The 71,542-nt window shown below is 36.3% G+C and overlaps 6 protein-coding genes and 1 long non-coding RNA gene across 13 annotated transcripts; 2 read left to right on the plus strand and 5 right to left on the minus strand.

Annotated features, from left to right (window-relative positions):
• The first annotated feature begins 2,395 nt into the window (after positions 1-2,395).
• Positions 2,396-11,346, plus strand: LOC120005575 (pumilio homolog 1-like). Of its 2 annotated transcripts, XM_038855282.1 has the most exons (10): positions 2,401-3,421; positions 4,755-4,899; positions 4,977-6,015; positions 6,097-6,238; positions 6,484-6,591; positions 7,359-7,571; positions 7,647-7,757; positions 8,890-9,084; positions 10,133-10,307; positions 10,859-11,346. In XM_038855282.1, the coding sequence occupies exons 1-10, from the start codon at positions 2,864-2,866 to the stop codon at positions 10,894-10,896; spliced, it is 2,724 nt and encodes a 907-aa protein (XP_038711210.1). In that variant the 5' UTR covers positions 2,401-2,863; the 3' UTR covers positions 10,897-11,346. The 2 variants fall into 2 exon arrangements, with proteins under 2 accessions (XP_038711212.1, XP_038711210.1); XM_038855284.1 differs by lacking the exons at positions 8,890-9,084; positions 10,133-10,307; positions 10,859-11,346 and adding an exon at positions 8,216-8,810 and having other exon boundaries at positions 2,396-3,421.
• Positions 11,347-22,369: 11,023 nt separating this feature from the next.
• LOC120006495 (ribulose bisphosphate carboxylase/oxygenase activase, chloroplastic) lies at positions 22,370-25,398 on the minus strand. Of its 3 annotated transcripts, none has more exons than XR_005470023.1 (7): positions 25,264-25,398; positions 24,293-24,609; positions 24,106-24,211; positions 23,921-24,006; positions 23,357-23,829; positions 22,920-23,268; positions 22,370-22,658 (listed from the first exon to the last, which is right to left on the minus strand). XR_005470023.1 is itself a non-coding variant. In XM_038856551.1 (7 exons), exons 1-7 carry the CDS (start codon positions 25,306-25,308, stop codon positions 22,543-22,545), a joined length of 1,425 nt encoding a protein of 474 aa, XP_038712479.1. In that variant the 5' UTR covers positions 25,309-25,398; the 3' UTR covers positions 22,370-22,542. The 3 variants fall into 3 exon arrangements, 2 of the variants coding, with proteins under 2 accessions (XP_038712479.1, XP_038712480.1); XM_038856551.1 differs by having other exon boundaries at positions 22,987-23,268; XM_038856552.1 differs by having other exon boundaries at positions 22,952-23,268.
• A 2,510-nt stretch (positions 25,399-27,908) lies between these two features.
• Positions 27,909-29,648, minus strand: LOC120006497. The gene is made up of 5 exons (XR_005470024.1): positions 29,431-29,648; positions 29,276-29,335; positions 29,148-29,204; positions 28,794-28,862; positions 27,909-28,167 (listed from the first exon to the last, which is right to left on the minus strand). It is a non-coding gene; the product is annotated as an uncharacterized LOC120006497 (long non-coding RNA).
• A 438-nt stretch (positions 29,649-30,086) lies between these two features.
• On the minus strand, positions 30,087-31,059 carry LOC120005947. The gene is made up of 2 exons (XM_038855825.1): positions 30,637-31,059; positions 30,087-30,380 (listed from the first exon to the last, which is right to left on the minus strand). The coding sequence occupies exons 1-2, from the start codon at positions 31,057-31,059 to the stop codon at positions 30,087-30,089; spliced, it is 717 nt and encodes a 238-aa protein (XP_038711753.1).
• Positions 31,060-31,121: 62 nt separating this feature from the next.
• LOC120005948 (uncharacterized mitochondrial protein AtMg00860-like) lies at positions 31,122-31,576 on the plus strand. The gene is made up of 2 exons (XM_038855826.1): positions 31,122-31,133; positions 31,250-31,576. Exons 1-2 carry the CDS (start codon positions 31,122-31,124, stop codon positions 31,574-31,576), a joined length of 339 nt encoding a protein of 112 aa, XP_038711754.1.
• Positions 31,577-40,974: 9,398 nt separating this feature from the next.
• Positions 40,975-42,694, minus strand: LOC120006416 (AT-hook motif nuclear-localized protein 15-like). Of its 4 annotated transcripts, none has more exons than XM_038856445.1 (3): positions 42,371-42,694; positions 42,214-42,247; positions 40,975-42,123 (listed from the first exon to the last, which is right to left on the minus strand). In XM_038856445.1, exon 3 carries the CDS (start codon positions 42,096-42,098, stop codon positions 41,211-41,213), a length of 888 nt encoding a protein of 295 aa, XP_038712373.1. In that variant the 5' UTR covers positions 42,099-42,123; positions 42,214-42,247; positions 42,371-42,694; the 3' UTR covers positions 40,975-41,210. The 4 variants fall into 4 exon arrangements, with proteins under 4 accessions (XP_038712373.1, XP_038712372.1, XP_038712370.1 ...); XM_038856444.1 differs by having other exon boundaries at positions 40,975-42,129; XM_038856442.1 differs by having other exon boundaries at positions 42,214-42,694.
• A 14,216-nt stretch (positions 42,695-56,910) lies between these two features.
• LOC120005206 lies at positions 56,911-61,354 on the minus strand. The gene is made up of 3 exons (XM_038854715.1): positions 60,276-61,354; positions 57,438-57,974; positions 56,911-57,215 (listed from the first exon to the last, which is right to left on the minus strand). The coding sequence occupies exons 1-3, from the start codon at positions 61,080-61,082 to the stop codon at positions 57,105-57,107; spliced, it is 1,455 nt and encodes a 484-aa protein (XP_038710643.1). The 5' UTR covers positions 61,083-61,354; the 3' UTR covers positions 56,911-57,104.
• Between the last annotated feature and the right edge of the window lie 10,188 nt (positions 61,355-71,542).

Below are 71,542 nucleotides of genomic sequence, written 5' to 3' on the forward strand. Positions count from 1 at the left end.
AATCTCTGTTTTGTTCTATTGATTCAATAAGGAATACGTAATGTTTCACCTCATCATTTTACATGGAGATGAAATTTGGTTCTTCTCATCTACTTGTCATGGATTCTTCACAACATCGATTATGTTGGTGTGCTCCAGCAACACATATTTGGTGCATGGTGATGAGACTCTTAGAACTAGTGGAGATAGGTATTTCTTGATAAAGGAGAAGTTAAGAATCTTGATCCAATTCATGAGTGTTATTTTTGTTTAATCAATCCGAATTTATCTCGAGACAGGGTTATTCAGATACATCTCGGTATTGTCCGATAGTAGTCCGATATTTGTTCTTCGACTTTGTAATTACTCTAATATTGTTTATAAATGTTTAGGCTATTAATATGACATTAGATGTAACATTTGTGATCATGAAATGAAATATATGCATCATGTGTATACACTATAAGAATTTGATAACTGACAAGGCTGGAATCTTTATCTTTTTCAAAAAAAAAAAAAACAAAAAAAAACGTAGCTTTGGAGATAGGAGTTTCACTGTCAGAAAAATTCAAACTCTTGCCGGTCAGGTCCACCTGTTACGCAATAGAAGATAGCCACGTGTGACTAACTAATTCGAAAAGTTGTAGAAAAATGCCACGCGTGACTTTGACATTCTCGACGCGCCACGAGGAACAGCGAGACGCTGACTTAGATGGGTTTCGTGGCAGGAAAACAGGCATCTCTCCCATATCACTTCGTAATTATACGTAGTGATTATGATGATATACGTATACCTGCATACAATACGATACTGTAACTATGTAAGCCCTACAAGTTATATTATATGTCGTTTATTGAAAACAAAAGAGTCCAAATGAAGTATAGCGTGGTTTATAGATAAAATAAAAGTAAATATGATTTTGATGGTTGATATACATAGATAACATGGTGCTTCAAGTACATATTTATAGTCCGATATTATCCGGTGTTTATAAATTCTTAAACTACTTTAAATTTGTTATCTCTTGTATATTTTATCGGATTAACATTGTATTTTTTTGGTAATCAAATATAATGGTTAACTTTATACTCCAAATACTAGCCAATTTCACCATCCACACAAGTTTGGTATATATTTTATGTGAGTTGCGAAGTGTCAATATAATATAATGGGTTGTACTTTCATTTCCAATCACAAATATTCATCCTAATTAACCAATCATCTACAAGAGTCGATATATTTTCGTGTAATTTTTTTAAAAAAATTGATACGAGTAATATTAAGGATGATTCAAATCAAGTCAAACACAGCAATAAACCAGGAGTGTATACATCTAGCAATCAAGGTCCAAGAAATGGTTACATCCATAATCCCAGCAGCAACGAATCAGGGGAGAGTAAAGCTTTCAAAGTCTTATTCTTTATAAGTAACTTCTATTTTTCGATGAGAAAGTAAGTAACATGATAATTGGACTTGGTGCCCCAAAAAAATAGTTGTCATTTCGCATAGTTTAAAAATAATTATCTAGAGTGGGATATTTGCAAAAAAAAAATAAGTTGAATGAGATAATTTTTTTTTTTAAGTTCATCCTTTTTAGAGCTACGAGTTCAAAACTCATGAAATGAAATCTTAGCTCATATTTCGACCACATAGATTGAGAGAACTTTATGCATCACACACAGATATACATCAATGGAGAACAAGAGAAGGATACATATATTGAGATATAACTTTGTGCATCACATGTTGACACACACATAGAGAAGGTCTCATTGCCAACTGGTATCTTGTTGGAGTTGCGGTGATGGACTCGTCCTTTAGACAATAATATGACTCAAACTAAATATTTCACAACAAATGAGTACTCTTACAATCACACCTGACGAGGTTTGTTATGCTAATCTCCCATACTCATCACTTTTTAAAAAAATGATTACTTCTCGTCATCAATTAAGAACACCCAAAATCTAAAATTTGTTTTTTTTTTATTAAAATCAATCAAAACATTAATTTTTTTTTTTTGCTTCCGTAGAGATTGGAAGAAAGGCTTCCTTTCTAGGCCAAAAAAATACTCGTAGATTCTAAAATAGAAAACTTTCTAAATTGCCAATAAGACACCCACAAGAATGCAATTCAAAAGTCGTTTGGTTGAATACACAGATTCTGAAAATCAAATACCAAATCAACATAAAACGAGCCACTACACAATAAAATCTCATAGTATTATACTTTGCCAAAATTAAGACAATTATAACAAATTTAAAACGTGCTTTTATACAAAAATTATTGCAGTAAATAAATTAAACCCCTAATTTAAGTGCACTTTAACATATAATCTCAGAAAATTTAACCCTAAAGCCCACTTGTAGCCCACTTGTAAGAAACAACTCTTCCTTGCATTCAATCATGCCGTCAGCCCGTCATAACTGCATCCAACGGTCTAGATCCCTCCACCGCTCGTGCTTATCTCTGTCATTAGTCTCTTCTTCACTTGACACACTCCTTTCACAGACATGGCTTAAAGCTTCCACCATCATAGGGCATCGTCTAAACTCTTCAATTTCAGAATCTAATCTCCGTTTGGAAATGGAAGGATTTTGAACTCCTTAGTTTACAAGTGCACACTGAAACGTGAAATTGCAAGTTGTGTTCTTCTCCTTCTTGTTTTTTTTTTTTTTTTGAGTTTCGGTTTGATGGGTTTCTTCTCTATTTTTTGCGATATGGGTTATTGGTTTTGATCAAGACTGACTGTTTTTATCACAAAAAACACACACCCTTTTTTTTTTTTTCTTCTCGTTCTGTTACTGTTCTCACGCTCAAAGTTCCCATCTTTCGAGCACTTTTTTTCTTTGTCTCATCATCACTGAAAATTATACGCAAACAATGGCTGATATCTCCATCCGATCAATGCTCCAAAACGAAGATTTGAGCAAGTTGATTCGACAGCAAAGGCTGCAACAAGAATTCAGTGATCGAGAGAAAGAACTTAACATGTATCGTAGCGGCTCGGCCCCACCTACGGTGGAAGGGTCGCTTAGCTCCATCGGTGGCTTATTCAATCCCTCTTCGTTGGGTGGTATAGAGAGAATCAATGAGAAAGTTGGGTTTTTGAGCGACGAGGAGTTAATGGCTGATCCTGAATACTTAAATTACTACTATTCTAATGCACACTTGAATCCTAGGCTACCACCTCCTCTCCTTTCCAAGGAGGATTGGCGATCAGCGCAGAGATTGCACAGTGGAACTGGAAACTCTGTGGTGGGAGGAATTGGAGACATGGGGAAGGGGGCCAGAGTTGATGGTGGGAATAGGAATAGGTCTCTTTTCTCTGTGCAGCCAGGGTTCGGAGGGAAAAAGGAGGAGAATGTTAGAGGGCTGGAGTGGGGGAAGAATGGGTTTATTGGGCTGCAGAGGCAGAGGAGCATTCCGGAGATGATGCAGGTTAAATTTGTTTTCCTGGTTTGCTGCACTCTTGTTGCTGTCGTTTGATTTGATTTCTTGTTAATAGAACCATAGAAAATGCTTGCTTGTTTTGGTTGGCCTTAGGATTTATTGGGTTGCAATGGTGTAGTTGATGGATAAAAGCCAGCCAATCTCTTGTTGTTGCTATTTGGGTCGCTGAACTTTTTGAAATGAAGCCGTCTTTGGTTTTTAAGATCCTTTAGTTTAAATGTGGTTGATTAAGATATTGGATCAAACTCTTTGTCTGTACATTTGAGTTTTGTGATTGATTGATGCAATAAAAGCGAACATGTGGTAGAGTTGAGAGCAACCTAGAGGCCATAGGTTCAATTCTTGAAAATAGCCTCTCCATATATTATGTGGGGTAAAGTTTGCATGTCCCCGACCCCGTTCACTGTAGGAGTCTTGTGCACGTAAGTTGTTAACCTTTTTTTTTTTTACCTTTAAGTGTTATTGGTAGTGTTTCACATGCTATATTCTTTTTCATGGTAATTTGTTTAGTTTTCTATTATTGATGATCAGCTTATTGTTATTGAACGAGTGTACGACTAAAAATCCATATTTTGATACCATGATTTATGATTGTACTACCAATGAGGAAGCACTTTTTATTCACATTTATTTTGCTCTTTTTCGTGAGCTCATTAATTGCGTAATGTTGTCGAATAAGGTTTGTGTCCGATGTTCACGCATTAATGACATGTTAGATATAATGTTATATCTGTTCTTAATCTTGCAAAAAATGGTAAAAAGTTATTGCTATTAGGGCATTGATTGTTCACACTCTGAGAGTGGTGTTTTGGTTTGTTGATTGGCGGGGATGTGATACGTGACAGCTTAGTTGACTTTGCAAGCGAGGTATTTTTTTAATTTGATGTTTCGTTGCTTTTGATTGGATTTTTTGTACTCGGTTATGATCAATGGAACGGCACCAGTTGCTAGTTGAAGTCTTGAATTAGTATCATTCTTCCCTTGCGATTATGTCAATGAACATTTGCCATATGTTAAATGTGTTGATTCATTCAAGGATGCATGCTAGGTTGTTATTGGTCCAATCCAAACTCCCAAGGGGCGACAAGAAATGCAATTTGTCTCATATATTGTGGACTATCCATATCCACGTATAATTTTGTTAATGTTTGTAATGAGTTATGTCGTTAAACAATTTACTATTGGTGATTGGTCCTTAAGTCGTTTAAATTCTATGTGCTCCACTAATTTGCTAGAGTAAAGAGTCTCTCTCTCTCTCTCTCTGCACCATGTGTTTATAACTTTATATATCTTTTTTCTTTTTCTTTCGTTAATGCTGCAGGAAGATATGAGTCGTGAAACCTCTATTTCGAGGCACCCTTCACGTCCAACTAGCTGCAATGCATTTGACAATGGTATTCGAACTTCTGAAGACCAGTTTGCTTACACGCACCTTGATTGGGCTCCTATTAACAATTTGAATTCAGGTACAAATAAACATGGTTGAGTACTTGAGTTCAAGATTTTAATGTGACAGCTTCTAATGCTCATGCTTCTGCTCTAGGTTCTTCCTTGTTGAGGAGCGCAGCACCAGACTCTCATCTTGTAGCTAGGGCTCCTAGTCCTCTCATTCCACTGGTTGGTGGAAGGAGGCTTGCCTCTATTGACAAAAGAAACGTCAGTGGTTCAAACTCGTTCAATGGTGTCTCGGCAAGTTTGAGCGAATCCGCTGATCTGGTAGCTGCTTTGGCTGAGTTGAATTTATCAACAAATGGTGTGGTTGATGAAGAGAGCTTTTCACGGTCACAACCCCAACAGGAATCTGATGATCGCCACAGCTCATCGCTAAAAGCCATGAATTTTCATAACGTGAATTCCCGATTTCCAGACTATGGACTGAGTGGATATGGTATGAATCTTATGTCACCATCAATAACAGGGAACCAGCTTGGGAACAGTAATTTTCCACCTTTGTTTGAAAATGTTGTTGCTGCATCTGCTGTTGGAGGAACTAGCTTGGACTGTACAGCGTTGGGGGGAGGTCTTGCCTTCGGACCTAATTTAGTAGCTGGGGCAGCAGAATTGCAGAATCATGGAATTGGTAACCAAAATGCAGGGACTGTACTTCAGTCATCCCCTATTGACCCATTATATGTGCAGTATCTAAGGTCAAATGACTATGCTGCTGCACAGTTTGCTGCTCTTAATAGCCATGCAATTGGTCACGAGTATGGTGGTAATTATGCAGATCTGCTTGAATTGCAGAAAACAAACCTTGGAGCTTTGCTTTCACCTCCAAAGAACTATAATTACTATGGGAATCCAGCATTTGGTCTTGGCATGTCATATCCTGGAAGCCCTATGGGCCCCCTTCTTCAAAACTCCCCTATTGGATTGGGTAGTACCGTCAGGTATGGCGATCGCAACATGCAGTTTTCTTCTGGAATGAGGAATATATCTGGGGGTACGTTGGGGTCTTGGCACTCGGAAGCTAGTTCTAACTTGGGTGGAAATTTTGCATCTTCTTTATTGGATGAATTTAAAAGCAATAAAAGTAAATGTATTGAGCTGTCAGAAATTGCTGGTCATGTTGTTGAGTTCAGGTATATACTGCTGCTATACTTCAGACATTTAGTTCAGCCATTCGTAGCTTTAATAGTGCGTTAACTGCTGTTTATCTGCAGTGCTGATCAATATGGGAGTAGATTTATTCAACAGAAACTTGAGACAGCCACAACAGAAGAGAAGAACATGGTTTTCCATGAAATCATGCCCCAAGCCCTCTCACTAATGACTGATGTGTTTGGTAACTATGTTATCCAAAAGGTACTTCATTTTTTATGATTTGATTTGGCCATAATTAGCTTATAGAAATTGATCTCTCCCTCCCTTGCCTCTTCTCTCTCTCTCTCTCTACACATGATTGTGTGGATCACTGGGTTGTCTGGCAATCTCGAAGTTATTGTCTATGAAATTATTTGTTCTTATAGTGTACATTGATCTTTGAAGTCAGCATGTTCGGAAACTTTTGTGTTGAATTCTAACAGAGTTCTCTCTCTTATTTATTTCAGTTTTTTGAGCATGGAAGTACCTCTCAAATCAGTGAATTAGCTGACCAGCTCACTGGGCATGTGCTGACCCTGAGCCTTCAAATGTATGGTTGTCGAGTGATCCAGAAGGTTTGTTCATTTATCCAATTGGTGACATTCGTGTGTTATGTTATATTTTAGTATATAGGTTTCATATCCAAATGTCCTTAATGCTCTAGCACATGCGTTTTCCTATTCTGTTCTTGAACGTCTGTTAGTTTCTAGGGCATTTAAATGATATTGAAGGCTGGCTAAATAACTTTTTCTGGTGTTTTGGATTTTGCAAATGGGACCTTTGATTGTGGATTTTCTCTGTTCTGATTGTCCATAATACTCCATATGATGGATTTCCTCTTTGTATGCCCGACTGCTACCTCTTTCTGAAAACCAGGGAATAGTCTATTGGCATAGACTATTTTGGATTTGAAGTTGTCAAATGTACTTCTTACCTTATTAGCAATGGCTTTACATTATTCATTTTTTCTGTTATGGTTCTATCCTACGGGGGAACGTGTGGCCTAGTGGTAGAGTTGTAGAGGTGCAACCTAGAGTTCACAAGTTCAATTCTTGTAAATAGTCTCTCCACAGGTCGCAAGTTCAATTCCTATAAATACTCTCCATATATTATGTGGGGGGTAAGGTTTACGAACATAATGCATGTTCCCGACCCCGACCACTACCGTAGCCTTGTGCACCAGAATTGGAGCTTGAGCATGGGAGTTCTTTTTTTTTTTTTTTTTTTTTAAAATTCTGGCTCTATTCTGTTAGAATCCTGATCCTTGATGGGCATTCACTGATAACCGTAAAATGCCTTACATAAATGGTTGGTTGGACTGATTATTTTCCTTTTCATTCAGGCTATAGAAGTTGTTAGTCTGGATCAACAGACTAAAATGGTAGCTGAACTTGATGGACATATTATACGCTGTGTTCGTGATCAGAATGGTAACCATGTCATCCAGAAGTGTATTGAATGTGTACCAGAAGAAGCTATCCAATTTATTGTTTCAAAATTTTATGATCAAGTTGTTATGCTATCTACTCATCCATATGGTTGTCGTGTGATACAGGTTAAGCTCTGTTCCCATTGTCGCATGTATTTGCTAAACAACTATAATTACAAATTATTCACTTTATTTTTACAGAGAGTCCTTGAGCACTGCCATGATGCGACAACCCAGAAAATAATGATGGATGAGATCTTGCTATATGTCTGTATGTTGGCTCAAGACCAGTTCGGGAATTATGTTGTACAGGTCTGTCTTATAGTTTGGTATTTTTCCACACAATCAGTGTGGACGTGATATTAAAATGCTAGACTGAAAGATACAATTAGGTTATGTAGTCCTACATGCCTTGTAGTTTGAAGCTCTGTTTGATAAGTTCTTTTGATTATAGTTTTGTGGAGACAAACCATCTTACAACCTTTCAGTCTTCATGATTGATCTTATTTGTTAGTGGCTGTTGTCCTGACTGTTGTTTTGCATGTTTGAATAGGTTGGGATAAGAAAACCTGCTCTTTACCTTCTATATACAATTAATATGCAATACCTATTCATAATCTTTCTGTTGACTTGAGCTAACTCATAACAGCATTGATGTATTCATGAAAATATTTTCAGTTCTACTAATTAGTGTCAGAATATGTTGTGATACTAAATAGGAAAACAACCATTCGACTAGAAAAATAACAGTAGTAGGTTTTTTTTTATAGATTTTTGTGCGTGAACTCAAGGGAGGAAGTATGAAGAGTCGCGAGCTTGTAATTTGGTTTTGGTCCTAAACCTTTTGCTCTGCAAAGGAGAATGGAATATAGTTCGATGCTCTCCCCTCTTTTCTGTGCAACTTTTTTTCTTAATTGGAGTGATAAATGTATACCTCTGAGTCCCACCTGGGTTTTATTCCTCCTAAACATCGAGTAGAGGGGTGGTAGTACCCAACTCAATTTTGCCTGTGTTGGTCAGAGAAGAGTACAATAGTGATTTGCATAACATCTTATTCATTTGTTTACATGATTCCATTTCACATGGTAACCGAACTAAATATTTTCTTATTCTCCTTCCTTTTAGATATCAGCTCACTTTTTGTATTCATCTGTTTACATGATTCCATTTCACATGCTAACCGAACAAAATATTTTCTTATTCTCCTTCCTTTTAGATATCAACTCACTTTTTGTCTGCAAAAGATCTCTCATATCAGAGATGACAATTTTTTTTCAAAATAAATAATTGAGTATAAATGACACGGTCTGCCTTTCCTGTCAGTTTTTTAATGTTGTTGCATGGTGGGACATAAATCAAACATTTCTGAAAGGTAAGTACATAGATGAACCTCCTTCCTTAATTACTTTAGCAAGAAACTGAATAATCTTTTTTTGCATTACAGCATGTACTTGAGCATGGGAAACCGCATGAACGCTCGGTTATAATTAATAAATTAACAGGCCAGATTGTTCAAATGAGCCAGCAGAAGTTTGCCTCCAACGTTATAGAAAAATGCTTAACCTTTGGAACTCCTTCAGAACGCCAGATCCTGGTGAATGAAATGCTAGGTTCCACTGACGAAAATGAACCTCTTCAGGTTTGTCAAGTCTCCCTTTTGTTTTTCTCTGCCATATTTGATTGATTTGTGATTTGACCACTTAAAGTTGACACCTCACTACCTCAGTTTGTGGTCTCACAAGACAGAAGTTAATCTACTATAACAACCACTTGGGGTTTTCTTGGACATAACATTTTTTTTTTGATTATTTAAATTCATTTGTAAACATGTGACAGTTTTGGCAAGAATTTCCTGTTTAAGGTGCTCTTTGTCTATGCACTCAAATTGACACTGATTAAGGAACATCATATGAAGCTAAAGTGAACGAAAATCACAACCTTTTGTCTATAATTGGGATTAATTAACGTGTCCCATTTTTTTATTATTTATATTCATTCATATTTCTTGCAACTTTTTATTAATGAAATTGCTATGATGGCTAGCTAACATGTTTGATAAGGTGAAGTAGTGACTTCCGTTAATGAGGAAAGCTTGTCGGGTAGAGTCTACTAGTCTTCAATTACCAGTTCAAGCTTTTTGTTGGGCAATCTGACCTATTAGTTAATTTGGATTTGGACCAAATTGAGTTTGGTTGGACCCGTGAAAATTATTAGATCTTGGCTATCCATGCATGTACTGGTCCTCTAGGCTCTTTTGGGTGACATGCTGAGGTGGACTCTAAAGTCTGTAATCATCATGTGTGGAGTCTGTGACTAGAGCACTGCATGATTGGCTATCGATGTAGGTACTTGTCCTATGGCTGATTCAGTTAGGGATGCTATATGGGGTTAAAGATGCTTGGATTAATCCCCACCTATTGTTGTTTGAAAAAAAAAAAGCCTTATCAGCTTCAGCTGTAAGGTTTTTTTAATCCTCAGGTACAGCTTTGCCACAGCAGGTACCCCTAATCCAATTTCATGAAGTCTGGAGTTGTGTACACCACCCTTGTCCTTTATTTCTACCTATTTGATAACTTCTTTAGTTGGTCTTTCTCCTGCTAAATAATTATCAGCTTTTTTTTCCTGGTTATTTAAAGCTCATCCTCGGTTCCTATTTTTAATATTTTACTCTCTTTTGCTTTATGTAGGTGATGATGAAAGATCAGTTTGCAAACTATGTTGTACAGAAAATGCTGGAAACTTGTGATGACCAGCAACTTGAATTAATCCTCAATCGAATAAAGGTGCACTTAAATGCTCTGAAAAAGTATACTTATGGGAAACATATAGTTGCCCGTGTAGAGAAACTTGTTGCAGCCGGAGGTAATCATTCTCTCTCTTTACTTCATGCCTTGCATTTTTTTTTTAGCCTGGGATTATGTTTCCACCCCATTCCTTGAGTGCTAAGTCTATGGCAATTGAGCTAGAATAGTAGGCTCTATATGATCACATTTTATGCTGCCTCGCTGGCTGTTTATTGTGTTTGGTGAATCTGGTAGAGATAGTAGATTAGTTACTGCCTCATTTTTGTGTTCTGGTCTTAACACTTCTGAAAACAGAACACAGGCTGCATGCATGAAATTTGTCTCATTTCCTGTACACTCGTCTGAGATATGTGTGCTGGAAAATTTTCAGTTAAAGCAAATGGAAACTAGCATGAGTACTCTGCTATTAGGTTGCAAAATGCCCATGTTAACTGCTTTGAGGATCTTTTGGGTTTTCATAATACTAAAAAGCCTTCCTCCCTAACTATGTCTTTTGAAGAATTTGGGCCACCACTCTCCTCTCATAACCATAACTGAAGTTTCCATGAACTAGATATATCGATACTGACGCTGTATGTTTTCTAACATAAAGCTTTGATCTTCTTACAGAAAGAAGGATTGGCCTTCTAACTCTACATCCAGCTTAGATGCCAGTAGACATTCTTGTACAGCTAACCAAGGACGACAAAAGCACCTCGATCTCTGTTTCTTTTCATGTCTAGTTCCGGCTCTGTCTATCTATCTGAACAAGAGCTGATGGGAAAATAAGAGTATAAAAACTTTTTTCTTCTTGTACTTGAAAAGTGTACATTGTTAGTTTGAGGATATATCAGGTTAGCTGCGAGCGTGCTGATGCCCTTGCGAAGGAGAAAAGGTTAGTATACAAGATATTAAAAAAGAAAAGGTTGTGGAGGTAGTACATCTACATCTCTAATAATATAGCGACTGTACAAATGTTAAATGAGGTGGAAAGAGGCTTCATGTTTTGGAGTATAATTAATTTTTCATTATGTTATGGATTGATTAATCGCGGCCGCCTTCTAATCGCGATAACTTTGTCTTGATTAATATTTTTGACATGCAGCATTGGACGATTCTATGTTGTTGAAAATGCAATGCAGTTAATTTTCTTTAATCGACCAAGACTCAGCAAAACAAAATGTTTTGGTTAGGTGCAGTCGGAGTCTGCAATTATGCTGTTAGTTTTTAAATAGTCTGTAAATATAGGACGATATTTTTTTTTTTGAAACGGAGAGGGGGATTTGAATCCTAGTTATCAGAGTGATATACATTATCCTTTTCACTGCAATTAGTAGTTCAGGTGTAAATTAGTAGAGTTTTGATAAAATTATCATCATTTGTTTTCTTTTTTTATTAATCATTAGAGTTCGAAATGAATTCTCTATGGGGACGTCAGAGCATGTCCAATAGACACTTGATAACATATTTTCAAGTGTTGAAAAGTGAACTTTATGAAAAATTTAGAGTGATGGAGTTCTACAATGGAAGAAAATGAACACTTGAAAACATACTTTCTTGATAATGACACTTGAAATATAGGTTGTTGTTAAAAATGACACTTGAAATATGAAGTATGTATATAGTTGATGAATAGTGAAGAGAGATGATGAAAAGGAAAAAAGAGATGATAAAAAGGAAGAGAGAGGTGATGAAAAGGAAGAGAGATGATGAAAAGTAAGAAAGAGATGATAAAAAGTAAGAGAGAGAAAATAAAGAAGATGAGTATGAAGTGTTGAAAAGTATGAATTGTCGATAAATAGTGTATATTGTGGGACTCACTCACCCAATTAAGTTATGCCACGTAGGAGAGAGCAGAAGAGAGAGAATGATTTTGAAGTGCTTGATATAGTTCATATTTCAACTCCAAAATCATTCTCTCTCTTCTGCTCTCTCCTACGTGGCATAACTTAATTGGGTGAGTGAGTCCCACAATATACACTATTTATCGACACTTCATACTTTTCAACACTTCATACTCATCTTCTTTATTTTCTCTCTCTTACTTTTTATCATCTCTTTCTTACTTTTCATCATCTCTCTTCCTTTTCATCACCTCTCTCTTCCATTTTATCATCTCTTTCTTCCTTTTCATCATCTCTCTCTTCACTATTCATCAACTATATACATACTTCATATTTCAAGTGTCATTTTTAACAACAACCTATATTTCAAGTGTCATTATCAAGAAAGTGTGTTTTCAAGTGTTCATTTTCTTCCATTGTAGAACTCCAGCACTCTAAATTTTCCATAAAGTTCACTTTTCAACACTTGAAAATGTGTTATCAGGTGCCCATTCGACATGCTCTCACAATTCACATCCGACAAAATTGGAATGATATAAAATTCGAAGTGAATTGTTATCAAAACAATAATATTAAATTTAGATGGGTCCCTTAATTTTTCCTCTATTAATATTTTTTGTTTTTATTAGATTGTCACTGTAGCATAATTAAATATATGTAATGTTATGTAATGACATTATTATTGATTTAGTTTTATTAAATGCGTAGTATAGTTAAAGTAATAGAGTTCGAGTTCCAAAAAAAATAAAATGTAACTTTTCGTCCCCTCAACACGTCGTTTCATTTTCGTCTCTAAATGTTTTTTCTCAATTTCGTGTCCCAACTATGGGAAAGTACCCCTTTCGTTCTACGTGGCACATCGGAGAAATCCTATGTGGCAAATATGAATAAGTTCAAAGATATTTTGCTAAACTATTTAAATTAGTGGCGAACCCGTGCTTAGCGCAGACGTTATTGATTTGTAACTCCATAGGTGAAGCTTTGAAATTGGTTTCGATTAAAAGTTTTATAGTGTTTGTTTATAGAGAAAAAATATAGAATCCAATGTGTTTGAATTCCAATGCTTATCGTATACATTCCACTAATTTTTTATACTTAGCAGGTAACATCGTTCAAGTCAATAGGCCAAACAAAAATAAATCCTGAAAGTAAAACACTATGCGGGCTTACCTTGAATTCATCTTTCACCTCAGTTCATTTATGTTCGACAAAATCTCCTTCCCTCCCTCAAATTTCGAGTATGATTCTTACCCAGAATCCTTCAAAATCCATAATGATAAACATGTACGAAATCAAACCACCAATAATATTGAAATTCAAAATAACCAAAAATAGATGAACATAGATCTCTCAGTTTCTCCTCTACTATTCGATCCCTCTAGTGCTCTCGTTATGCGGTGAAACTACAATGTCGATTGTTGTTCTATTGTTAGTCTTTATAGATGGAATTGCACGATGTGAATAATTGTGTTGAGGAATTGTGAGACATACAACACAGATTTTAGAAAAATTAAACACACTCAATCAGTGTTGGAAATTCAAACCCCATATATAATCTATCATATTCTCACCTGTGGTTAAATCTCTTCGTTGCTCCCTTCGGCGGTTGAGCCACGTCGTCGATTGGAAGTTCTTGGTTAGTCTTTGTTATCATATTAGAGTAGTCACTCCATTTCCCATCGACGAAGAGAGGGAATGATGGTAAGGAAAATTATCTTTAGAAATGATGAGAGAAAGTAGATAAAACTTTTCTTTAGCTTTGAAGCGCTGCTGGGAATTGCAGAATTGTAAGGGTCTTTTTATTTTTAGTTGATATTTAATGAATTGAATAATCTAGGATAGGATTCTAAGGGTCATTTCCTTTTCCTCTTTTTTTCTTTTTAGTTGATATTTAACCCATAGATTTGAAAGCACTCTTTGGAATTGCAGGATTGTAAAATGTCATTTTCTTTTTCTTTTAAATTGATATTTAATGCATTGAATAATTGAATATTTTCTTTTTCTTTTTTTAATTTGATAATATTCCATGTGTCCAACTCCTATGAAGCTTGCTTGGTGACGTGGCAACATGAGGGTACTTCTTCGACTTTGTTGAGGTTCCACTTTATAACATTACATAAAAGTATATGAATTGTACTTGTTCACATTAAGGCATAACCTGTAACAATGTAATGCCATTTTGAAATGTAGCCAAATCAAACCCCAAAGCCCCCAAATTGAACCATGTGAATCCCCAAATCAAACCCCAATGACCTAAATTGAACTTGAGAATTCTAAAATAAAGACAAATCAAACAAAGCCAATAAGATGACAAATCAAGAAGCCAAGATGTTGGAGGAAGATGTTGGAAGATAACAAACCTTGAATCAAGAAGTTGGGACTATACAACCGCAAATTAGGCAAAACAATGGGTTAGGGTTTGAGAAGCAGTTCTTCAGTGAAGAGTTCTTGGAAGTTGTATAAGAGATAATAAGGCCTTGTATGCCGAAGACGCTATAAGACGATTGGGTATAATAATTTTGATGGGTGTACAGAGGAATGAAGAAGGAAGAAGGAGATGGGAGGGTTACCTTTTTTGACTTTTTTTTGACATTGTAAAAGACAATTTGTTCCTCCATTTTGCCCTTAATTACAACTCTTTCTAGGGAGGACAATGGGTCGAGTATCATTCTAATTAACGAATACCAAAACCGTTTTTATTTAAGGTACCTAATATCAAAACCGTTTCAAAATCATTTAAATAACCATTTAAATTTCTAAAACCAAAACCGTTCCATAATCGTTTACCATCGGATATCCGTTTACCATTTAACTTTTAATTTTTTTTCTATAAATGTATAATTCAATTTCTTAAAAAAAATCTAAAAGAAATCTAACTTATCATGTTGTTATAGTTTGAATGTATAATCTATAATTTTATTATATTATTTTATTTAATATTCTTGATCATGTTAAAATTTAGCATCCTAATAATATACCTTTATATAGATGATTTATAATGCTATTAATATAATTCACTTTTTAAATTAAATGGTACGGGTACCTTAAACTAGGGGTGTCCATTCGATTTTCGGTTCGATTTTTAACCATAACTGAAATGTCCGAATCGATTCGGTTATGATATTTTAGAATCCATAACCAAGCCATATATTTCGGATAACCAAACCGAAATAACCATATTTTTTGGATTGGATCGGATCGGCTTTTGATTTTTGAAGAAATGAAAAAAATATGAATAAATCTCAAATAGAGTGAGAAAATAGCCCATGATCGACTCCAATCCATCTAACAAAGTTTAATAAAAATTCATGATAATGTTAATAAATATATTATGTCGTCACAATTAAAGAAAAATAAATTTACAAGACCGAGAGAAATAATATGATCAAGAAAAAAAGAAAGGAAAAGAAAAGAAAAAAAACATACATGAAGATGTCTCCCCATTTTTGCTTTAACAATAATCAATCTTAATTTATATGAATTTTAAAATGATAAAGCCACCATGAGTTTCAACTAATCAATCTTAATTTATAATTTGTGTAATGATTATGTTAATTGGTATCTAAATTTATAATTTGTTATGAAGATATAATTAGAGTTTTACAAATACTACTTTGTCTCTCATAGTCTCATATTCCAATATGTAACTTATATATAAATATATATAATCTAATTTAATATATATTAATATTATTATGTTTTTTCGGTTATAACAATAACCGTAACCGAAAAAATCATAACCGTAAAAATATCCAAACATTTACTAAAATCATAAGGGTAGCTTTAGTCACACCCCGATGTTTTCTAAAGACACCCCGTCAACTGATTTTTACAAGGGATGGTCAACTTAGATTGGGGTGTCTTTAGAAAAAATCGGGGTGTGACTAAAGTTACCCAAATCATAACCATATCCGAAACCATAACCGAAAAATCATATCCGAAAATCGAATAACCACGGTTACAGATCGGTTTCTCGGTTGCGGATTAGTTGTGGACACCCCTACCCTAAACCCGACATAAAAAATCAAACCCGACCCTAAACCATAAAGGGTTTGAAAATCAAAACCAAAACCATTTTCAAACCCTATAAGATCGTTTTTTGGGTTTTAAATGGATCGGGTATCCTATGGATAGTGTTTGGATCAGTTTTTTTTGCCATCCCTAACTCTTTCATTATCTTACTTACGAGTTTGCCATTATAAAATTTAATTATTATTTTCTTCTGTCAAGTTGGATGCTACATATGATTTTTCCGATGTCAGAATATTTTGAGGGACGATTGGTGTACTTTCTCATAGTTGAGACATGAAATTAGGAAAAAAATAGTTTAAGAATGACAATGAAACCACGTGTATAATTGAGGGAGGAAAAATTGTATTTAACCTAAAAAAATGAGTTTGAATTTCCATATTAGAAAAAAAGTAATAGAGTTTGAGTTCCCATATTAAAAAAAAATTCTAATTGAATTGCTTTTAAAATACTTTTTATCATTTTCTTATTTTTTATGTAACTACACTGACAGGTGATATAACCTGTAAATTCTAAATTTATTTTTGTTTTTAAATAGTAATATATATATATCCAAAATTTATTGTTTTAATATAGATTCCATTGTTTTTTTAGCATAATTTAGAATTCTTTGTTTTGAAATTTCATTGAAAAAAACAATGGAAATAAGATCCACTCAATAAAATTCATTAACAATGAATCTTCTTAGAATGAGTTTTATGCATTATTCCAAATATGTATTTTTTTTAAATCCAACATGTGTTTTAAGAGTTAAAAACATTTTAAAATTTCGTTTAAGAGACTTGAGCTCTCTTGGGCTACCATTATATGAATTACCTAGCATTATTATTGCGGTTTTGTACGAACATAATCTTTGAAGTCAAGTATAGCAAAAACCAACTGAAAAGGATGAGGTCTTGTGATTAAGTAGGGGTGTCCGGGTTCTGCTATAGAAAAATGGGGCCATTTAAGAGTTAAGGAAAATGCTATTGTTGCCAATGACGACATAGAAAGAGACCCATGAACCCTAAAAATGAGCTGCCAAGGGACCAAATAGGAGATGATCCAATGTATAGATAGTGTGGTTGGAGTACAAACAACAAATACCAAACACATGACTTGCTTAGCCCACCACCCCTCCCCTACCATGAGATCATTACAACACATATATACATCATCAATTAATTCAACCTTGCACAACACGATCTTGTGAATTTCATGACAAAACTCAAATATAAAAAATATGCTAATACAAAAGATAGAACAAGACTCAATATTTAACAATATTCAGCACACCTTACCTATGTCCTCAAGCGAAGAACAATGAAAAATTCCATTAATATGATGAAGATTTACAGGAAAAAAGATGAACTATTGAACTAAAGAACTAAATCCCAAATTATCATTTATCTCTCGAACTCTCACACCCCAAATTCCTCTCTTCCAGCTCTATCTCACACACCCTATAAAGATGCACAAACATTAACTCCTATAGGTTATACGAAACATAGGAGGATGAAACTCTAGTTTGTTTTGGAATTGGAAATAAGAATTCTATTGATTTTACAAGTTTAAAAATGATAGGTCATAATGTTGATCCATCGACTTATCTAGTTGCTCGATCTACTTCATGACTTGAGGCGCTCCAACAAAACGAGGTCGATCGATGGACCATGTATCTATATGACTTCTGCAACCTTCAAATCTAGAGCCAAATTTCACATATACATATATAGACGATCGAAAATATGACTGAAATACCAGACAAAATCTTGAAAGTCTTTCAGGTCCACTGGGAGCAAATGTAGTCTTATTGTCCAAAGAAAAGAATGTTGTTGGCTACAAGTGGGTGTACAAAAGCAAGGAAGCTTCTTCTGAGTTTGGTGGTACAAGGTTTAAGGCTAGGCTAGTGACGCACACTTCTATCCGTGTACTTATTGAGTTTGGTAGCTTATGGTGATTTTGAGCTTGAGCAACTTATGTGAAAACCGCTCTCTTGCATGAGGACTTAGAGGAGGAGATCTATATGCATCAACTGGAGGAGTTCAAGATTGATGCGAAAGATGGTCATGTTTGCCGTTTGAGGATATAACTTTTATGGGTTAAAGCAATCACCTAGGCAATGGTACAAACGATTTGACTCTTTCATGTTGAATCATGGATATACCCAGAGTAAGTATGATTGTTGTGTCTACTTTCAGAAAGTTCATTATGGAGAATATATATATCTCTTGTTGTATATGGATGACATGCTTATTGCTAGTAAAAGCATGGTGAAGGTAGATAGGTTGAAGTCTTAACTTGGTGATGAATTTGAGATGAATGATTTGAGCACTGCCAAGAAAATACTAGGTATGGAGATTAGAAGAAAGAAGAAGAATCACATATTGTTCTTAAGTCAGAAGGGCATCTTGAGAGGGTCATATCTCAGTTTGGTATGGAGGGTGCAAAGCCAGTGGTTACTCATTTGCCTCCTCACTTTAGGCTCTCTAGGAAATTATCTCCCACTTCTAATATAGGAGTTGATTTTGAGTTGATTTGGAGTTGAATTGATAGAAACAGAAAGTTGCATGAAATTACCACTTTTACCAACTAGTAGAAATCAAATTCTAGTGGGATTGAGTTTTGTTTGGTCTTTGCCCAACTAGAAAATTTTGCAATGTTGTTCGATTGAGCTAGTTTTTGGTTGACTGAAGTGAAACGGCGTTCTGAACCGAACTAGGCACCTTCGTCCCTGGCCCTAACCCGGTTTCGTGAAATTCTATCGTTTCAGGCTCAAACGGACTATTTTATGTTTTTAGAGGTATTTTTATAATTTTACATTTTGGTGTTTTCATCTTTTTAGGGTTGTAGCCGGCCCTAGTGATCTAGGCATATAAAGGTCGACTACTGATTAAGTATTTCAGATATATGGTGCGCTAGTTAGTTGGGGATCATTGCTATAAGCTGCAATTGCACTTTCTGCCACAGAGGCTAAGTATATGGTGTGGTAGAAGTTGTGAATGAGGCTTTGTAGCTTTTGGGTTTGCTAGAGGATTTGGGTGTTGAGCAAGACAGTGTTGAGTTACATTATGATAGTCAAATTACGATTCACTTGGCTAAGAATCAAGTGCATCATGCTTCACCAAGCATATTGATGTCAGGTAGCATTTTGTGCGAGATGTCATTGAAAATGGGAGGTATTTCCTTAGTGAAGGTGCACACAAATGATAACCCTGTAGATATATTGACCAAAGTAGTTACCGGAAGCAAGTTTGAGCATTGTCTGGACTTACTCCATGTTGCTTCTTGTTGATCTTGATTCGCCCTTGTAGTGCGTGGCTCTTCAGATGGAGAGGTTGGATGAATAATGAATGGTTGGTTGACTATGTTCTGGGGCATAATCATTTGTCGGCTTATTTTTTGAGTTTTAAAACTTGTCAAGGTGGAGAATTGTGAATGCAAGTGTTGTTGACTCCTGTCTGGAGCTGCTATCTGAACACCTAGAGTTGTTGTTCGTAAAGCACTACTGGAAGTTGAAGCTGCTGCTCCAGGAAGGGTGCTTGGGAGTGAAGACAACAGGAAGTCGATCTAATGACTTTAAAAGTCGATCGATTGGCCTTCCCTTCTATCGAGAAAGGCTCCTTTACTGTTCAGACAGCAGGCGTAGTCAAGTAAGTTATTTATCAAAACTTGGTTGAGCAACTTAGAGGTTGTCCAAGAGGCTCGGGTTCTTCATCTAGTGGAATACTCTCGCAACACCGTGGATATAGACTTGTTCTAGCCGAACTACGTAAATCTCTATGTGCTTCTTTGCTCTCTACTTGCTTTACTTCATTATTGAGTGTGGTTATTGCTTTTTGTGGGCTCAACCTTTGTCCCGATTGGGTATATTCGGATATTGTTCATTGAGGTAGTATACTTTGTGGTTCCATTGCGCCTATCCCTTACAAGAAGTCTAAAAATGAGTTAGGAATCTTTAGAAATAGGAATCTTTAGAAAAAGAACTTACATCATTTGATCAAAAATTGAATGAGATAGAAATTTTTAGAAAAAGAACTTACTTCATTTGATCAAAGATTGAAAGGGAAACAACCGCTCAAAATGACTTAGGATACTTATTGTTGCTTGTGTGCTGACTCTGTGTTGTGTTGTTTGAATCTGATTAGGGCTTGCATCTTGATTAACAACAGGTGGAAATAAACTCTTGCCATATCCTAAAACAAGATAGGTTTAGTTAGAAACACACTTGGTAAAACTTGTTTTGAGAAACGACGTAAAACACTCATGATGAGCACAAACAACTTTGTTTGCGTCAAATTTGTCCAGATCTGTTTGTATTGCTGATAAATATGTGCGCATGTAAACACTATGGAGGTATGTTATGTTTGTGTGCTTTCATCTTGAGGTTCACAAGCATGGGTGAGTTCAAACACTTGGATATGTATATAGAGGTTGTTCCAAACTTCCAATTATATTAAGTGATCTGGGTTGTTCTAGTAAATGTTGGTAGGGGGCCTCCATGTTTTCAGCATTTAGGTCCTGTTTGGTAGATCATTATGGGGACAATATATGCTGGTCAGACAATATATTCAGTTCGTTTGGTGGACTGTTTTTTACCCACAATATAAGTAATTGTATTTGAATAATAAATGGTTTGATGCAACCAATCAACAATTTAATGACTCATAAGCCGAGGTAATTTCGTAACAATATATGGCCAAAGTTTAAATTGTTCGGAAATGGACCATTTTGAGACAATTTTTGTGGGACATTACTCATATGCCCTCAATAAACACTGCACAGACTTTTTGCCCCTCACTTTAGATTAACATTCTCCCCTGCATCACAAAACGGGTTGACACCTCCAGTAATCGTTACCGGATCTGATTACTATTAAAATTACTTTAAAATGCATAATACCCCTGCATATAATTTGTCACAATAATTTTAACACTATATAAGCTACTAGCAAAAGTATAACCAAACACTACCAACATTTCAATCATCATATCTGCTACCATTTATTACTAACATTTATTATCTATAATATATGTTACTGTCAAAATTGCCTACTAAGCGCACACATTGTTTGATGCAAATAAACGGCCATTTTGCGACCCTAAAACCAAGACAATTTCGAGGCAATAATATTGTCTTTTGGAAATTGTCACATTTCGTACAATTTTGAAACCATTTTGATATTTCTCTCCAAATTATCCCTAGTTATTTACTGAATAGTCGAAACTACCCCTTTCATCCTATGGTTCTCGTCTCGGCAGTGAGGAAAACACGTTGGCCTTGGTAGTGGGGATTGGCTATCTGGTGGGCTGTGAGGAATCCACGACCCACGACCATCTTGGCAGTCGGGATCGACCATTGGGCTGTGAGGAATCCACTCTATTTCTTTCTCAATTGCGCACCATGACCTCCTCACTGATTCAGCTCAAAAATAAATTTGTTTTCTCAAGATTGAAATCAGAAGGGGGCAAGAACTTGAAATCAAAGGACTGTGTTTGCTTTGTCTTGGGACGATGACCAAAAGTGGATTTGCTGAGCAGGGGAAGATGAGAGAGAGCACGAGAGAGACAAGTTAGGGTGTGTTTGAAAATTGTTTTGATTTTTTGCTTTCAAAAACTGATTTTAAGATTAGATTTTGAAAACAATTTTAAGAAATAATGATGAAAACAAAATTCATTTGGTAGAGGATTCGGTACGGAGAAAGAGAAAACAAGAAAGAATTTTACAAAACTTCAAATAACAGTTTTGGTTTTTTGTTTTGAAAACCAAAAACAGTTTTCAGTTTTACAAAATAATTTCTGAAAACTTCCACCCAAACGAATTTTCAAAACTAAAACAATTTTTGAAAATAGAAAACTGTTTTGGAAATCCTAACCAAATACACTCAAGATATTTGTGAATATTTATTTATTAAATATTTATAATTATTTTAATTAATTATCTTTATTTTAAAAATGGATTGTTATTTATATGCATAAGCTATAACTAAAATGTCTAATACCCCCTGTGCGTAATTTGCCTCAGAATATTACTTAGCATTTATGCTATTAGCAAAAGTTAAACCAAACATTACTAACCATTATATGCTAGTATATATGCTACTAACAAAATTGTCTACCAAGCGGACCCTTAATATATTAGTGTGATAATCTATTTTAGAAATATGATTATCACACTAATCTGATTATCATGTGTTAATACGTTGTTTTAACCACATAAACCCTTGCCCGTACCAAGGTTCGAGTCCCCCAAATCCTGCTTATGTAAAAAAACAAATAAGATCGAATGATAATGACAAAAGAAACTTTTAAAGATCGTACTTAGATATACGTAAAATCACCCAAAATTAGAGGACAAGAAATCCACTGTAAAACACAAGGGAAAAACAACATACAATATTTGACAATCCACATCCTTATATCATCAAGTGTTTCTCCTCCCACCTCAATACCTAGAAAAGGCCTACAATGTGTAAAGGCAGGTTCCATCATCACTCCTAGCTGTTGGGTCAAAGTTTGCTGCGTTACGATCGGTGCAACCTTCTGGTACTGGAACACCCACTTGCTGGGCTGCTTTGCCTGCAAAAAAAATGAGAACAAATCATACTGTATTAGCAAGCATTCAACTTGTTATCTATCGATATCCTCGTTCATTTGGATCCAGAATTCTCACAAGTCTGAGGAATTGTATATCCCTACAATGTTGTACGCCAACGCTCTACAGTTAACCGTAAGAGTGGCTGACTGATTTTAGCAGCTATGGTTAAATGTAAAGCGTCCAATCAAGAATTGTAAATTCTGCAATTCCTCAGAATTGGAGGGGACCTTTAATCGATTTACCCTCAAGTTATTGCAAGAAGCTGGATTCAAACCTCCCATCAAGGCCTCTAGGATCAAGGGGTCTAACCGTAGAAATTTCCACTACTGATAGCATCTTGATTGGCATCACCGAGAGCGGCGTCACTCAGGTACTTGTCAGCCAATTGGACTCTCTTCACATTCTCTTGCTCCTGGACAAGCATGTTTCCATACTCAAGGAGCTTCTCCAGGGTCATCTTTGGTTGCTCGAATTCTGGAGGTCCTTCCTTTGAGTTCACAAGCTTCTTTCCAACGGCATCAACACCAACATCTACGACCCACTTCCTTACTTCATCATCATAAATTCTGGCCCTCAGGGCACCGAAGAAATCTGCACAGAGAAAGCTTGACGTCAATTTACTATCTCCGAAAACATGATCTAATTTGTGACTGCTGTATCTTTCAAGGTGGAAACTTGCCAATTGATTGGCCTGGGAACGAGTCAACAATCGTGACAATGTCTTCCTTAGCAATATTGTCAGTCTTGAAAATACCGGTGCACACACCAATACGATCATCTCTGGTAGGAGCCCAGTAGAACTTCTCCATACGACCATCGCGGATAAGAGGAGCATACAATGTAGAGAAGTCATTACCAGTGACAATGATGGGGACGCGAGGGTTCTCCTCCTTGTTGTACATACCAGGGAGCTGGACATTTGTTGGGTTATCAGCAATGTTCATGAGGGTGGCATTAACCATCTGGTTGTTGACAGTATATTGTGTGGTTCCACCAAGACGACCAGCTCCTGCGTCGAGGTCATTGATGAAAAGGCAGCACATCTTTCCCTTTCTTATTATGTCTGCCGCTTCACGGTACCTTTGCCTGATCAACTTAGCTGGCTCTCCAGCATTTCCACTTTCAAGTTCTCCAGCACTCATCATGATGGGGCTGAAATGCATAATCAAAACGTCAACATCTAAGCAGTTAAAATATATGAGTTAACATATTCAACATGTTCTACGCAAATTCTTCGACTCACTTAATCCCCATCTTGGCAAAAACAAGCTCACACTGGAAGGATTTGCCTTGACCTTTGCCTCCCCAAATACCCAGGATCAGAGGAACCTGCATCAAATTCATGCAACATTTCAAGATTGGTGTATTGTGTGCAAAATTCATTAACAAAATAAATCGATCTTCACGATGAAATCAGCTCCAATATACCTTGATGTTAGGCAGGGTCATGAAGTTCTTGGTGATGTGAACAACAAGTTTGTCCATGAAGGCAGGAGCAATGTAAAAACCACCCATGGTGTTGTCCAAGTTATATCTGTCGAATCACAATCACCCATTAATCAATACCCAATTTCCAATTCTATCCTGAATTAACATAATTAGAGATTGGACTTACTGGCGAAGACCAGTACTGATGTAGTCATAAGAGCTCATGACAGCATAGTGAGTTCCGCTGTCCTGGGGGGCTTGGAAGAGTGAGTCCACCATACCCTTTCCTCTGGTAATGTCTTGCTGGTCATCAGATTGATCGGTGACAAGTCCTGCCCATCTGTCCTTAGGGGTCTGCTTCTCCTCATCATACTCTGCAAAAACCTTGCCATTCCCAGATGTAATCTTGGAGGTCATGATTCTTGAGCTCACTTTCTTCAAGCTGCTGCCCAAGAAGGCTGACATTGGAACGGAAGTTCCAGTGCTGGAGCCATTTAAGCTCAGCTGCATCAAAAGATACATAACGCTTTACAATTACATCCAATAAACCAGAAAACTTCAGCCAATCTTTATATAGTCTCTTTACTTTCGACTCTTTCAGGCAATTTTACAAGCACATGACTAGCACAAATTAAGGTTCCCAAAATAAATATGTTCATCATCAAAATAAAAGGACCCAAGTCTAGATCTCTTATGAATGTGTCAAATATCTCAAACACTACGTACTTTTATTCAGTTTGATTATCAACATATCTCCTGATCTCTGAACATAGTATCTCAAGTTGCAACTATATATAAACAAACCTTATTGAACTATGAAAAGGCCTCCCTTTATTAATGTTCAGATGACAAGACGTAACGCACTTCTCTACTTTCCTATGAAAACGCTCTTAATTTGCATATCAAGTGCATGATACACTATGTATTTTTCCTTTTCATTCTTTGATATCTTGATCATTTGAAGTAAATGAACATTTAACAAACCACAAACAGGTACACATGTATCACCAATAAATTTTCAATTGGCACATATCAAAACATATATATGTACATCGCAACATGCATAAATAATATCAAATTCATAAAACAATCACACTAACTAGACAATTTTCAATACCCATAAAGCTAAAACTTTGTTTGAGTATGTAGAATTAATACCGGTACTCTGTTGACAGCTCCAATGGTGGAAACTGCAGCAGCCATGATTGAGGGGGGGGGGGGGGGGGTTGAGTGTATGAGGAGTTGCACTTGCAAAGAAGAGAGATCGATCTCTGAAGGAGTTGAATGAGGAGAAGCTAAGAGGGTAAACTTATAAGCAATTCATTGAGTGTACCAAAATTGATATCTCTTGGGGATTAGCTTTGCAGCTATTAAGGGCCACACACTCTAGATTGGCTGGATGACACGTGGCAGAAGGATTGTGCTTTCAACAGTCCTCATTGATCGTCTGCGGTTAGCGTTTAAGGGTTTTTCTATGCCACAAACAAGCTTTTCTCTATACGATTCTCATATCTTCTCCGTTGCAATGTTTACTTGAATTATTTTTTTTTTCTGACCTTACTATGACAATGATTTACGGCAAGGCTCCATTGTTGAATCTTTCACTTGGGGTCCTACAACTATGTGATTCCTACAATTATTTTTGCTAAAATTAGTATTTGATGGTTATCATGCAAAACATAATAGAATTCCTCTCTGGTTTCTATTTATCCAATAGATGGCCTATTATACTCAACTAATTAGATTCACTTGAAAATAAATAATGTAAAACTCACCCTAACATTATTGGGTTTTTGTTTCTATTTGCCCCAAAGAATTCCTTGATCTTAATGACAACGCAAAACCCAGTACGATTGGCGGATCAAAGGAGGAACAAAATTGGTTGCATTTGGTAGAGTAGTTATATTGATTTTTTTAATGTTAGTCGAAAAATTATGGAAAAAAAAAACTGAGCTTAAAGCTATGTAATATGTTGTGAGGTGTTTGATGAACTCAAAGTTGATGCTAGCACAAAAGATGTTGTATTAAAGTATTATACTATTAGATTTTATGATTTTTATACTAAATTTAATCTAATTATATTGTTTTTATAAAATTAATTTTAATATTTTTATATCAAAATTAAAATGATTGTCTTCAAATATTAATAAATTTTTTAATAAATTTTAAAAAAATAAATGATTTATTTTTTGTGTAATTTTTAAGTATGAAAATGATTAACAAAATGATGACACTTGTTTGGTGTAGTGGATTCGCTTATGACATTTTTATTTTTGGACGACTGAATTGGAACAATTTAAACAACAGTGTGCAAATTGAAACAACCATTATTTTTTAGTGTGCAAATGTGATATTAACCCTTTTTCAGTGACCAAAAATTACATTATCCCAAATTTAAATTTCAAATAGTTAAAAAAAGACAAGTAGACGACCTTTATAATTGTCAACCAGGCCACCACCTTCGTGCTGGTAGGTACATAGTTTCACCTAGCCTAGATCAAAAGTAATTATATGATTTTAACTTGTAACACTTGCATTGAAGTGAATCAAATCATTTCCAGTAAAATTAGTCCATCTCAAATTTTTGAGCACCACCATTACAAGGGCAGCCCAAGACCAATCACATGAGTTGCATTACATTGCACCAAAACATGTAAGTTTCTGTGGGCCGAAATGCAGCCATCTCAATCCACACCGCACAGTCCTCCGACAGAAAATGACAAATTAGGCTTTTTTTTTTTTTTTTACTCATTTGAAGCATCTCCAAGCGAGACGTCAAAATAGTCATCAAAACACTCATTTGATTATTGGTACAATACTTTAATACCTCATTTCTCAAAAATTATCAACTCCGATCTAAATGATCAAATAAGTAATCATTTATCAAACTCATTAAAATTAGCTCATTATAGAAAGCTCATCTCTAATACTAAAAATAATTCAACAAAAATTAAATGGTTAATAATTTAAAATTTGATAAAATTATAACAGATAAGCATTTTTCTACACTAAGTTTAAACTAATACAAGAAACTGAATAATAAACAATTAAAGAATAATACCCAATAACTAATAATACCCAGTAAACTCACTTGTTAGGTTTGATCATAAATTTGGTTTCGGGTCGGATCGAGTGTGGAGTCAAAGTCTGCTACAATGTAGCATTGTTCTGAAGTGAGTACGTGAAGTGGCAGAGGAGGCTTACTGGAGATCCTTCCTCGAAGAAAGTTGTCCAATAAGGGCAATATGGTCCAGCGTGAAAACAAGTGAATGTGGGCCAAAAGGACTAGGTGTCCGGAAGGCATAAGTAACTATCCAGACGGGTGTCGGGGGTCTACACTATTTTAGTATAAGTAGGGGACTTGTTTCTGAGTTTACGGCAAAAAGATATTTTTCATCCCTCAACTATGGGGTGAGTTTCATTTTTGTCCCTAAGATTTTTTTTCTCCCATTTGCGTCCCTCAACTATTGAAAAGTATCATTTTCGTCCTTTCAAGTGAGATTTAAGTTGGGAAAAACATGATCTGACGAACAATATGATGTCACGTAGGATTTTTCAATGGCCGGATTTATTCAACGGATAAATATGGTACTTTCCCATAGTTGGGGGACGAAAAAGGGAAAAACAAAAGCGAAGGGACGAAAATGAAACCCGACCAATAGTTGAGGGATGAAAAGCACTCTTTTGCCCTAAGTTTACTGTCACGACCCAAAATGAGGACACGTGATCGGCTTTTGACCTCAATGAACCTAGGGCGCACCGAGGCCAAGCAAGCCTCTGAACAAGTGGTCTGGGCAATAATATAATCAAAGAAACAAGATACACGTGACATGGAAATAACTACAACACAGTTTGGCCCATGGCCTTACATATCATCATATCTTATATGTAGTTAACGGATCATCTAGAGTCGGTAAAATAACAGTAATACATGAGTCCAAGATAATACATAATCACACCCGCACTATATGTGCTGGGCTCACCAGAATAAGGAGGTTGAAAGTCTATCTGGCTGTAGGCAGACCTGGCTCTACTGGATTAACTATATCTGAAAAAAAATGTCTGCAACACAGACTTGAGTCACAAGACTCAGTGAATGAATAGTAACTCAATCAATGTAGAGGGGGATAAGCATGCTGGAAAAGATACGGGATATCGATGACATTAAACATGCGTAATATGATCAATAAGCCAGTAGATATCTAGGAACAGTGATCAGGCGGGAGGACTTCCACACAGAATAAATAGGCAGCACATACAATGCTGTAACAGGCAGCACAATCAGTATCGAATCAGGCAACACACTCAGTGCCAAATCAGGCAACACACTCAGTGCCGAATCAAACAGCACACTCAGTGTCGAATCATACTTGGTGCACCAAGGCTAATGAATACTGTCGTTAGCACACAGTATCCTAACCAAAGTCACTCCCAGAACAAACATGTGACCAAGAATCGAACAGACTAGTACAGCGTTAGACTGGAAATAAGGAACTCAATAAGGAACCATAAAATATGTTTGTCCCATAACATACGAGAGAACGATACCATCATATATCAAGCACGGTAACATAACCAAAAATGCTGGATTCATCAATAAAGTCATATTGGATCCAAATCTCGAAGAAAGTGCAGGGCCATAAGAGAAAAGGGATCTAATGTATTGAACAAGTTGTTTATTCACTCACCTGGTAATAGCAACCAAAACACAATCTACTTCCTCCAATACTCGCATAATTCACCGGTCAACTAGTCACCTAAACAAAACACAATTTACCTATTTAGAATCTCCCAGTGTATCCCCATTATTACTGACTTGTTCAAAAAAATCCGATAGCATAACGGCGCACCAATGCGAATCCCAAAAATTATATAACTCAACCAGTTTAAGAAAAATCCAATGCTTCAATAATTCCCAATCATGTCAAACTCATATCCACATCTCCAACATCCAAATCCAAAACAATTATTTTTCATAACTCAAAGGCTTATAAGATATGCTTGATCCATAAATCACACATTTAGCACCACTTGGTACTTACCCGTACGTATTTCCACCAAATCTCCAATTTCAACAAAAATTCCAGCAGCTCATATACCTATAATAATCTCATATTAGCTTCCACATTAAATCTCAAATTCAGATTTACAATGCTATTAAAGCCCTTACCTTAGTAAACACAAATCTTCTATTTCCCTTCAAGAACATTCTTAAGCATGGCCCTAGTCTCTATTCTTGGTAATCACAACATCACAAGCAAGAGATATCTCTATTAAAACCATCTACTTCACCCAAAAGTTTAAATCAAAAGATCAAAGTCTTACCTTAAAGAGTTTCTCAAACTCTTATACTTCAAATCGTCATTCCAACACTTCACAAGAATAAACCCAGTTGTAGATATAACAATTATAAGCTTCAAACTAATTTGACTAAGCAAGATTCACTACCCAAGCCACCCATCATCCACTGCTCACTTTCTCACTTGTTCTAGAAAAATCTCAAAGAAAATGGTTCTTTGATGTGGCTAACACGGGAAACCACATCTGATTGTTAGCCAACAATAAATTTTTTTCCAAAAGACCCTTCTACCCTCAGCACTTATCAAAATTTATCACTCCCATATTTACGATTTTGCCATTGTTCTAATTGACTATTTAGGTTCATTTTCATTTCATTTTTTTAAAGTGGGTATTACATTCTCCTCCCCTTAAAAGAAATTTCATCCTCGAAATATACCTTATGTCGAGCCAGTAGCTTCAAACAAGTGTGGATATTGGGCTCGTATAACATCCTTCGGTTCCCACATGGCCTTCTGACTAGTGTGGTTCCGCCAAACCACTTTCATCGATGCTACATCCTTTGAACGAAGCTTCCTTATTTGTCTATCCACGATAGCCACTGGTTGCTCAACATATAACAAATCTTCCTGTATTTGGACCGATTGTGTTTGCAATATGTGTGTCGGATATGGTAGGTATTTTCACAACATGGACACATGAAACACCAGATGTACACTAGACAAGTAAGGTGATAATGCCAACCGATAGGCTACTGCTCCAACTCGCTCAAGTACCTCAAAAGGACCAATATACCGAGGATTGAGCTTTCCTCTCATACCGAATCTCATCACACCTTTCATCGGGGATACTCGAAGGAAAACATGATCTCCAACCGTAAACTCCAAATCTCGACGACGATGATCAATATAGGCCTTGTACCTACTCTGAGTAGCTAACAATTTATCTCTAATCAAATGGACCTTGTTCACAGAGTCCTGTAAAGTCAAGTACATAAGCCTGCAACATATCCTCTAAGATTTGAATAGTTCTTTTTGACTATCCATTAGTCTGAGGGTGAATTGAGGTACTCAAATCAACCCGGGTTCCTAAGGCTTCCTGAAAAGCCTTCCAAAATCGAGCTGTAAACTACGGTCCATGATAAGAAATGATAGATACAGGAACCCCATGAAGTCTAACAATCTCACTCAGATACAACTATGCATATTGGGCTACAGTATAAGTAGTCTTTACCAAAAGGAAATGGGCTGACTTCGTCAATCTATCAACTATCACCCAAACAAAATCATATCCCTTACGGGATCGGGGTAACCCAGTCACAAAATCCATTGTGATCCTCTCCCATTTCCAATCAGGTATCTCAATCCTCTGAAGCAACCTCACTGGTCTTTGATGTTCAGCCTTTACTTGCTGACACACCAAACACCGCAAAACAAACTCCGCCACATCCTTTTTCATTCTCTCCCGCCAATACATATGTTTTAGATCTTGGTACATCTTTGTAGATACAAGATGTATAGTATATGTAGTATTATAAGCCTCCTCTAAAATAAGCCTCGGCAAGTCATCCACCTTTGGGACACATAAATGATCACCACACCATAACTCTCCATCTGAATCAACTCTAAATCTGGTTTTCTTCCCATCACGAACCATCTGAATATAGTGGAGTATTACCGGATCTTTTGACTAAGATGCCTTAATCTGATATGATAGAGATGAACGAAGCTGTACGTGTGTTAAAAATACACTCGAATCACCAATCTCAAAATGAACACCGTAAACCTCTAATTTATGGAGCTCTATCACCAAGTGCATTCTACTCTTGGGGCATGTGGTTTTGAAGGATGGTATTTGGGCTGATCCCCAAAAAATTGAAACAATTCAGAATTGGTCGAGGCCTACTACAGTGACTGAAATCAGGAGTTTCTTAGGTTTAGCGGGCTATTATCGTTGCTTTGTCCAAGATTTCTCTAAGATCACGGCTCCTTTGACTCGGTTGACTCAAAAAAATGTGAAGTTTCAGTGGTCAGATAGTTGTGAGGAGAGCTTTCTGAAGCTCAAGGCTTGTTTGACTTCAGCTCCGATTTTAACTTTGACGACGGGGACTGGTGGATATGCAGTATATTGTGATGCTTCCAGAGTGGGATTGGGTTGTGTTAAAGAAGTATGAGCAAAATTATCTCACTCATGCTTTAGAAATGGCAACAGTGGTGTCTGCCTTAAAAATTTTGGAGGCATTACTTGTATGGTGAAACTTGTGAAGTATATACGAACCATAAAAGTTTGAAATATATCTTTCAACAGAAAGACCTAAACTTGAGACAACGTAGATAGATGGAGTAATTGAAAGACTTCGATTGTAGAATTTTGTATCATCTGGGTAAAGCTAATGTTGTGGTAGATGCTTTGAGCAGGAAGTCCATGGGTACTTTGGCCCATATTTTGCCAAACTCACACTTGGAGAATTTGGCATACAACTGTTCCTCTCGTAATGTTTGTAATACAATCCTCTAGTGTCGTTCGTGTTCCTCCTCACTTCTAGAGTACACTAGGATGTCATCAATGAACACAATAACAAACTGATCTAAGTATGGCTTAAACACTCGGTTCATCCTAGCAACTCACCCAAAAGTTTAAATCAAAAGATCAAAGTCTTACCTTAAAGAGTTTCTCAAACCCTTATACTTCAAATCGTCCTTCCAACACTTCACAAGAGTAAACCCAGCTGTAGATATAGCGATTATAAGCTTCAAACTAATTTGACCAAGCCGGATTCACTACCCAAGCTACCCATCATCCACTACTCACTTTCTCACTTGTTATAGAAAAATCTCAAAGAAAATGGTTCTTTGATGTGGTTTACACGGGAAGCCATATGTAATTGTTAGCTAACAATAATTTTTTTCCAAAAGACCCTTCTACCCTCAACACTTATCGAAATTTACCAATCCCATATTTACGATTTTTCCATTGTTCTAATTGACTATTTAGGTTCATTTTCATTTTCATTTTTCATTTTTTTAAAGTGGGTATTATATTTGCTTAACCCTAATTCTTATTGTTTGTTTCTTTGGGTTTAGAGAGGCGACTGAGAGGGGGGAAAGAGAGCAAGGTTGGGGAAAACCTTGTGGTTTATCTCTTGATGTATCTCTTGGGGGTTAGAATATGGATTCAAGGGTGTGAGACTGTAAGAAGTTCAAGATGTAGAATCTTAGAGGAAATAGGCTGAATTGGGGCTTATGGAAAATCTCTAGGGTTCTTGGGCTTTTTTGTGTAGAGAGATGTCACTGAAAATATGATTGTAACAATTTCATATAGTGAAAGTTTATCTGGTTATCTCTGACAACACCAGTGGTTTTTTCTCCGGTTTCAGAGTTTTTCACGTAAATCTTGTGTTTTGATTATGTTATCTCAAGTTCAATTTCTCTTTGGTTTATTGATAGTGCTGAAGGAAGGATCCTGGGGGTAATTCCCCAACAGTCATAAGGTGTGTCCATTTTGGAACCTGCAACAACCCAAGTATCAGAATTTTGTTTACCTTTGAAAACCAAGATATTTGAAGAGACAAAAGTTCTTTTCTTTTTTAAGACAGATGCAAAAGTTCTTCCCAACAAAAAAAGAGAGTGATGAATTAGATCATTGAGGGATGGTGCTCCAAGTCTCCCATTATTTCTTATTTCCTTGTGAGTCTACTTTTTTTATAATTTAATAAAAGAGTTAAAAATTATATAACTCTAGTTTGTAACCTTTTCCCTTTCCTTGTATTCTCAAACTCAACATCTTTCCGTTTCCTCACGCGTGCACTCTCTTTCTCTCACGACATCAATGACAAGATTGTGATTGACACCATAGATCATGATGAGCTTCTTCTTCCTTGCATTCGATTTCTTTACTTGGCCTATTTTTTTTTTTTTATGAATCTCCCTTGACTTTGAGCTCCATATCTTCAAAAACTCTAAAGTAGTATAATCTTAGATTCACTTTGGATAAGAATATAATCCTAGATTCACTCTGGATAAGAATTTGTTCTGCAATAAAAGAAGGAAGCTCATTTGTTGATAATGTGAAGTGAGTTCTTGAAGTTGAACAGGGTAAGGCTCTGGCCATGTGTGCACAACTGGGATGATGATGAATTGTTGATCATGGTGAAAGAGAAAGGTCAGGCAGAAGAAGAAGTAGATTGTAGATTTAAAAGCAAGAAGAGAAGGAACATGAATTGGTAATGTACATTTGTGGATGTAAAAATCTGGACAATCTACACATCAGCTGATGATACAGCTGACTAAACGACAAGCCTCAATGAATCCTGTAAGAATAATGGAGAGGGCGGCCCTTCATGGCCTGGGGATACTCTAACGCTCAAGTCAGTAATCGTATTCAGAGAACCAAAGTGGAAGTGAAATGTCTCGGTTGTGAGAGCATATTGGGAGGAGTCTGATTATCCTCAATTTATAGTGTTGTAGGTCGTATCTGTTAGGATTTTCATATCCCAAGTCTGTTGAAATCTTGATCACTCGTTGTAATATGAGGATTCTTCATGATCCTTTCTAGTTTGAGTTTGAATCTTCCCTAGATTGTCGTTAGGAAGTCTTCCTTCTTTGGATTGAGTGGGTTGAGTTTAGGTACTTCCTTAGATCATGCATGGTAGTTAGGCTAGTAAGTCGACGTGATGGTAGGTAGGATATGGAGAATCATTGTAGGTAAGACCAAATTCTTTTTGATCTCTGATCTCCTTTGCATTTGAACATTTGTTAGTTTGAGGAGGACATCTTAGCTTGAGATATTGTTTCTTGAGAGTTGTCCTCTCCTTGATTTTATTCTTAGTACAATGTTCCCTTCTTGGAAGCTACTATAGTACGTTCTTGTGACATCTAGCATGCTAACAAGGTATGGCTTAATTTTCTCATCCACAATATTGTAAGATAAATTTTCTCAATTTGGAAAAATTGGTCAAAAGTTGGGAAAATGTCCAAAAGAAATAAAACTCTAGTTGAAAGCCTAGCAACGAAATTTGTTCAAACTAGCATGAATCTAGTTGCAAGGCTACTAGTCTTTACTTCTAAGCCACATCAAGTTACCCTATCAAATTCGCGTAATTTGGAAACTCTTGACTTTTCACTGTTTTAGGTCAAATCATTATGTTTGTCTGATCCCATAATTTTCAATATTTTTAAGATTGTAATGTTTTATGCGAAATTTCACTACAAATGCTCTATTTGAAAATTGATAAAATTTCTCTAAACTTTCAAAACAGTGAAAATTTTTACTAAGATTGGAAAATAGTGAAATATGTAGTAGCTAAGAACATTATATTATGATGGTTGTAATTAAAAAGTATGCATTCACTTTCTATATTCATATTATATGTATTTTTTTCAATGTAGTTTGAGAGTATTGCCTCCGTTTTTATTAAATTTCATTGTTTTCAAATTGTGAATTTTTTTTCTGCAACACTACAATCTTTTCTGTTTCAAAGAAAAACAAATAAAATTTCATTGTTTCGAAAAACAGTGAAATATCACTGTTTGTTTGTCTAGCTAAGTTTAATTTCACTTATGTTATTTGTGTGATGTCTCTGTAACAACAAAAATTTCGTGAAATTTCACTGTTACAAAAAAAATTCAGACTAGAATTCTAAAATCTATAAATAATTTTTGAGAGATTATTATATAATTAATAATTATACATTATTGCATAATTTTTTAAAATAATTACATTAATTATTATATAATAAAAATAGTTGAGTTAAATCTGTACACGTCTCTGGCATATTGAGAATACTAAATAGTGACAGCCAAATATATAAGGACTGGGCGGAGCAAAACTCAAAGGCCCCATACATGACGGCCCACTCATTTATAGTAGCATGCACTCGTTCAGATTGCATATACATTTTTTATCAGTATATCATGTTGCCTTTTTCTTTACTTGTTGTGTCAATTAATTTGAATTTTGATATTCTATTCCCTTATTTACTATGAATATAATATTCTAATGAGAAATTTTATTTAGTACTAAGTTTCCATCATTTTTTTTACCTTATAAGTTTATATCCATATTTGATAAGTTTACACCAAATATTTAATGGATATACTAAACTACCCTTAATTTATAAAATTATGATTAACAAAGTGTTAAGTTTACACACCTCATTAAAAGTGTTAAGTTTACACACCTCATCAATTGAAGTAAAATTATATTCTGTATTTCAGTCAAGTATTTGGCGATGATTGTTTCTTCAAAATTGAACTGCTATGAAACAAGATGAATCAGGAAAATTCAAAATGTTGGATTTAGTTAAACCAAATCACTGCACAAAGCTCTCATCCACATGATTGCTGTTTAGAATTTTTTATTATAAAACTTACAAAAACAAGTTGCTACTATACCCATATCCAATATGACATTATTCCAAGAAAGATATCAATAATTAATCATAAAATTTTATTGTGAAGTCGTTATACAAATTAAAAAGTAGAATGAATGTAAACCTATAAATTATTTAAACATATACAAGAAACTAAAAATGAATGAAGCCTTACAAATTCATTCACCATTTAATCCATTTTAGCCTATCAAATAGAAATTGGAAACTGTATCCCTTTTGCATCTAACGTATGATAATGATACCAATCATCCCTAGTTTTAGCTGGTTTTCCTTTTAGTAAGAATGGGCTACCACATTTCTTCATGCCAATAGACATACGTTTTTTTTTTACATTCTTTGCCTCATTACTAACCATGGGCCTATATGAACCTAACCGTTCACAAGCAAGTAATACTCGTGGTCAGCTTCCTACTACTTCCACCAGAATCAGAGGTTCTAATTGTAAGGACATGTCCAGTTTGTATAGCAGCCCCTCGTGCCCAGGAAATTAAATGATATTTACTTCTGTATATCTAGTAGACCGGAAAAAAAATTAGTTAACACATATTAACAACTAAAATACATAGAAACAATGATAAAGGCATACTCACATCACATGTGATAAATTCACTACCATAATCAACCATGAATAATTCACCACTTATCATAGTCTCTTTCGTAGATGCATCCTCCTACATTGGAAGAATATATAATTAGTGAAACTGAACATTTTTTTTGAAGACAAAAAAAGGCAAAAACTTCTAGAAAGAAACAAAACATATACTAAACCCGTTAAACATTGTTGGCCTATGCCCGGTAAAACAAAGAACAAAAAAATGGAGCATGTAAATTATTAGAGCAAATTTTTGAAATTTCTACATTTCTATATTCATGACAACACTGCTAAAACAGAAGTTCCTTAAACCATCCTTAATTGAAATTAACATATTTACTCCAAACTTGATAACATTATACCTAAAAAACAGGTATACTTGACTTTGAAATTGGTAAGATGATATTGATATGTGATACGCATATTATTATACACCCTTTTGCTTATGTTTATAGGTTGAATTGACGTTTTGTTTATCGAAATAAGATCGGATTTTGCATAAATTATATTTTTTGTGCTTTTTCAGCTCCTTACGCTCAACAGCTGCTCAACCCATGCTCGAGCATAGATGTCACAATATTGACAAGCAGCTAGCGCTCAACAGATGCTCAATAGGCGCTCAACAGCATAGATGTCACAATATTGATTCGTGCACTTGCGAGTAAACTGAGTGTTAAATCGCTATAAAATCTCACATCAATATGCATAAGACAATAGATTCCAATAAAACAAGGAGTACACTACTCCCAAGCAAGAAAACACAGTATATTATTCTAAATCGATCACTAAATAGAGCAGTTCGTGTGCAAACAATAAGCACATTCTCTAGACACAAGTGAATTAAATTCAGCATGTATGATAGGTTATAGGCAGCCACGTCAAAAAAGAATTTATCACTAACACGTAACCCTACTGTTGCCAAGGATGAAAACAACCAGTAAGAAACCTAATCAACAAGGAAACTACAAATACCCAACTCAAAACCTTTTTCTCAAATATATCGGTACCTTGTAGCGATTTAAATTCATAAAATTGGATTAGACAAATAATCAGAGGGTATTTATTGATTGTTTCGTATATGAGACAAACCCTAAAAAACTTACCTCTACGCCATCACCATTCTTTGTATAGTCGACAATGTTCTTTTCAAGTTATTGAAGCTCATAGTCATTCGTATAATTTTTCTGTGAATCGTTATCTTCCATCTTCAACAATTCTTCAATAAAATCTTGCGTTGAAAAGTTTTTTACCTATAGAATTATATCTCTTTTTTGAGAGAATTTTTATGTAAACTTATAAGTTTCTAGTATAATATGTAAATACATATTTAATATTTATTTTTAATAAAGGGTATATTTGTAATTCCAAATAAGGATATTTATGTAAATAAAAAAAATCAAAAAGTTGTATAAATTTAACAATTTATGTGATGTAAATAAAATTTCTCTGTTCTAATTATCCCAACTATAGACTACGCAGAAAACTTACATGATACACATAAACTTCACATGTCCCTATCATTATTGTAATTACTTACATGGAACTTGTGCTCGTAACCAGTAACCACTAAATAAGGGTAGACCACCAACATAAATTTTATCCAATCCTCTTCATATCCACCCCTTTATCCATGACCCCAAACAGAGGGTGGTTGGGACTTGGGCGTGTGGGTTGGGTAATAGTTGCCAAGTGAAGTATTAAAAAGAAAGCAAAAAAAAAAAAAACACCTATATGTTTTTAGGTAGTTTATACAAAAAATAATCCTTTTTTTTGCCCTTTCAACCCTCTTTTTATCACAGAAATACATTTGTTGTTAACTTAAAAAAAGAACATGGCTGTACTGAAATTAAACCAACCTCTTGTACTGACAGTCTTTTATATCCATTTTTGAACATTCTTTACATTCTATCTTGCGTCAATAAGAGAGTTTGCAACACACATTGCTACTGCATAAAAACTGAGATTTCTAGTTGAGAGATTTACTTATTGGAGTGTAGCTTTTGACAAAACTACTTCTGCTACTTTTTCAAAACAGACTGCAATGCTTACCAACCATGCATGAAATCTTCTTGTCTTCATGCTCACATCAACAAACCCTTGACTTGTACCCTAAAATCGATAACCAACCATGCCAGGGTGAAAGGGGACAAAGCACCTTTCACAAACCCTAATTTCACCACCTCTCCCACCCATATCATGCATTCTTCAACCATACCTTTGACCAAGTATAAGAAGTGTGATGATATCTCACCTTTTCAAATATTTTTTTTCACCTTTTGCATTACACAACAACAATTCTATTATCCCCAATCAAAAAAAAAATTCCAATAATAAATCAATAAACGCCACAAATGATAAGCTGCAAAATTCATAAACTTCGATAACAATAACATAAAGATCTTCGGTGCAACATAAACAGAAATAAATACACTGCAAAATTCATAAACTTTGATAACAATAACATAAAGATCTTCAGTGCAACATAAACAGAAATAAATACACAACACTCGTGCACAAGAAGCTCACAACGAATGCATAGTCTTTAGAATTACGAGGATTTGGACCCCTGACCTATAGGTGGTTGTGAAACAACCTTGTAACAAGAAATGTGATGTAATGATTTTATTCAATCAATAATTACTAAATGATACTCAAAGACAGTCAATAAAAGGGGCAAAAAGTAAATAAACTATCTTGTTACAATGTCAAATAGCTCAATATAAAAATAAACTGAAGAGGCTCTTGCGATGGATGCAGGGACGGAACATCTAAATTATATTGAGCTATTTGACATTATCAATGCGATATAACGATTCTAAATTTTCACTACAATTCACTACAAAGTAAAACGAGTTGGAGTAAAATTACTGTTCATCATAAAAACAAGAATGCTTACAGTTTCTAATTACCCATTTTCATGTCCAAGAGTGAAACATCACCACTTCAAACAACTGAACATCTCCAAATCTGAAATATTCCAACCATATGAAGGCGAAATACAAATCAGCACGAATGCAATCAAACCACACGTAATCAGAAACACTCCATCCAAAAAATAGCCATGTCAACTTACATAAAAATGCCTTGATACAAGTGATCAAATACCTCTTAGAAACTATGTGTAAGAACATGCAACATCTATGATTGTTTAGACTTTTGACTCATCTAAAGCAACTATATTTGTGTTTTTATGTTGAAGTTCGATCACTAAGAGCACAAGTAATAGAATCCAATATTGATTGCCCTCAATCCAAATAATGAATAAATTATTCAAATCAGTGAAAAAATTGAAACCAAAAAAACAAATTTGACTTCACAGAGGCTACTGAGGCAAGACAAAATAAAAAATTCTTCAAACTTATAAAAAATCTTCAAAGAATTCCACAAAATTCCCACTCACACTTGCCATTAATTTAACAGGATGATAAGCTATAAGGTACCAAGAGAACATTAAATGCGACATTGTCAACTAGCTAGCTATATTTAGCCACTTGTTGAGTATCAAGTCAAATTCAAAGTGTACAGCATTCAGATCAACTTGTGAGGAGACAAAGCTATTTAAGGACTGTACCAATGATGTCAATGCATGAAGTAGAAATGTCAGACCAACTTACATACAAAAACCAATCTTCTGGGAAAATGCAATATGAATAATTGAACGCTCTCCAAAGTCCCATCCTCTCTCTCTCTCTATTCTATAGCAACCCTATTCTATAACCCTATATATATATTGTTCTACTTACACCTAAGCAAAGATGTACTTCGTACACTTTATATTTTCTCCATTGGAATATTGGATAACGACTACTTACACCATTTACTTAACTAAACACATCCCATTCTAAATAAACCCTATTCAAAAACATAACATTTATGAGTATATCCCAATTTATGTTTTTGTCAAATTTTACAAACCACACCCCATAATCTCAACCGTACGACTGAGATTAAAGAAAAATAAAAAATATAAAAACAAAATAAGTCTTCTTCATCAAACCCTAACCCTAACCTCATCTCCTCCAAAAGAGCCATCACCCTGTCCCTTAACCCTCCCTTCATCAAAACCTAACCTCTAAACACAGCCTCTGTCGCCACTATGGATTTATCAAATCATCATCAACATCCCAACCCACCACCACAATGTCTCTTACCATCTCACAGACCTCTTGTGGTTTCGATTACAAATGAGTTCATATCTTCATCGAAGGTGACGAAAAGAGATGGAACCAAACCCCAGATTTATGAGATCCAAGTGATCAACGTGTTCTCTCACGATCTCAGAGCCTTCACTCCAATGGTTATGGTGCCTTGAACTAGGAAAGACGTGGTAATGGTGAACCAAAAGAGAGATGGTGATGGTGAACCAGGAAAAAGGTGGTGATGGTGTTGCTGTAAGGGAAGAAGGATAAGGGGAATATTGAGCTTTTTTGAATTTTTAGGGTGCACTTAATTAATTCGGGAGTGCAAATAGTCCCCATCTTGGATAATTGGTCCCCAAATATGCAGAAGATTGAGATAAATCCCATTCCTGGACTATTCTCTTCTTTTCCCTATATCAGGCACATTCATCCAGAAGAGAAAAAAGAGAGAAGATAACTGAATGAAATTATGAAATGAATTCAAGAAACCCACAAGTTTTAAACTTTTCAAGTCACTGCTAGCAAAAACCTAATGATCAGTAATTAATTTCTCGTTTACAGGAACTAAGCCGGAAAGTCCCAACCTTCAAGCGTATCCTCACATGAAAGTATTACACAAAACCAAAGAAAAAGAAAGTTCCATAATCTTTTGCACATACCAGTCATCACCAAAACATTGTAACCTTCAGTAGGAGGGAGGAGGAGGACGAGGTGGTGCACCCCAAAAAACCTCCCGCGGCATCTGTTGTCCATTTGGTACCAAATTTGGAGGCAAATTGTAAACTGGCATTGTAGGACTATGTTGCTGTTGCTGCTGATCTTCCGTACTTTGTGTCTGACCACCACCATCATCATTATAGTTCCCAGAACTATTTTTCTGCACTGGATTAATCCCCTCACCTTCTCCTTGTTCCTCCTCAAGTGGAAGTCTCTCATAAGTCGCATTAGTAAACGTAGCGGCTATAACCATCACTGGCCCCGACGCCACTAAAGAACCCATCACCGTCCCACCAACTACCTGCCCCTGCCCTCCTGCCAAGTACACTGCCAACCCCGTCGCACCCGGTGGGGATGGTGCTGGTAAAAATGCGCCCGATAACGACAAAATCTCGAATCTCCCTTGCAAAGTAATAACCCCACCAAGTGCTGTGGGCTGGTGGAGTGTGACATTGTTGACAATGCCACTCCCACTCATTATTGTCACGCCACGGTGGCGGCGGTGGGCAAAATTAGCAAGACTCTCCACAATGTCACTGCCACTCGTGATTTCGAGGACATGACTGTGAAGACAATTAGGGCTTTCTTTTGTTATGACAATGGGAGGCCTTGGTTTGTTTTTGGAACCGGGAGGTCGGCCTCTTGGGCGGCGAGAGGATGTGGATAGTGTAGAGGTACTACCTGGTTCGGTGGCTTCATGGTGGTGTTCAGTGTGTTCTTCGGATTGGTGCTCTTCATCGTCTTGGTTTGGGGTTCCGGTGTAATTAGGGCTGGAGTTGTTGTTGTTGGTCTCAATGAAATCTTGTTCTCTTCTTTGAGTCATTGTTACGTTCCCAGCCCACCACCGATTCGCCATTGCAGCTCTACGTTTCCTTTTTTGACTGCTTCTGTGTAGATTGATTTAGAGATCTCCAATAAAGAACAATAAATCCAAATCCAAATCTAAGATACAATCTAAAAGCTTTTCATACTATGAATCATAACACCCAGCATCACGGGTTTCCACTTGTTTTTGCATGAGAAACACGAAATCATTAACTAATCAGATCCAACAAGAACAAGAAACCCTCCAAAAAGAAGAACAATTCCACAAGGATGTAATAACCGAGCAGAAGAACAGTCACGTACACACAGATAAACCTTTATTTGCTTCCGAAGCTGTGAAAAAGATGAGCCAACAGAGTCAGTTAGGTACGGCGAGCTGAGAGAGGAGATTCTTTCTTCCCCCCGATGATTTTCTTTTCTTTTTCTTTTTTCTTCTGTGACTTTTACGGGCTCTAGAGGCGTTTGCGACTGGCACCACCAGTGTACAACAAGCATATCTAGGTGTATCCAATGTATCATCAGACAATCACTCCCCCTCTCTCTCTGTTTGTTTAGCGGTTTTGCAGAAGCTGGTTTTTGAATGTCCCCTGACCTGACCCTCCAATTTCAATTCATTACACTGTACAAGTTTCGAGAAAGCCCAAAAGTTTGAGTGAGCCTTACTGCTACTCTGCAATTACTTAAATGGCCCTCTGAAAATGGGGTTCTTTTTTAAAATGATGTTAAGAGTGGGCTTTTATGGTGTATTTTTTGGAAGTGGGTGCAAGTGATGTGAGCTTTAGAGCAAATGCAAATATGCAATGAGTTATATTTAATGATTGAATAAAATTAATATTGAATCTCACTTTTATTACATAAAAATTTAAATCACGTATACTATCCTCTCTCATCTAATATGGAGGCTAACAATATTTTATGCCTCCTTATTATTCATAACAAAACTACATCAAAACATAAAATCTCAATATAATTACATCAATAAATCTCGTCTCTCAATACAATTACATCAACAAAACATAAAATATCATATATTTTTATTGATCCAATAAAATTTTACCATTGGTTGCTCTTCTAGGACTTCTTTTTTCTCCCAAAGTAAATATTAGACTACTAGCCTACAATACGTTGCAGAGATATGGACTAGATGAACATTATTTGTATCCCATATTTTATTAAATATATCATATTAATTCTTTAAAAACACACTAAAATAAAGTGTACTTAATAAAAAATGACGTGTATTATCTATGAATTATGACTTAGTTTCATATATATATATATGGAGAGAGAGAGAGAGAGAGGGCAAGGCTGTGTGGGGTGGGGGTATCGTGAGCATGAGAGGGCAAAAGAAAGAAAGAGAAACTGGGTCTGGGAGAGGGGTGAGAACACGTCAGTGTGGTAGTCCCGACAAGGTATCAAATGCCAAGGAATGGGGGGCCTAGAACATGAACATGAAGCAGCAACCCCAACACATGTCAGGCCACCGCCTCCGCCTTTTTAAAATTTCTCTGCTGTCCTAAGATGGGATAGACTCCTCGTAGCCCATTTTCGGTGCATGAATCTCTCCTGTTGCTGCTGCAGCAGCCAGCCACAGCTTTTGAATGACCTTTTGTGTTACCGAAGCACCATATCTTGACCAATATTTTTTTTAGTCCCATCAGTTGTGGGCTTTTGGAGCTCCTGGAAATGAAGAGCATCTAGAACAATTCCTCCAATTCTTTAAAATACAAATTTTGTTTTACAGTTTTACAAAATCAGAATTGAACCACACTCATCAAACATCTCTAAACCATTCACTATAATTTAAAATATTCATTTCTTTAATTATTTAAAACCTTTTTTCTGTTTAATTATTATCAATTATATTATACAGTGAGAAATATAATAAAATAAGAATAAAAAATATTAAATATATATTTCATAATATATTTAATTTTTTTTCAATTTAGTCTAAAAATGGACTCAAATGGTTATATCCTCAAACACTCAAAATTCCAATAATCATATATCAAACCATTATATTTCACAAAATATTCTAATTACATGTTCTAACGGTTCGATATATTCTAACGGATTAGAATATTCTAACAACATATTCTAATGGTCAAAATTCCAAATGTTACTTTTCAACGGTCACATATTTTTACTATAAAAAAAAAGAAAATTAGTGATACGTCTCTAACTTAAGAGTTTTATTCCAATAAGGACAGTCAAATATGTTGTGCATGTATTGTTGTGTTCCATAAAATCCATAAAGTTCAAAACACTATTGCATAAAAAGACAAAAAATTAAAATATATGATTTTATTGTCTAAAATACATTCGTCTTTATCCTCAAACTAACACGTGTCTCCTACACATGTCTCATCTCTTACCATCGCTAGAAGCTTCGTCTCCATCGTCGAAAGCTTTGTCTCCACCCTCATGGCTTATTCAAGAGTTCTATAACATTTTTTGGGGCTTGTAGATCTTGTTGTTTTCCTTCGATCTATCATCACATCATTATTTTCGACAACTTTTGTGGTGATTTTCGTGATTTTTTAGTTCTCATTTGGCATATGCAAAGTGCAATTGATATGTTATCTATTTCAATTAATTTGATATCTTTCATAATGTTATCTGTCTTGATAAATGTTATTTGTCTTATTAAAATATTATTCGTCTTTAATGAAATGTTATCTGTTTGAAATTCCAAAATGGATGACATATCATAACAGATCCAAAACATATATAATATCTACAAATTCATATTCGATTTCATAAGGAAAAAAAGAGTTCGAAAAAGTAATAAAACCACAAAGGTGATGCGCCTTGGTCCGTGGAGTTGATTAGGGGTGTTGATGGTAGCCGGTGTTGGCCGTATATGCTGGATCGAGCTCTTTTCCAAATGGTAGTCATGATTTTACGAAAGTTTTTTGACGACTTCAAGTGATAATCGACTATCGGTGATGATTGGGCTTTGATCGGGCTCATCTAGAACTTTATTTTGGTAGTTCATTGTCGAAAATGATGGTCAGACGACCAACTTCTAGTGGTCAGCGTGAAGAGAGAGAAAATAAGAGAAAGAAGTAGCCCTCGTGACAGTAGGATTGCTCTCAGGGTCATTTTGATAAGTTGTTAGACTTTGTCATTTTTTTCTAAAGTTTTTTTTAGATTGTCCTTATTGGAATACAATTTTTAATTTTTTTCTTTATAGGTAAAAAGAACTTAGTGTAAAATATTGATTTCAACTCTCACAACTTCATTTTCACCTCTCTAAACTCTTCTTCATTATATAATATTTACGCAATGAATTCTTTTTTCAAGTGTACATAGAAAATTTATGACGATTCATCATCAAACTTGTCCTCTAAGGATAATTTTGAAGATTTTAGAAAAATAAAGATAAAAAAATTAAATATATATTTCACAATATATATATTTCTTTTTTTTCAATTTAGTACATTCAAAATTCCAACAGTCATATATCAAACGACTATATTTCACAAGATATTCTAATAATATATTCTAATGGTCTAGAATATTCTAGCAAAAGATTCTGAAGGATCAGAATATTCTAATGACATTCATTCTAACGATCAAAATTTCAAATGTTACTTTTCAACGATCAAATACTATTACTATAAAAAGAACTAGTGTAAAATATTGATTTCAACTCTGTCAACTTCATTTTCACCTCTCTCAACTCTTCTTCATTATATTATATTTATGCAATGAATTCTTTTTTCAAGCATATACAAAAAATTTATAACGATTCATCTTCAAACTCGCCCTTTGAGGTTGATTTTAAATATTTTCTAATTTTGGAACATGAAAGAAAATGATTCGAGCGTATAGAAGGATCGACGTCACGTACCGATTCTCATCGACAATGTTTGGTCATTGATCGTAATCGACTGCAAGGTAACAAGTGCTTTTTCAATGATTATTTTGTAGAATCATCAGTCTATAATGATGTTATGTTTCGAAGCAGAGTTCGCATGAATCGAGCTCTATTTCTCCGCATTCAATCTGCAATAGAAACGTATGATCCATATTAGTTATCAATAAATTTATTGTTTTAAGATTTATGTTAAATGAGAAATATAAATATAAATAAATAAATATTGTTTATATTTAAATAAATTTAAGTCAAATAAAGGTAAAAAATTGGATAGAATAAAGTTGGGTAATGTCTCTCATCATTTAGTAGCTTCATATGAAAAGTATCAGGAAAGCATAAGAAAAATCTATGTGTAGGCCAAAAGACAATTTTGTTTCTAGACATCCTAGAGAATCATGAATGCTAAACTTGTCTTAATCCATCCGTGAAAAATAAAGCTAATTCTAGACGACCCTTTCCCAGGTGTACTAATGTCTTTTCAACAAAAAAATAAATAAATAAACGAAAAAAGCCTTTGGGCCTTGATTCTACCAACCCAATCTGATCAACCATTACCCATACGGATGACCAAAATAGGGCTTGGCCCATGATTGGGCAACATAAAAAGGCTTTGATTCACTTTTTATGAAGCATGCCACGGATATTTGTTTCAAGTTTCGTAGGCCCACAGATCCAAGTCCACCAAATACATACATTCGTACATGGCACTTCTCAACGTCTCTCTGCATTCCAAAATCCCTTTAAAACCCCCTCTCCACCACCACCGATCAAAACTACTACCCACGCAGTTCAACCAATTTCTTCTCAAAAGGAAGACAATGTTGTGCTCAATCCAAATAATTACCCACAGAATAGCACCACATAGGTTGATTAATCAAGCACCCAATCGCTAAATAAGAAAGTAAATCAAGCAAGAAGTAAAGAGACACGAAATTTACAAGGTTCGGCAAACTTGCCTATATCCTTGGGCGATAGAGATCTTTTTTACTATGTCGGAGAAGAGAAATCCAAGTGGAGAATCCACCAATACAACAAGATTAAGCTTCCAGAGCTTCTCTCTCACTCACAAAGGGTGTTTTCTCTCACAAAAGTCGACTCTCAAAGTGTTTGCGCGAACTAGGGTAAAAACCCATACAAAAATTTGAATTTATACTGCAGACTCCGTCATCGAAGGTCGATTGATCTGATTGGGTCCCGATCGATCGGATTTTGTCTCGGGTATGAAATCTAGAATTCTGAGCTCGAGGTGTCCGGACACTAAAAATAGGTATCCGGAAAGTAGTCCCAGATTTGCCCAAAAAACTGCTCTTCAATGGTACTGCTTAACACAACAGCTCTTCAATGCATGAATGAGCCAATAAAACCACAAATCTCCGCCTTGACAAGCTTCATACAAGTAGACGTCTTTACTTACTCAAACAATACTCCACCAATTGAAAATAATCCAAATCAACCACTAAGAAAAACCACAAATGCAAAACTCCAACCAAACACACATCAAATGTAAAACAAACAAATCTCCACCACCTCGAAAGGCACGAAAGTGCAAATGGACCAAGTTGCAACAATGTCGAAACTAGATCTCGGTTATAATTTTGGTAAGCATATCCGCCTGATTTTCTGCAGTACTCACCTTCATAATGCCAATGTCCCCTTGCTCCAAAATCTCTCTAATGAAGTGATAGCGAACATCAATAAGTTTCATACGAGGATGATAAGCTTCATTCTTCATTAAGAAAATTACACTTTGACTATCGCAATAGACCAAGACTTGCTCCTGCAAAATTCTCAACTCACTCACCAAACCCCGCAACCAAATGGCCTCCTTTATGGCTTCCGTACTAGCTATATATTTAGCCACTGTAGTCGACAATGCAAGAGTGGACTGCAAAATCGACCTCCATCATACAAGTGCACCAACCAATGTAAACATATAACCCGTAGTAGACCTCTGCTTATCCAGGTCATTTGCATAATTCGAATCCACATAGCCAACAACACAATGACCACTCTCAACATCCCTCTCAAAAGATAACCCAACATCCACTTACCAGCTTGCCAGTGATGCTTCCCGGGATTATGCATGTATTTACTAACCATACCAACAACATGTGAGATGTCAGGCCTAGTGCACACCATAGTATACATCAATCTCCCGACAAGACTAGCATAAGGAACCTCTTTCATATGGGCTTGCTCCTCCTCTGTTTGTGGAGACATCTTAACACTCAGTTTAAAGTGAGGAGCCAAAGGGGTACTTACAGTTTTCGTTGTAGCATCTACTTCAAAATGCTACAACACCTTCTTCAAATATTGCTTTTGTGAAAGCTTTACAATGCCCTTCTTTCGGTCCCGAGAGATTTCCATGCCAAGAATCTTCTTAGCTTCACCAAGATCCTTCATCTCAAATTCTGAACTCAAAAGAATCTTCAATTTATCAATCTCCACCTTGCTATCAACATGTCATCAACATACAAAAGCAAATAAATGAAGGAACTCTTGCCTATCTTGACGAAGTAGACACACGAGTCATACTTGCTTCTAGTGTACTTATGACCAATCATGAAACTATCAAACCTCTTGTACCATTGCCGAGGTGACTGTTTCAAGCCATATAGAGACTTTGTCAACCGCCAAACACATTGCTCCTTACCAGAAACCTTGTATCCATCCGGTTATGCATATAGATTTTCTCATTAAGATCACCATGTAAGAAAACAGTTTTGACATCCAATTGTGCCAACTCTAAATCAAATTGCGCCACCAAAGCTAGCAAAATTCTAATGGAAGTATGTCTTACCATAAGAGAGAATACCTCATTGTAGTTGATACCCTCTCGTTCGTAGCCTTTAGCTACCAATCTATCCTTGAACCGCACACCATTTTTCTCATTAGGCCCTTCTTTCTTAGCAAAGACCCACTTGCAACCAATTGCTTTCCTGTCGCGTGGAAGAGGCACCAACTCCCAAGTCTGATTTTTGTGAAGAGATTTCATCTCCTCATTCATAACCTCCTTCCACTTATCACTCTCTGGCGTGTTTATGGCTTCTCTATATGTATTGGGAATAATATCATCAACCACCGGAAGTTCGTCGGCCACCATATCAAGAAATCTTGTAGGCTTCTTTATCTCCTTCCTCGGTCTACTAACTGCAATTGACTCAGTATACTGCACAGGAGGAGTGTTAGAAGTAGTAGCATCAATATCATCATCTAACCTATCGGTACTGTCATCTAGCCTAGGTGCTAATGGTAAAGTCTCAAGCTCCACCCGATGAGAAACCCCACTATCATCTGCAATAACCTGCTTTGACTGTGACTTCAACATCTCAGACTCATCAAATGTCACATCTCTGCTCAACACAATCTTCTTGGACTTCGGACTATGCATGAAATCCCTTCACACCTTCCCTAAAGCCCATAAAGCATGCCTTCTTGGCTCTAGGATCCAAGTTATTCTTTCTCACATGGTAGTAAGCAGAACAACCGAAAATACACAGAGAATCATAATCAGTAGAAGGTTTTCTAGTCCATGCCTCAATAGGTGTCTTCCCCTCTAATGCGGAAGTAGGCAAACGATTCACCAAGTGACTAGCATAAGTAACCGCCTCCGCCCAAAACTGTTTGCCCAATTTGGCATTAGACAACATACACCGTACCTTTTCAACTAGAGTCCGGTTCATTATTTCGGCTACACCATTTTGCTGCGGAGTTTCTCTAACTATGAAGTGTCTTGCAATCCCCTCATCCTAGCAAACCTACAAAAATGGATCCGAAGTGTACACACCTCCATTATCTGACCTTAATCGTTTTATCTTCCGCCCAGTCTGAGTCTCAACCAATTTCTTCCACTTAAGGAAGATGTCTAACACCTCACTCTTTTACTTCATAAAATATACCTACACCTTCCGTGAGTAGTCATCAATGAATGTCACAAAGTATCGCTTCCCACCAATAGATGGAACCTTTGAAGGTCCCCAAACATCACTATGAACATAGTCTAGGATGCCTTTGGTTTGGTGGACTGCAGTGCCAAACCTCACCCTAGTTTGCTTTCCTAGCACACAATGCTCACAAAAAATCCAATTTACAGCTCTTAGCACCCTTGAGTAAGCCTTGCTTAACGAGTCCCTGCAAAGCCTTCTCACCGGCATGCCCCAACCTCATATGCCACAAACGGGATGCATTATCAGAATCAACAGAAACAGTGGCAACCACTCCACCTACAACTGTGCTCCCAGAGAGGTAATACAAATTATTTCTTCTTGTGCCCTTCATCAAAACTAGTGACCCTATAACCACCTTGCAAACACCATCCCTCAAGGTGACTGTATGTCCTTTGGCCTCGAAAGTACCTAAGGAAATCAAATTCTTATTCAAAGCATGAATGTACGTCACACCATGCAACACCCTTGTAACACCATCATGAAGTCTCAAACCAATGCTCCCCATCCCCTTTATTTCACATTTTTCATCATTCCCCACATAGACCATACCACCATAAACTTTTTCAAGTGTAGTAAACTAATCTCTATGAGAACACATATGGTAGGTGCATCTGGAATCAAGAAACTACTCGTTTGCCTGTGTCATAAGTGCTGCCGCAACAAAAGCATCTGAATCATCATCACTGTCCTATGCTATATTGGCCTTGGGTTCCGTCTTATCCTTCGTTTTGATCTTAGGACAATCTTTCTTCCAATGCCCTTTTTGTCTACAATAAGAGCACTTATCCTTGGGAGGCTTACTACCCCGAGACTTTGACCTAGACTTCCCATGCTTCCCAGACTTCCTACCCTCTGGCCTCCTTCTAGCTGTCAATGCATCAGAAGAGGTGCCAGTACCACTGTGAACCTGCTTATCCATCTTCCTCACCTCATTGTTATTCAAAGCATTGCAAATTTCTTCATACTTAATCTCCTTCCCGTAGAGAAGTGTGGTGACCAAGTGATCATAATCATTCGGTAAAGAATTCAAAAGCAGTAGGGCCTTATCTTCGTCTTGAATCATGACCTCTAAGTTCTCTAAATCCGCCAAGATTTTCTCATAGTCACCCAAGTGATCCGAGATAGTGCTACCTGACTTGTATTGAAACCTAAACAACTTATTCTTCAAATAGAGATGATTTTCAATGCTTTTAGTCATATAGTTGCTCTCAAGCTTCAACCACAAATCTTTTGCCTTAACCTCCTTCATCACCAGGTACTTAATTTTCTTCTCAAGACAATATCAAATTGAACTACAAGCCTGCTTATTCATCTTCTCCCAAATATCCTCAGGAACATCATTCGATTTATCACCTAGAGTCGCATACAAATCTTGATGGTATAACATAACCACGACGTCACATTGCCACATACTAAAATTCTCCTTACCATCAAACTTATCTACATCATATCTAGCATTGGAAATTGGCCTAATAAACGTAGACTCCGAACCGGAAGATGAAGACAAGAACAACACTACATCCTTCTTAGACTTATCCAAACTATCTTCACTCATCTTTACCAAAGCAAGATTAAATCAACCTCACACAGCAGAAATCAAATACCTAGGGTATGAAACAATGGACAAACCTCAATTGGAAAACCCCCAAATCTCCAAGAATCAAACCCCAAGCTCCAATACTAGTTTGTTGTGCTCAATCCAAATAATTACCCACACAATAGCACTAAATAGGTTGATCAATCAAGCACCCAATCACTAAATAAGAAAGTAAATCAAGCAAGAAGTAAAGAGACACGAAATTTACAAGGTTCGACAAACTTGCCTACGTCCTTGGGCGGTAGAGATCTTTTTCACTATGTTGGAGAAGATAAATCCAAGTGGAGAATCCACCACTACAACAAGATTAAGCTTCTAGAGTTTCTCTCTCACTTACAAAGGGTGTTTTCTCTCACAAGTCGACTCTCAAAGTGTTTGTACGAACTAGGGTAAAAACCCTTACAAAAATTCAAATTTATACTGCAGACTCCGTCATCGAAGGCTGATCGATCAAATTGGGTCCCGATCGATCGGATTTTTTCTCGGGTATGAAATCTGGAATTTTGAGCTCGAGGTGTCCGGACACTAAAAATAGGTGTCAAGACAGTAGTCCCAGATTTGCCCAAAAACTACTCTTCAATGGTACTGCTTAACACAACAACTCTTCAATGCATGAATGAGCCAATAAAACCACAAACAATTCATCCGGTGCATATTAGACTGGATGCAATGTGTTTGTTTATGTTGACAAGTATTGCCCAAGAAGCCTATCGAAGCTTTGTCGTTTCGCTGAGCGAATCTGTTTCAATAGTTGTTAAAATATAGAGATAAATTTAGTTTCTTATCATCATCAACGTGTTTCCTTAGAGGATATTAACCACATCCAGTAGTAATTTCACAGTTAAATGCATTTTCACGAGAGCACTATTGTGATGATGAGTGACCTTTTGGAAAGGCAAAGCTGTGTGGGCTTGATATATCCTCGAGAATTGGACAACCCAAAGCGAATAATATTGTTGATGTGTATGGATTGGAAATTCTAGTATGGTATCAAAGCTAACTTCATCCGTTAGGGTCACCTATTGAGTCTTTTGAATGTTCTTATAAACGGATGATTGAATCTCTAAATTGAGGTCCCAATGTCTTTAAGTAGGATGTTGTAGCACTTAGTGAATGTAAATATATTTTTTTTATTATCATTTTACCCTTATGAGTGTCTTTCTTTTGTATTGTAGGAAATATGGTTAAAATGAACATTTTGTAGTTGATAAAGTGGGACAGCTGAGAAGCCGTTCGGACAACATTCGTATTCATCCAGATGGGTCACAACAAAATTCAGCAAATAGAATATTTTTCATCTGGACGACCCGATTAGCCCGTCTGGACAAGTGAAGATCTGTCCGGACAACTCATTAGTCCGTTCGAACATGATGTAGTTTCCAACAAATGTAAACCAAAACATAAAATTTTTCGTCTGGACGAACCTTGTAGCCCGTCCTGAAAGGCCTTCTTGAACAACACTTTTCGGAACATAATTTTCATGGGCTTTTTGGTCAAATCTCAATTGTAACCAATGAGAGAAGTTCTTGTAAGGATAGTTAGATATTTTTAGACCTAGGAGAGAGACAAAAACCTAATCCAAGGGTTTGTCTCCTCTCTTTCATCATATTCATTCTTGCCTCTTTCTAGTTTTAAGCTTTCTTTCTCTAGATTTCTTGGTGTAATGTCTTGATTTTGCTGTGAACTCTGATTTTGATAAATAATATTAGATGTTTACCTTCAAAATCATGAGTGGATAGTCGTTCTTTCTAGTCTCTAGTCCCGAAGGGTGGATGTGATTTTCTATTGCTCAAGGTATGTGTAAAGAAACGTAACTTCAATTTCTCATTTTCAATTTTGTGATAATTATGTATTTGGGTGCATATGAATGGGTATGTCTATATTGTGTTTTGTTGATTCGAAGTGTGAATCGGGTTCGACAATTAGGCTAGGCCCCAAGGGAAAAATTAATACATAAAAATTGGTATGTTGTGTGCTATATGTTCATCGTGTAATTTACGAACTCAATTTAGCATGCTTGACTAGAAGTCCTTAATGTCCAATGCATGATTTCTCCAATTGATTGAGCCCAATTGCATAGCTATAGATTGTGTGTATTGATGATTAGATTTTGTGGTACCTAGCATGGTAGAGTTATGGTCAATTGATTTTTGAGTGTGAAACTAAGGTGCTCGGAAAGTCAAGCCCCAGGGGGGAACATTAGTCCATAATATTAGGTGTCTACCCCTTTGTTCATCGTAGATCAAGAGGCCCGATGACCTCCATGTTTGAATGAAAATCTTCACACCAAATTTCCCTTGTATATGCGTGATTAAAGGTATTAGACAATTTCATTACACATGGTTGTGTGTGGTTGCAATAGTACCTTGAGCATGAGAATTGATTATCCACCATGATTAGATTAGAGGCTAGATGTTTTTACTTAATTATTTTTGTAAAATCGTGCTTAATTTTGGTTACACAACGCTCTCTATGCTACTGAGTCATTCGACCATTGACTTTACTTGCATTTATTTTATATTCCTTGCATTTTTGTTTGTAGTTAGGTTTGCATTTCATCCACTCCAAACTTGCATTTAGGTTCCTTGTGGTTTGACTCCAAACTTTTGAAATTTTATTACTTGCCAACTACCCTACACTTAGGGTAAGTAGACACACTATTTGGCGTCGATAAAGTTTTTGGCACCGTTACCGGGGAAGCGAAGTCAAAGTTGGATTTGGGTGGCTTGTAGATGCTAGCTTTAATCTATTAAACACCATCAAATAAGGAAGGCGCTCGGTTACACTTCAAGGGTAACCTCATTTCTTGTTTTACTTGCTTTCTATTGTAGTTTAATTTAGTGTAGTTTGTAGAAAAAGAGAAAAACATACAAAAAGAATTATGAGGAGAACTAGTATATTGGATTAACTTAGTTACTTGTGGACGATGGATTCCACCTTGTTTGACGTTTGCTGTTTGCTTTATGGTAGTGATATATTGTTTGAGAGAGATTTACGCACTTTTAATTTCTCACTACTTGCTTGGCTTACTTGGTGTGATATTCTTCTATGAACTATTGTTACTTTATCTTTGTCCTTGCTTCTTTGCTTTGTTTCTTACTTTGATTTTCTATTGATTGATATCTCTTTACTTGAGAATCCATGATTGCCATCTTGTTATGCTCTTTGTGATATTTGAAATTCTTGCTTTGCCAAAATGTCTTCACATAGAGGTAACTCTAGTAGACAAGGGTCTAGTAGGAATGGGAGAGGGAGCAATGATACTGCGAGTGATACAGAGAGTGTACAAAGGGGAAAATATGGATGCATTGCGTCATCTTTTACAAAATGTGAATATAGAGGAATTGTTGAATTGTATGCATACACAAAATGCCCAAAATGGCAATGCGCAAAACATGCTAAATGCTCAAAAAGATCAAGTTGAGAATGTTTTGCAAAATGATAATTAATAGTATGATTTTAAGACTTATAAAAAATCCCACATCGATTTGGTTTAAGCTAATGACATGCTTCATATATATGAGCCCAGCCTCAAAAATTTGAGGCATCTTTTTAAGAACAAAGCCACACGAACCTTAATCCCAGAACTTGAAAATTATCTTAAGTGAATTGTGTTAAATCTCTCTCACCTATTTCTTCTACTTTTACCTCTTTTTTCTCTTCTCTCAATTTCTTCAAATTATATTATTATAGTTATAGGAATCGTGCATGAAATAATAAATGTTGGAAAACACACTACTTTCTAAAATTACTTCCCATGTGCTGCAACTTTGTGGGCAAGGGACAACCTTTAGGGATGCTTTTTTCCCTTTTCTCGTCTCACACAACAAAGTGGGGTTTTTTTTTCACTGCAGCATCAGAGCTCTCTAACGTAGTATATAATCTATCTTCGTCATTTTCGCCATGTATTTTATGCTTCCACTTACATTTCAGAATCCAGAATCGCTCGAGTCGCTTTTGGTTTGTTTCTTATTTCACATTCTATTCGTCGAAAGAATCCTTCTTGCACTTGAAGCACACATCCAATTTCATCTCCACTTAGTATATCTAATGTACTATCTTTATTCTTTTCATCTTTCAAGCAACAGGAGGGTTTCATGGTCTCATCAATATAGAGATACCTTAATTTTTATAATATGCATACTTGTTCTCAATAGTTTATAGGGGATGCAATTACTCGCCCCACTCTTAAGAACATGTACTGCATTGGTTAGATACAAGTCTACCGATGGGTTTATATGGACAAAACCATCCCTTGACAAACAATCAAGTGGTTCTTTCCTGGGCTTGGGAGCTTGGGCCTCGGCTCAGTTGTTGGGCTCAGGAGGAACAAACTCGTGTAGACTCGATGTATCCACACTGAATCGATAAACCCAAATCAAACAATATGATTAATTGTTTGGGGGGTGTGGATTTCTGATATAGTATCAAAACAATTTGGTCCTATTGGACGTAGTCTCTGCTTCACATGTTGGACCATTGGATTGTCCATCCCACATGTGCAGGGGAGTGTTAAAAGCATGTACCATATCGGTTGACACTAGTCTACCAATGAATTTATATGAGCAAAGCGCACCCCTAACAAACAACTAGGACTTTTCCTAGGCTTGACAGCTTGGGCTTCGGCTCAGTTGTTAGGCTCAGGTGGAACAAACTCGTTCACGTTCGATATTTTCACAGTGAATCAGTAAATTTAAAGCGGACAATATGGTTATATGGGGGTTGTGGGTAAATCCAAAGTGTACAATATGATTGGTTGTACGAGGAGGTGGATTACTAATACCCATAAACATCTTTTAGCTTTTCAATACTCTGGAACCATAGCATGTATGGTATTTGGTTGTGTTGACTGAAACTGATATTACTTCAATAATACACTCAAACAAGCTAATCAACAATAAATCCCATGCTAAAGTTTAGCTTATAATGATTAGTTACTAAGACCCTTAGATGTGGATGAGAGAACAATGACTTTTTTTTTTTTTTTTTATAGAAGTGTGAAATTAATCCTCCACTAATTTTCGCAGTGATGTATGCGCTTATGCGGTTACTGTGGGCCGCATTTGCTGCCACTATGCAGTCGCGGAAGTGGGGTTTTTTCCCATTCTATTTTGCCTTTTTTCCTTATGCGGTTTCTTTATCTTTTGTTTTTCTAAGGAAGTTCCTTTTATCTTTCTATCAGAGTCAAGATTGTACCAATCAAAGCTTTTATCAGTGTCATGTTGTTTCTGCCTCATCGTATGTGGAAATCCAAGTCGGTAACCATTCACCATAATGGAGATTGTCACATTCATGTGGAAATAGACAAATAGTCACAGCCATGGAGAAAGTATAGACGTTTTCGTATTTTGATACAAATGTTGACAGAGAAGAGATGAGGAAAACATTGCTTTTGCTTAGAAGAATAATTTCCATAGATGCAATGGAATTTGGAACTCCCTACATTTTATTGCTGTGTAAAATGATATTTACATGACCGTAGGTGATTAAGAAAGATACCAACTAACTTCTAAAACTATAGTAGCCCTCTCCGAGCCTACAAATTTATATGAGAGTTGATACCTACACGAGTGCAAGTATTCTCAACAAAGGTAAACTACATTCCTACCGCTAAATAATAGTAACAGTTTCTTGTGGCCTGCACTTTCTAATCCTAATTCTCATGCTTTGATCCTTCATACTCCCTCGATCCTTAATCTCGCAGCACTGTCTCTGCGGTGCCTGCTCGCAAGATCAAAATCAGATTAGTTGAAAGTCAAACAATTTAGGCATTACTCAGTAGCTGAATTTGTTATTACATATAAACAGAAACACACGCACAGAAGACATTCCAATGTGTTACATGCTAATGTGTGTGTGTGTGTATATATATATGTAGGTGAAAATGTTCAGGGATGCATGTGCAGTATGTGAATTCAGGTATGAAAAAGGGACAGGACTGACCTTGTTCCAGTACTCTGGGTCCATTTTCATTGCAGATACTACAATCCTCTGCACTGTTCTTGCAAGGACATGATCTGTTCTATTACACTTATTATCCAGCACGTTATAACTGGTCAGGGTCCCACTCATGCGTTCAACCTCCTCGACCCGATCCAGCAAATAAAAAATGGGTTGCTCACATGGGTCAGGACTTATGCGTCTGGTATTGAATGTGAAGGGCCCTTCCATCCCACTTGCCCAAGTCTTGAATGTCAGCAATGGACTCTGTAAATCCATTGCAGGAATCATTGAGAGGTACAAGCGAATAGTGTAGCCCCAGGAGATGGATATTGACCATCTGCGAGAGTAGTCATAGCATAAGCTCTGTTGAAGGATCCGGGGCGGGTCGACCCGGTACGCATTGTGTAGGGCTTTCAAAGAGTCTATCTTGGTTTGGTTTGGAAATATTGGATCCAGGTAGTCAAGGTGGTGGAGTGATATAAGTGGGGTCAGTGGATGTGCTGCCAGGACTCCATATGGACTCCCTCTGATGTCAAACTGCAAAATCCAATGTCAAACACAGGAGATCTCACTGTCAAACTCTCTGACATTAGTTAACTATTCATTTTTTTATTCAAACATAAATAGAAAAAAACAACATAGAATTTAAGTCTTAACACAAAACATAGAATTGGCTAGGTTTTTATTTTTTTATTTTATTTATATAACTTGGGAAATCTCTAGCACAATGACTACTTTAATACCACTGTGCTTGATCAAAACCCTGGGTTGCATCCCCACTATATGACAGGCCTGATTGGCCAGAAGCCCTATGAAGAAATACTATTAAGAAATATGATTCTAATTATAATTAAATTTTGGGTATAAATATGTCTAACCCAATCGATTATCAACCTAACCATATCTCTCGTTGGTAAATTCGCTAGTTCATGTACTAAAAAGAAAAGAAAAAGTTATTTCACTTGGTATCCTAAAATACTGGAGGACCAGATCCCAGATGTCCAAATTCTAAAGAGAATCAACAGTAGTGCAGAGATAACTTTGTACCAAGTTGGGGACAACATAAATAAATAAAAAAGGACCTAAAGGCTAAAGATGACAAATTATCTGGGCCCCCCTCTTCAAAATCAACTCGTATTGTTTAATACTTCTAACTTTTCCTTCTTTCTTCTTTTTTTCCCCTAATTCCTAAATTTTTTTAATGTTTTAAATTAATTTCTGTTTCTGTATCTAATGCGATAAGTATAACAGTTTCTTTTACTTTTTAATATATTTGACAGAAAATCCCATTCGCAACGCATCTAGGACAACTAGAAGATAAAACGAACAAAACAAATTATTACAGAGAATGAAGTGGCTTACTTTCATGTATGATTGCCACGTCTCTACCCTCTACTTTATATGCTCTAAATTCAAACTTCAATGTTCTTCTTGTTTGGTTGGAGAGAAAATTCTATCGACAAAGTTATACGATTCACACTGACATATGGTATTGAAGCACACAAAAGATAACATTTTCAAAAAATACATATAACAAAAATGTGAATATTTCGTTGTATGTAATAAAATATGATATTATTAAATGTAAAATAAAAGTAACGTCAATTGTAGATGAGTTACGATAAAATCATTTAAGGTGACAGAGATATGTACATCATAAAGATAACAAAGCAGTCCTAGTGAGAACATAGGTGATAGTAAGAAACAAAAAAGAATGACATAAATACACATGATTTAAAATAGTAAAAAAAGATATGAATTCAACATGAGTTTAAATTTTAGATAAAAATGAATGGTGAAAAGGATTCCATTAATTTTTTTTTATAGAACTAAAAAGTACCACATCAATAAGACTTGTCTCCATGGATGGGTATATATGAGCAAAACCCACTTCTAAACACCAATTAGACATTTTTTCACGTTTAGTTAGTTGAGCTTAGCTCATTTGTTGATTTTGGGAGGAACAAATCCATGAGGATAAACTATATATCCACGGAAAGAGAAACTCTAAAACAAAAAATATAGATGGTGTGTATGAAAGTGTGGGTTTATGAGATGTAACATATCCTAAACTTATAAAATAAAGTCTCCTATGATTGATGATGAATGTTGTTTTTACTGTTTGTACGCAGGTGCCATTGTGTTGGTTAACCAACCAATGTACGAGAATCTCAGGCAGTGATTATTACTAACCACACTTTTATTTCGTCTAATGGCCGCTTAACAGGTGTGCCCATCACCAACTCACAATTCCCAACTTTTGAGGCCCGCAATATTTGCTTTCTTTCGGAATTAACGGTCAATTTGCTTAGAAAAACATAACCCACACACCTACACGTGGCAATAACCCACCAGTCTCAAACTATCAAACCGTCGTTGAAAACGCTAAAACCACTCCACTGAAATCTTTTGACTTCAACGCCTACACTGACCCATACGCTGCGTCATGCCGCCTGTTTGGTGCAGCGTCCGACAAGGCAGATCCACTGCATCATGTCGCCTATTTGGTGCAGCGTCGAACAAGGCAAATCCGTTGTGCAGTGCGTTGGCATCCAACGCTGCACCAAACGACACAACTGCTCAGGCAAAACCGTTATCAAACGGATAACGGGTTCCCCTAAAACTCAGAAACTCCGGATCAGAGTTTCTGAGGCGGAAACACAACGTACATTTTTTTAAGGTGTGTCCATTGTTTATATTTAAATATTATATTTTGAAAGTTAACGTCACAACATATGTTTTTACAGTTTTAAGTACAATTTTTTTTTTATAATTTGAAAATTAATCCAATCACTCTATTAACCAGACTCTTACAATATTAACATGACACGTACGTACCTGGTGGAATCCACGTGCCATAGTTAACGGGACGCCGATTTCGCTCACACACGCCCAGACCCTCTGATCAGAACCGTAGAAATAATGGTATCTATCCAGACAACCGTCGAACACCTTGACCAGTTTCTCCGCCAGAACATAACTGATTGCGAACCCGCCGCCGCCGAACGCCATGTCGTACGAATGCCTCTCGTCCTGCTCCACGCTCTCCGAATTCCCGCCGATGTACCACATCTGGTCGTGATCGTACTTCCTCAAAAGCGACACCAAATTCTCCGGATAAAATACTGTGTCGTCGTCCCCCATCACAAACCACCTCACATGAGGCAAACCCAGTTCGAAACTCTCTTTAATGATCCGGGCAATCCGAACCGCTGACCTGGAACTTGAGTACCGGAATTTGGTCCAATCCCGGGAGGAGAGCCTGGGCGGTACGGTCGAAGGGATGTTTGCGATATCTCTGGGAATCTTGTCGAACCAGACGAAGCCTCGGGTGATGCTGGGTTTCCACCAGAGAGAACTGTAACGGCTCCGATCATGCCACGCAGCGGCCGACCCACCAATTCCGAATAGGATGTGAGAAATATTGGTAGGTCCGGACCCAAGGTCGGGTCCGGGTTTACTGACCAAAGCGGGTGATCGGAGCCAGTGTTGCCGAGTAGCGAAAGACGAATACAGGACAAGCGAAATTGAAGAGACGAGGCAGAAAATGAGAGTAACTCGCGACAGAAATGCGAAGATATCAAGCAACGAAAAATTGAAGGATTTGAGCGAGTCTTGACTCGGTTGCAAGCGAGTCTTACCCATTTCCTTCTTTTCGGAAATCGGGCGCCCTTTTTCTTTCTTTCCCTTTCTTTTTTTCAAAATTTGAAATTCACCGGAAAAATTTTACCGGCCGCACTGATCTGTAATCGAAGATATTATGAACTGATGAAGCAGAAATGAATATATGGGTAGGTTTTGGGGGGTGAGTCTTCTCCTTCCGGAGACCATTAAAGTCTCTGAGAATGTCGTTTGGGTTACGTTGTTTTAAACGCGTCGAATAATCAAAGGGGGTAAGGCGTACGACGGTGATAACTATATGTGTGGTTTTGGGTCTTTTCTTGTTGGGCATATGTTGTGACATGTATTGCCTTTTGGTTCCTTATGAAGAAGTACCGGGGGGGGGGGGAGAGAGAGAGAGAGATTGTGGTTTTGGCTCTGTTAATTGCGTGGTCTTTTTTGGGCTTCTTGGGTCATGCCCATTACAAGAGGCCAAGTCCAAATAAAGACAATGCCATTCAATTGGAGTCTTTGTTTTAGTCTTTTTTCCTTAAAAGATATATTAAATAATAAAGGATAAGGTGGTTATTAGGAGTATTTGATTAATAAACGGTTTCATTCATAAAATGAAAGAAAGTAGGATCGGAATTTCATATCTTCAAATTGGATTGAGAAGAGGTCCGGTACAGCTGATATCGGATTATTAGATTCTAAGTTGTTGGATTTACTTTTTGCAAATCAAATGGTCCACCTCAATCAATATTTATTAAAACTTTTCAACCATTTTTTGCATTGAATGCCTTATTTTCACTTTACTTTCTTCACATCCAAACACCATTTTCTAAATATTTTATAAATTCCAACAAATTTTTATGATGAAGCGAAGCCAACGATAACTGGAAAAGATATGACAATATGATATACATATGAACAACAAAAATTAGATTAAATACAATAGTGGAATAACGAAATCGAAAGTTGTCTTAGCGGAGCACCCAGAGGCGCTCGTCCAGGGCCGTCCGTTGCCACTGCAGGTTCACACACACTACACGACCCAGGTCCTGGTGTAGACGTGCTTCAACACCTCAAAAAACAAGTTCTCATCTTCTTGGTGTCTTCATCTCTGGTAAGAAGAGAGTGAATAACTACCAACTACCAATGATAGATAAAGATAAGAAATTAGTGGAGGGAGAAAATTTAAGTCAAGAAAAAATAAATTAGGGGATAAGAAGAGAGTAATTGAGGGGGAGAGGAAATTGGGAGGACAGAAAATTTATGTCAGGAAAAGTCAAACCGTTAAATTAGCTTTTCTAAATCGAACGCCGTATATAGTCTCTACCGATCAATAATCCGATACCTGCTGTACTGTACATCCCCTCAATCCCTTCAGATTTTGTTCCTCTTAATGGAAAGTTGAAGGGTGGATATACCCTTTCAAAAAAAAAAATGAGGAACAAAATTTAGTTTTTTTTAATTAAAGAAACTTAAGGGGCCAGAGACTTAAAGTGGCTAAATGTACAATTAATATCAAATTTCAATGCGGTTATTATTTTTCGAAAATGCATTAAAGATGAGGAAAACTTTTTCAATCATTTAATTTAGATCACAAAAGTATTTCAATTGTCTTATCTTGACATATTAGGAGTCTTAGGAAAGATTTTATGTGATTAGTTTAGGCATCAATTCAACTCCAATTTTATTTGAATAATTTAGTTAAATAAAGCTTCTTTTTCTTCTTCTTTTCGATAGAAGAATAAAAAGGGTGAGAATGATGCGAACAATACCTTTGTGGTCACGCAACTTACCTTATCATCATATGAGAACTTATGTGTGCGAGGAAATATGAAAGTCCAAGTTTAGACGCTTATTGCATGTACAATGGACAAACTTGTAAGATATCGTTCTATGTGAAAAAAAGAAGAAAAAGAAAAAGAAAAAAGAGAATGGTATATTGCATAGATGTATGCAAACTATATAATTAAGTCTCTCTCTCTCTTAATCAAGATAGATCTATATAATTATCCTGTTTTTAAAAAACTACTACTTCTCATTTTCATCTTGCCATTATAGCTAGAAACAATCTCTTTAAATATTTTGGTTTGGTTATCACTAATGCAAAAGGCAATCAAATAAAGATTACACATATTAAGTAGGATCCAATATTATTGTAAAGTAAGCGTCAATTGTAAGTTGTAAGGTGTATTGATGCAAATTTTGTTCTTTGTTTCTCTTTCGCGGTTCTTACAATAGTAAGAGAACATTATGTTATTAGCAAGAAAAGATGTGACTTTTGTCTTTTCAAATTAGACACATTCGATGAAGTATATACCTATATAAATACTATTTTATCTCACAGATTATGAAATAAGAAATATACACAACAATTCCCAAAATCCTTGTGCCTCTATGCTTATCAAAAATAAAATTGTATATGTTCTTATGTGTAGAGAGGCACAAGGATTTTGGGAATTGTTGTGTATATTTCTTATTTCATAATCTGTGAGATAAAATAGTATTTATATAGGTATATATGTCGACAAAGTAACTCTAATATATATATATATATATATATATATATATAAAAGGTAACATCCACACACAATGTATGTGTTTGGCAGTGTGTTGTAACTGTGTTCAGTTGCAACACACCTCACAGCACCACAGTTTTTTGTGATACGCCAAACAGCTTTTGCGTTCTAACTCACCTCACAGCACCACAGCTTTTTACCTCACAGCACCTCACCACACCTCACCACACTCCCAAACACTTACAATATATGTTGACTTGTCCTACGTAATCAAATTAGGTCAATTATTGTATTTTAGATTAATATACAAGGTAAACCTTGAGTGATTTTATATTAATATTATTAGTCATATAATATAAATGTAATTTTGATACGTCAAACGCACCGCACCACAGTTTTAAAAGTTATGTGCCAAACAGCTTTTTGCGTTTCAACTCACCTCACAGCACCACAGTTTTATAACTCACAGCACCACACCACACCTCACAGCACCTCACAGCATTCCCAAACAAGCCCAATAATGCCCATGGTAGCCTCAGTGCGTTCAATTCTCCAACTGCAGTTCTCATTTGCTTATCGACTTGATAGGGGCACCACCACCTAGTTGTAACACAGAACAAATTAGTATACATAAATACATAATCACATTACAGTACCTTTCAAGTTTTAATATTAACTATTAAGTAGACATATAATCACATTCACGTACCTTTTACCTTCGGGGCTCGGTTGCCCTTGAACTACCAATCGTACTCTTACTTTTATTCAATTCTATAATTAAAAAATAAAGTGTCAAAAGACAAAAATCAAATAATGATGAATAAGCACTAAAGTTTGTATCTTAGTAATAATTTATGTTACATTCTTCAAAAGCCTCTTGTTCTGCTAAATCCTCCACCATTAATGTTTGAAGTGGTAAACCTCCAAGCCAATCTTCCACACAAATGAGTGATTCAATAATTTTAGGGGTGAGGGAACTCCTAAAGGAATCAAGAACTTGTCCACCCATGCTAAAGGCCGATTCAGAAGCCACCATAGAAATGGGAATCGCCAAAAGGTCACGAGCTATGGCCGAGAGGATCGAAAACTTAGAAGAGTTAATCTTCCACCAATTTAGCACATTAAATTCTTCACCATCCTTTGTAGTTTCATTGCCTTCTCCTAGATATTTATCTAATTTAGTTAGGCTATCTCCACCTCCAACCTCAGTTTGCAATATTTTGAATCTAGCTCTCGCTCTATTTTCAGCCGTTTGCTCCTCTTCTCTAATTGTACATAATGAAGAAGACTCAATTCGACTTGGATTTTGCAATAACTGGCTTGACTGCTCATTCTTATATTCATTAAATATCTTGAATGTGGTGGACTTTACCTTCTCAGCCACTTCCCTTGCAATTTGTCTTGTATACATTTCTTTCAAAGCTAGACTCACATACTGCAATTTGTATCTTGGATCAAACACCACCACCACAAAGAACAAAACATTTAGTTTATCTGATCTTCCTCCCCAACACTTTCCAATCATCCTTTCAGCCATCATGCTCATCTGAGGATCGTCCGAAGACTTCATCTCTCGTAACACATAAAACAATATACTCAAATCATGGAAAAAGTGATTTGAAGTAACATATGAAGTGCCAGATACCTTCAAAGTAAGTTCATAAAAGTATCGAAGAAACGTTACCGATCTTTTCAAATTCCTCCAATCATCTTGCTTTGGCATGCCATCGTCTGTTGCAATCTCACTCGTAATCTGTGGCCCTAACTCCTCAAATCTTTCAAACGCAGATTCAAATTTCACAACAACATCTAGCATTAAATAAGTTGAGTTCCATCTAGTGCACACATCTAAGCACAATGAGTTCTTGTGTCGAATTCTTTCCATCTCCACACAATCTTTGAATTTTTGAATCCTAGCAGGAGAAGCTCTGATAAACTTAATTGCTGCACGTACCCGATCAATTGATGCAATTGATTCTTTCATGCCCTCTGCAACAACTAGATTGATTATGTGTGCAACACATCTCACCTGCACATACTCAACTAGCACGAGATTAGAGAACCTCCTCTTCAAATAATTGACAAGATGATCATTTGCACTAGCATTATCCACTGTAATTGTGAACAATTTCTTGATCTCCTACTCTTTTAAGCAGTTCTCGATCACTCTACCCATAGAATCACCTCGGTGGCTTTTAATTGTGGTAAAATTGATGATTTTGTTCTGTAAATTCCACTCACTATCAATGAAGTGAGTAGTTATGACCATATAGCTTTGTCTTTGCTCCGATGTCCATGAATCTGTGGTTAAAGAAACCTTCGATCCATTATTTTGGAACACATTCATCAATCTTTTCTTCACATCCTCATACAGATCAATGACGTTTTTTCTTGCTGTTGGCCTTGAACACATACGGTATCTTGGATTCAATGCATGCACAAAACTTCTAAACCGTGGATGCTCAACAAACCTGAAAGGCAACTCACATTCAACTATCATACAAGTTAACTCATCTTGTATAGCCTTCGGGTCATACTTCCATGTGGCAACATCCCCCTTTCCTTGTGCTCCACCACTCCGTAATGACAATTCAGTTTGTTGTCCACTTGCCCTAGGCTTGCGTGGACATCGCAGCAAGTGCTGCTTTAGAGTGGATGTTCCGTTCTTTGTTGAGCTACACTTGTAGACAATTCCACAATGATTGCAACTACACGTCTGAAGATCTTTGGCCTTGGTAAAGTCTTTCCATACTGCAGACCTAGATGCTGTTGCTTTTCTCTTGCGCTTTTGCGGACTTGTCGCCTCACTTGTTTCAGTTGTTTGGGTGCCTAAGGTGGGAATAGACCTTCCTCCACCACTTCCATCTCCACCTTGACATTTTGGAAGTTGCTCTTTCGTATTATGTTCTTCAGAACTATCATTAGAGAGAGAAACCGATTGACAACTAGACATGTACAAAAGATAAAATAACGTCAAAAAGATTAAGGACTAATTGCATAAACACTAAAAGACTAATTGCATATCATAACAGTAAGTTCACCAAGTTGCTAATTTAATTAACTTGAAACAAAACACCATAATAAAGAACGTCATTGATTTGTATGTGGAATCTAAATGATGAAATATTCAATCATACCAAATTGAATGTGAAACTTGAAACTAAATAATGAAATATTGAAATTAGTGAATGAACTTGAAACAAAACACCATGCTAAGTAATGAAATATTGAAATAAGTGAATGAACATTATGAACTTACCAAATCCAGGCTATCCAACACTTTCCACACAATTAGTCAATTATGTATCTACTAATTGAAGACTGAAGAGAATAGTCACAATTGTGGACAGTGGAGAATGAAGAATGGAACTGCAAGAGCCAAGAAGCCAAGAATGAGGAATGGAAATATGGAATAAACAAAGTGTTACTCTGTTATTTTCAATGACTTCACAAATATGAAATTTCAACAAATTAATAAGGCAATATCTCTTAGTGATAATTGATAAGTGTCAAGTGATTTAGGAATTAGGGTTTCGACTTTTCACAAATCACTGGTCTTCGAGTCTCCGCCTCTCAGCGACTCAGTCTCTCTCTGTTTCTAATCGGCTCGCAAGACGCAAATCGTGGGTACTGTCTGGGTTCACTGATTCACGGCTGCCTGCCTTGATTCGTCATTGACTCACGAAGACAACGAGGAGATATTGAGATGTCAAGATTGTGAGTGGGCAGTGGCTGTGGCTATGGATTTGTTTTCGTCTTTGACTGAAAGGAAAACCCTAGCTAAGGCATACATTTCTATTTTCTAATAAGTATTATTGTATTAACTCGTAATATTGCATATTTGAATTAAACATATAGAGTAATATTTAGTTTAAAGTTTAAACGTTATATAACAGTATAACACTAACTACCATTACTACATAAGTAATACTGTAAGTCTGTAATAGTAACAATAACATATATATATATATAATATTACATATAAGTAAAATAATTTTGGTTTTCGGTTTAAACCAAAAATATAATTATGAAACCGGATCGTAAACCGAAAACCAAAAATACCTAAACTTCAAACCTAAATCGAATCGTAAACCGATAAACCGAGCCAAACTAAAAATTATGGTTTGGTTTTCGGTTCAGATTACGGTTCGGTTCGGTTTTTAACAGCCCTATATCCAACAACTAAACCACAAGGAGTCCATATCAAACCTCAATAGGTCACTTCAATGGTTAAAATAGGTTCTGCTTGTGAAGAGGTAGCCTGCTGTGAAATTACATCAGCACCTTCAGATTCCGTTTCAACACTTGTACTTAGCTCATCATTTGTCGGCTGAAATACATTCTCTTGTCCAACATCACTTTCAAACACATCATCATATATCGAAGGAATATCCCATGAAAATGCCTTTGTCACTTCTAGTGTCAAACTTACCAATGCTTTCCCTATATCGAAGGATAACACACTTACTTCCAAATACTTTTGAAGTGTTTCATAGTGGGCTTATTTCCTTCCCAGAGTTCATAACACGTGAGTTTTGTTCCAGATCTCACATGAACTCGATTAGAGATATATCATGAAGTGTTTACTGCTTCAGCCCAAAACCTTTGTGCAACATTCTTTGCGTGCATCATAGTTTTTGCCCTTTTTTGAAGTGCCCAATTCTTCCTCTCCATAACACCATTTTGCTGAGAAGTCTCGTGTTGATTCCAAAACTTCTGTAAAAAGCATCAAATTTAGCATTTTCAAACTCAGTTCCATGATCTGTCCTAATTTTAGTCAAATTAAAACCATCATCTTTCTTTCCATTTTCCAATAGTAGATATAGATCATAGAAGGCTTCAAATGTTTTAGTTTTATCACGCAAAAACCTTAGCCATGAGTATGTTGAAAAGTCATCTACCACAATAAGAATATACTTCTTACCTCCAAGACTTTCAACTTGGGTAGGTCCCATAAGATCTATATGAAGTATTTCAAAAAGTCTTGAAGAGTTTACAATTCTTACCTTCATGTGTGGTACCTTGGTTTGCTTACCTTGTTGGCATGGACCATACACACCTTTTGTTGAGTCAATCTTTGGCATTCCTTGTACTACCTCCTTATTTGACAATTTCTTCAAGTCTTGATAGTTGAGGTGCACAAGTCTTTCATGCCACAGCCTGTCTGTGGTAGAAACAATAGAAGAATTGCATGAAAAGCAAACTTCAGTTGGGATAGTATAGCAGTTGTCTGAAGATCTCTTAGCCTTTAATATGCACGTATGTTTGTAATTGTAGATCCTACAAAATCGCTTAATGAATAAGACAGAGTATTTTGAATCACACAAATGACTAATACTGATTAAGTTGGCCTTGAGACCTTCAACATACAGAACATTGTTTAAGATGCATTCATCAGAAGCTCTTATCATGCCCTTACCATTTACTTTAGTTTGACTACCATCACCAAAAGTTACCTTTTCACCATCGAAAGCCTCAAAAGATGTGAAAAAGGATTTGTTACCACTCATGTGTCGTGAGCAGCCACTGTCCAGGTAATAGGAATTAGTCTTGAATGCAGCTAATGCTATCTGGACAAACATGCATCTTGGTTCTGAACTCTTGACCCATTGTTTATTAGCTTGAGGTGCTTGTGTAGGTTGTTTTGCCTCAGGTAGCTTTTTGGGTAACCTTTTAGGTAACCTATCCTGAGTTACATCTTCAGCTAGCAGAAGAAACCTATTGAAGAAATTTTCCTTCTGCATTTGCACAACATTAGTCCTTCTAGACATGTATGACATAGGTATCCCATACAATTTATGACAATGAGGACGAATATGCCCCTTGATTCCATAATAATGACAAATGAGAATGAACCTACCTTGGTCATACCTTTGTGAAATTTGCCCCTTGTTGAAGTATTGAGGATGGAATGGTTGAGCTGTGCGGCCAATCCGATAAAAATTTTCATACCTTAATTGAGGAGGTGCTATCCCATTTTTAGCGTTCACCACATTTGGTATATTACACTTTTGATTTTGCTCCAAAGTCCTAGAGGTGGAAGGAACAAATTTCACAAATTTTGAGGTCTTGTTTTGTGCACCCATTTGTGAACTTTCACCTATTTCGTATCCAAGTCCAAACGTCTCCTTAGTTGTCCTTTGCATATCAAGTATGTTTTACAAATGATTAGAACCAGATTCAAATTTATTAACATTAGAACAAACCTTTTTCAGCATGTTTTTTCTTTATGCTTCAGCCTCCGTAAAGTAGGCTATATCAGAGGTTACATCAGGTTTCTTCAAAGCTTCCAGCTCAGCTATTTCTTCCTTCAACTCTTTGATTTCCTTTCTGGCTTCAGCTAGTTCTTGCACTAGAAGCTCCTTCTCCTTAATAGCTGTGTGTCTTTCCTTTTTAGCCTTGATACCTTCCTCAACCAAGTTTTCATAGGCACTCCGAAGCTCACATATATCAACAACCGAATTCTCTTCTTCTGAGCTTGTTTTGGATCTTTGGTCACTTAAAGTAACAGTAATAATTCATTAACAGTATCATTAGAATCATTAGTAGAGAGATAAGCAACACCTTTTGATTTTTTAGGCTTTAGAAAACTTGCCTCAAAAGTTTGTAGTGAGCCAACTAATTCTTCTACCTTTATTTTATGAATGTCTTTGCTTTCTTCAATTACTGCCACCTTTATTGTGAATCTTTCAGGTAGAGATATGAGAATCTTCCTTACCACTTTGCTTGATTCAATAGGTGCTCCTAGAGTAAATGATGTATTGACAATATCACTCAACTTCGCATAGAAGTCATCAAATACCTCATTCTCTTCCATCCGTAGATTTTCTAACATAGCGATAAGTTGTTGAAACTTTGACCTTTTAACTGTATTGGTTCCTTCGTATGTCACCTCCAACAGATTCCAAGCTTCTTTTGCCTTCTCACAACGTGAGATCCTGTGAAACTCAGAAATACTCAAACCAGAAAATAAAGCATTTATTACCTTACCATTCCAACCTCCATTTTCAAGGTCAGTCTTAGTCCAATTCTCAGAAGGTTTAAGAATTTTGTTACCCTTGTCATTAATAGACTCAGGTACACTTTACCATATCACAACTGACATCCAAACTCGTTCATCAATAGACTTCAAATATGCCCTCATGCGGGCTTTCCAATATAAGTAGTTTGATCCATCAAACTGTGGTACCTGATTTATTGATCTAGATTCCATCGTTGACACTTGCTCCGATACTAATTGAGAATATAATATTCCTTTCCCAAGATTGTTAGTCAACATAATAGGAAATCAATGCGGAAAATAAACAAATAAGAACACCACAAATTTAAAGAGGAAACCCTGACTGGGAGAAAACCTCGGGTTTATGAGCGACCAACCTGTCAAAGCAATCTACTATGTGAAGAAAAGCTTACAATCTATCTTACCTACGACTCGATCATACAACTTGACTCCGCGTATACTTTAACCCCAAATCAACACACCAATGATGATTTGCAATTGCTCTTGGCACCTCCAAGAGACTTTGTACTGAAGTAAGATCCAGGTAACTTCTGAGGTAATATCCAAGTAACTTCTACGGTAGCCTGCGTAGGTTACTTCGAAACAGTGTAGTCTTGCTCTTCTTCTTCCTCTTATGGATCAGTTAGAGAAATCAACAGAGCAGCACCCAAACACGAAACTCACAGTCTCTCATAATGAATACAAATATGAATCACTCATCAAAGCATCTAAGAGAGTGGAAAAAACAAACGAAACGGACTTAAGGCACAAAATGTTCTCTTTAGGTTGTTCTCTCTCAAAAGCTTCGATCCTTCACTCCATGTTGATATTCTTTATATAGACACCACAAACCACTTTTGATAATCTCAGATGTTGATAAGATGATTATCTTGAAGATAATTGCTGCACATGTTTAATAGACATTAGTGTTAATCCAACAACTAATCCACAAGGAGCCCATATCAAACCTCAATACT

This window comes from Tripterygium wilfordii, chromosome 9 (assembly GCF_013401445.1).
Source record: "Tripterygium wilfordii isolate XIE 37 chromosome 9, ASM1340144v1, whole genome shotgun sequence".
NCBI lineage: Eukaryota > Viridiplantae > Streptophyta > Magnoliopsida > Celastrales > Celastraceae > Tripterygium > Tripterygium wilfordii.

Excerpts from the sequence above, each read along its gene's own strand:
- LOC120005575 (XM_038855282.1), top strand. The coding sequence starts at position 2,864 with ATGGCTGATATCTCCATCCGATCAATGCTCCAAAACGAAGATTTGAGC. Across the intron at positions 3,422-4,754 it reads GCATTCCGGAGATGATGCAG|GAAGATATGAGTCGTGAAAC; the intron begins GTTAAATTTGTT and ends TTAATGCTGCAG. Across the intron at positions 6,016-6,096 it reads GGTCATGTTGTTGAGTTCAG|TGCTGATCAATATGGGAGTA; the intron begins GTATATACTGCT and ends GTTTATCTGCAG.
- LOC120006495 (XM_038856551.1), bottom strand. The coding sequence starts at position 25,308 with ATGGCTGCTGCAGTTTCCACCATTGGAGCTGTCAACAGAGTACCG. Across the intron at positions 24,212-24,292 it reads ATCAGTACTGGTCTTCGCCA|ATATAACTTGGACAACACCA; the intron begins GTAAGTCCAATC and ends GTGATTCGACAG. Across the intron at positions 22,659-22,986 it reads CAGTAGTGGAAATTTCTACG|GCAAAGCAGCCCAGCAAGTG; the intron begins GTTAGACCCCTT and ends TTTTTTTTGCAG.
- LOC120005947 (XM_038855825.1), bottom strand. The coding sequence starts at position 31,059 with ATGGTTCGTGATGGGAAGAAAACCAGATTTAGAGTTGATTCAGATGGA. Across the intron at positions 30,381-30,636 it reads AGTCAGCCCATTTCCTTTTG|GACTCTGTGAACAAGGTCCA; the intron begins GTAAAGACTACT and ends TTGACTTTACAG.
- LOC120006416 (XM_038856442.1), bottom strand. The coding sequence starts at position 42,260 with ATGCAAAAACAAGTGGAAACCCGTGATGCTGGGTGTTATGATTCATA. Across the intron at positions 42,124-42,213 it reads GCTGGGTGTTATGATTCATA|TCAAAAAAGGAAACGTAGAG; the intron begins GTATGAAAAGCT and ends ACACAGAAGCAG.
- LOC120005206 (XM_038854715.1), bottom strand. The coding sequence starts at position 61,082 with ATGGGTAAGACTCGCTTGCAACCGAGTCAAGACTCGCTCAAATCCTTC. Across the intron at positions 57,975-60,275 it reads TGGCACGTGGATTCCACCAG|TTTGACATCAGAGGGAGTCC; the intron begins GTACGTACGTGT and ends TGGATTTTGCAG. Across the intron at positions 57,216-57,437 it reads ACCCAGAGTACTGGAACAAG|GCACCGCAGAGACAGTGCTG; the intron begins GTCAGTCCTGTC and ends TCTTGCGAGCAG.